The sequence below is a fragment of the Rhinolophus ferrumequinum genome, chromosome 11 (genome assembly GCF_004115265.2).
Source record: "Rhinolophus ferrumequinum isolate MPI-CBG mRhiFer1 chromosome 11, mRhiFer1_v1.p, whole genome shotgun sequence".
Lineage (NCBI taxonomy): Eukaryota > Metazoa > Chordata > Mammalia > Chiroptera > Rhinolophidae > Rhinolophus > Rhinolophus ferrumequinum.
In genome coordinates, this window is record NC_046294.1 from 65,428,491 (window position 1) to 65,500,579 (window position 72,089).

At 39.4% G+C, this 72,089-nt stretch overlaps 1 protein-coding gene across 1 annotated transcript; it reads left to right on the forward strand.

Moving 5' to 3' along the window:
* The first annotated feature begins 8,002 nt into the window (after positions 1-8,002).
* PIWIL4 (piwi like RNA-mediated gene silencing 4) lies at positions 8,003-52,300 on the forward strand. Its single transcript, XM_033119164.1, has 21 exons — positions 8,003-8,256; positions 9,797-9,875; positions 11,482-11,610; positions 12,856-12,987; positions 14,955-15,169; positions 19,747-19,868; positions 21,409-21,489; positions 22,983-23,180; positions 24,246-24,357; positions 32,086-32,209; positions 33,272-33,389; positions 35,767-35,878; positions 38,369-38,553; positions 40,624-40,696; positions 44,380-44,580; positions 45,573-45,676; positions 47,418-47,488; positions 48,850-49,003; positions 50,667-50,792; positions 50,908-51,055; positions 51,743-52,300. Exons 1-21 carry the CDS (start codon positions 8,170-8,172, stop codon positions 51,857-51,859), a joined length of 2,688 nt encoding a protein of 895 aa, XP_032975055.1. The 5' UTR covers positions 8,003-8,169; the 3' UTR covers positions 51,860-52,300.
* Positions 52,301-72,089: the final 19,789 nt, after the last annotated feature.

The window sequence follows — 72,089 nt, forward strand, 5'->3', positions numbered from 1 at the left end:
GTATGGAGCATAATGGGAGCATAGGTAAGGGGTATCTAATTCAACTTGGGTGTGGAGAGTGAGTGGAATGAGGGAAGATGTCCCCGATCTAGAAAAGTCTGTGTGAATCTTGAGTTTTTCAGTATGAAGAGGAGTTAGTACACATGAGATATGAGTATAAGAGATATCTATTTGGGAGGAGCTCACATGGGAAAAACCCATGTGTGTGAAAGAATGTCGTAGGTTAGAGGAACAGGACTACTGTGTTCCCCCCAAATAAGACTGGGTCTTATATTAATTTTTGCTCCAAAAGATGTATTAGGGCATATTTTCAGGGGATGTCTTATTTTTTTCATGTACAACAACCTACATTTATTCAAAGTCATGTCATCTTCTTGTGGAACATCGTCATAACGTACTAAATGGGTCCATCTGGCTGAGGATCTTAACTGAGGCTTAATTTCTGGGTAGGTCTTATTTTCGGGGAAACACGGTAGAAGACAAGAGAGTGCTGGGGGCAGGAGGTGAGGAGTCTAAGAGGTGATTCTGGAGAGAAGAGCAGGGTCTGATCATTAAGAGCCTTGAACTTGGGAATAAGAACTTTGGATTGTTTTCTAAAAGTGAGGGGAACCACTGAAGGCATTAGTTTAGTTTGCCCAGAATAAATCCCAAAGAGGAGATACGGCCTTTGCCAGTGTTTCCTGTCTTCACAGACTTTTGAGCGGATAAAAGTCCCACGTGTTCAGTTTACCAAGTTCCATTTGGACATCTGAAGCCTAATGAAATTTAGCTAGTTCAATTAATTCAGTGATTCTGGTGATTGGCAGTGCAGCACTGCCAATGGCATTTCGGGATCTAGGAACCAAGTTCATCATCCCCTAAATTTTCCTCATGCCTCTTTGGACACAGCTCCCACCACCTCCATTTCTTGACAACCAATGATCTGTTTTCTGTTGTTATAGTTTGCTTTCTCTAAAATGTCATAAATGAAACTGAGTAGTATGTAACCTTTCAATCTGGCTTCTTTTGCTTAACATAATGCATTTGAGACTTTTCTATTGTTGCGTGCATTAGTAATTCGTTCCTTTTTATTGCTGAAGAGTATTCCATTAAATCTTTCTATATTCTATATACAAGATCTTTACCATATATATTACACACATAATGTATATTATATATGTATATAGTATATAATATATATAATATATGTATATACACATATACATATATAATATATATATTGAAATATATATAATATATGTTACATATATAATATATATGTATATAATATATAGTATATATTATATATATATATATTAGCCTTTATATTTTAGAGCAGTTTTAGGTTCACAGGAAAATTGAAAGTACGGAGATTTCCCACATACTGCCTGCCCTCATATCAATAGCTCCTACTAGCATGGTATATTTGCTACGTTGACGTACCATAATCACCCAAAGTCTGTATAGTTTACATAAGGTTGTACTCTTGGTATTGCATGTTTTATGGATTTGGACATGTATAATGGCATGTATTTACAATTATAGTTTCATACAGAGTGGTTTCACTGCCCTAAATATCCTCTCTGTTCCACGTATTTGTTTCTCCCACACCCATAACCCCTGGCAACCAGATCTTTTTACCGTCTCTACAGTTTTGCCTTTTCTGGAATGTCATAGGGTAGGAGTCACACAGCATGTAGCCTTTTCAGATTGGTTTCTTTCACTTAGTAACGTGCATTTAAGGTTCCTCCAAGTCTTTTCATGACTTGATAACTCATTTCTTTTTAGCACTGACTAATATTCCATAATCTGGATGTACCACAGTTCATTTATCCATTCACCTATAGAAGGACATCTTGGTTGTCTCCAAGTTTTGTCAATTATGAATAAAGCAGCTATAAATATTTGTGTGGGAAGTTTTCAACTCTTTCGAGTAAATACCAATGAATGCCATTGCTGGATCCGTATGGTAAAACTTTAGTTTTTAAAGTTTATACCTTGAACTGTGCCACTTAACCCTATTCTCTCAGGTTTTTATATCCTAAGAAATAAGAAGAAATTATTATTTTATTGTTGCCTTCGGTGCTACTGCCACATTCTTCTTCTCTGTTGTTTAAATGTCTGACAATACTACTGTCCTTTTACTTGATGTACTGGGAAGGAAATGGTTTCAGATATTCTATTTTCTTTCTTTCTTTTTTTTTAGTTTCAGGTGTACAAAACAATGTAATAGTTAGACATTTACACCCCTCACAAAGTGACAATCCCCTCCCCCATCTACTACCCCTCCGACATCGTGTATAGCTGTTACAGTTCCACTGACTCTATTCCCTCTGCTGTACTCCACATCCTGTGACTATATATATTAAATTATAGTTGACATTCATTATTATTCAGCTTCAGCTTTAGGTGTACACTGCAGTGGTCAGGCACCTACACCATCCATGAAGTGGTCCCCCTAATAAGACAAGTGTCCATCAGATACCCTACATAGTCTTTACATTATTGATTATATTCCCCAAATTGTCTTTCGTATCCCCATGGCAATTGGGGTTACCCACTGTGCTTTCTAATCCCCTCACCTTCTCCCTCATTCCCACCCCCCTCCCATCTAGCAACCCTTAGTTTGTTCTCTATATCTCTGAGACTGTTTCTGATTAGTTTGTCCATTTATTCTATTCTTTAGATTTCACATATAAGTGAGATCATATGGTATTTGTCTTTCTCTGTCTGACTTATTTTACTTAGCATCATGTTCTCTAGGTCCATCCATATCGTTGCAAATGGTAAGATTTCATTCATCTTTATGGCCGAGTAATACTCCATTGTATCAATGTACCACAGTTTCTTAATCCAGTCATCTACCGATGGACATTTTGGTGTTTCCATGTCTTGGCTATTGTGTATAGTGCTGCAATAAACATAGGAGTGCATAAATTTTTTCTAATTAGCGTTTTGGAATTCTCTGGATAGATACCTAAGAGTGGAATTGCTGGGTCTTAAGGTAGTTCCATTTCCAGTTTTTTGAGATACCTCCATACTGATCTCCATGGTGGCTGCACCAATCTGCAATCCCACAGCAGTGCATGAGATATTCTTACCCTGAAATGGCCAATGTGCCAACTTTGCATGGTGCTATCCTTGGTTTTAAGTTAATACTGCTGTTTTGGATCAGGACACTGAGGAAGCCTAGAGTAGACTACTCCATACAAATAAATAGGCAAGTCCTGTTATTCTTTTATTGAAATGGATTGATATGAGATTAGGGTGAGTAGTTCATAGTAGCACAGGCAGCTTTGCTCTCTAATTCTCAATCTGTAAAGCAAATCAGGAAGACTGACTACAAAGTACCTCTCTATTTTTACTGAGTGACATGTCCATTTGCATTTTTTTAATTAAAGTTTGTTGGGGTGACAATTGTTAGTAAAGTTACATAGATTTCAGGTGTACAATTCTGTATTACATCATCTATAAATCCCATTGTGTGTCCACCACCCAGAGTCAGTTCTCCTTCCATCACCATATATTTGATCCCCCTTACCCTCATATACCAACCTCCTGCCCCCTGACCCTCTGGTAACCACTAAACTATTGTCTGTGTCTATGAGTTTTTGTTTCTCATTTATTTGTCTTGTTCTTTTGTTGTTTTTGGTTTACATACCACATATCAGTGAAATCATATGGTTCTCTGCTTTTTCTGTCTGACTTATTTCGCTTAGCATTATAATCTCAAGATCCATCCATGTTGTCACAAATAGTCCATTTGCATTTTTAGGACATAAACACTCTGCAGTATTTTCTGAGTTACACTGTTAAATGAGCATCTATTTATCATGCTTCATACATAATTGAATGGAAAATCCTCAGTAATTCAGATGCCATTTTCAAAGTTTACAATTAAAAAATCCATTTTCTCCTTCTTTTTATACTTTTCTATATTATATTCTTTCCACCAGCCTTGACAAATAAACTCCTCTTGAAGCCAAAGGAAATGAATGTCTTTAATCAGTACATCTGCTTTGTTCTATTTGAAAATACTTTATTTGCCAGCAGTCCTCTGGAATGACTAATAAAATTCTAAACTTTTTTTTCATTATTTCATAATAAAATAATCAAAAGTATTACATAGCACTCTTGGAAATTAGTCATACACAACTCGATTCCTTCTTTAAAGATTTATAAAGGTTATTTATTGCCCCGTAATTCTATAAGCATGTAGTATATACCATAAACCACAATTATTTAGACATCAACTTTAGCAACCTGCCATTCTGCTTGAAATTCCCTTTTCATTCTTTTGGGATTATGGTTATACTATCTTGCTTTATTTATTAAGTACATTAGTCTACTACCTAGACTCCAAGCAGTGAGCAAGTTGAACTACGTAAGCAAGATTCAAGTTGATTTCTAGATATCATAACGCATTGTAATAACAATTTTTGTCTTTAACTCGTATTCTGTTCCCATAATTGCCAAAATTACTGAGTCATTAGGGAAAGATGATTAAAGAGTTGAAATGAAATTTCTTTATGGAAAAGTGTGAAGTGGTAGGACAACATAAAGGAGAGAGGAAGAAACTAAGGGGAATTTTCTCATGATCTTCAAGCATCTTCAAGCATCCAACAACTATTTTCCCAACTGCTGGGCCCTGATTAGTTGCTGGGGATAAAGTAGTGACACTCGAAGTTCAAATCCTCATGGTGGAACCATATGGAAGGAAGAAAAAATAAGCAAGTAACCAAATAAATAAAATAAGTTTCTCTAACACACGAGAACTCATTGTTTAGGTAGTTTCTTGCCCCAAAGTAAGAGAAAAGCCTATATGGGTTGTTTTCAAACTTTTTTAGGAGCAGAATCTAATTTTCAATTTTAATTTTAGACTCGGTCTTATATTACGGTAAAATAACACTGGGTATCATATCATATATCATATCATATCATATCAAAACCAGGTCTTATTTTACCATAAGACCGGGTCTTATATTAATTTTTGCTCCAAAAGACACATTAGAGCTGATTGTCTGGCTAGGTCTTATTTTCAGGGAAACACAATACTGCAAAGGAACTCTGACCCGGAGACCCACATATACCCTTGGCTATTGATCTTGAGCTTAGAATCCACCCTAAGTGGATCCTCCTGTACGCTTCCGTGGGGACTGGAAGTCGAGGATCTTTCCTGAGCTTCCTGATGTAGCCCCTGACTATGCTTCCACGTCACATCATTCGATCTGGGAAATGCATATGGAGGTCAGAGCAGGACTGCCTCATGCAGTAGACACAGCAGGCACAGTGCCTAAGGCCCACCGTACTTTTGGGGGTGCTTGAAAATGTTTTAATTTCCTTTAAAATCAGAAGAGAAAAAATCTGATGTAGAAGAAAATTATTTATAATATAACATACATTTTTCTTATTTTATTGAGGCTAGTGAATATTTTTTTAATTTAGGTATAGTTGCTATACAATATTATATTAGTTGTATTAGTTCCAGGTATACAATATAGTGATTGGAGATTTTTATACCTGACAATGTGATCACCCCACTAATTCTAGGAATCATTTGTCACTGTGCAAACTTATCACAATATTATTGACTATATTCCCCTTCACCTTTTTCACCCATTACCCCAACCACCTCCCTTCTGGTAACCATCCCTTTGGTCTCTGTTTCTAGGAATGGATAAAGAACATGTGGTATAGCTATACAATGGACTATTACCCAGCAATAAAAAAGAATGAAATCTTGCCATTTGTGACAGCATGGATGAACCTAAAAGGTATTATGCTAAGTGAAATAAGTCAGATAGAGAAAGACAAACACCATATGGTTTCGCTTATATGTGGAATCTAAAATATATTCATTTTTATACCATCTAATTTGTAAGATATAATTTCTAATATACATTTTTTTTTTTAATTGAAGAAGGTTCCCACCAAGGTAAAAGTACTAGGGCCAAAGAAAATCAAAATTGACCCTCTGGTCCTTGGGTGGGGCTTCCTGATGGAGATGGATAGATTTTCCCAGGGAAAGAGTGCTGGGGTGAGGAAAGTGCAAACCTAAGGAGTAGAGAACTAGGGAGGAACTAGGGAACAGAGAAGCTCTCCAATGTAACCATTTTCCCTCTAGTTTTATTTAAATCCTTTTCTGGAGCACAATGGGTTTCTGTGTAAACAAATAGATACATCTCTGCAGCTCAGAATAGTCAATGCTTGTAAGTTCAGATATCCAGAAGGAGTTAATTGACCGTTAGAGCATTCACTGTAGATCAGGAGGCAGATAACGTTAGGGAAGATTTCCATCACAATGGTTAAGCAGTTAACATCTAGTACATAGTGGGAGTTTTTCTTTCTCTGGACATTTGCTGTAATAGTTATTTAATTGTAGGACCTTAAGTACAGAAAGTTGAATGAACCGTATTCTTCAGTTCATTACACATGGTTCTCATGGGTCTATGCAAGTTCTATATTGTATGATATTTTGCTTTCCCTTTCATTTCTCCGATTCCCACTCCTATTTTTCTCCCTTATATAGGTACTCAATTTATTATACCTGTTGGATATCCTTGGGTATAAATCCTTACTTGAAAAAATTAGTACATATCCAAGTACATATGTCCCTAATGTTTTAAAACTTAACGTGGTGCTTTGCCATAGTATAGATGTCAATCTTTTCTTGCTTTTTCTTCATTCAACACAATGTGTAAAGATCTATTCATGCCGCTGAATGTATCTCTAAGTCATTGTTCGTGACTGCTGGCCTAGTATTCCACTCTATACGTCCACCACATTTTACCCACCTATTGCCCATCCTGATGGACCCCACCTAACTCTGATGAACTGTCTGTCCTATGCCTATAACCTTAGCACAAGCTTTTCAATTGATCCTCAGTAGTATTTAATGAAGTTCTACACATATTTATGGTTAAAATAATCTTTGAAAACTAGGAATAGAGGGAGCTTCCTTAAAATGATAAACACGATAAACCAGATATTTACAGCAAACAGCAAACAAAATGAAGGCATTTCAGAGGTAGTTTCCTTAATAACATGGTGAAGACAAGAATGCCAGCTGTCACAGTAACTTTCAACATTGTACAGGAAAGCTCGACCAACATGACAAGAAAAAGAAAAATAAGAAGGGATGAAATAAAATTGTTATTATTTGTGGTCTAATCATCTACATTCAAACTCAAATGAAATCAGAAGAGAAGCTATAAGAACTAAGGAGTTCAGCAAATTCGATAAACAATATCAACTTATAAAAATCAGTATTTTGTGGCTATAACAAGGAATAACTAATGAGGAAATACAACAAAAACAAAACACTATAAAATTTCCAGAAATTAAATAATACACCGGACTTTTATGAAAAATAATTTAAATGCTACTAAAGGATCTAAAGGGAATTTGAACAGATGGAAACATCTAGCATTGTGTCCATACATATTCCTGAAGGCTACGAGATATTTAATGCCATATAATATCCTTGTAATCATAGGGCAGGGAAAATTTTCTTTCAAGAAGACCCAGAAAAGACAAATCATAAAATTAAAAGTTGGTATATTTGAGTACATACCTTGTTAGATAAAGGACTTCAGTCAAAATTAAACAGTGATAGATTGGGAATGGATATTTGCAATGTCAAAAAATATATAAAACTTCTTCCAAATCACAAAGGAAAACACGAGTAGCGCAATTTTAAAAACAAGGTACATAAACAGACAATTCACAGAATGGAAAATTCCAGAGCTACCGTGTTTCCCCCAAAATAAGACCGGGTCTTATATGGTATCACATAGATGAGGAAGTGCTTACCCACACTTGAGCAGAAAATACAAACTGAAAAAGTTTGATGCGACCTTACACACATAAGATGAGCAAAAAACTAGGGAGCTGAATAATGCCAAATTTGGGTAGGGGGGTGGAAAGAAAAGGGGAGCCTGGGCCCTTGCCCACGCCCCCGCCCCGCCCCGCCCAGCCCAGCCCACGCTCTCTCCACTGCTCTCCTCCCACCCCCATTGGAACCCGCGGGTTGTGCGTGCTCTGTCCGCCCAGGCATCGGACGCCGGTCGTTTCCAGCCTAGGGGCCAGAGAACTACCATCTCCAGTCACAGCCGTGCCATTTGGATACCAATAGAAAAAAAGACTACTTGGCACTTTGCTGCGTTGGAAGTCACTCGGCTCATCCGGAACATGAGTGGACGGGCCCGCGTGAGAGCGAGAGGCATCGCCCGCAGCCCCAGCGCGGTGGAAATGGGGCGCCCCCAATCCTCGCAGTGGGTGCGTACAAGGGGACATTCTCCCTCCTCCCTCCCTCCCTCTCTCTCTCTCTCTCCCTCTCTCTCTCTCTCTTCCTCCCTCCCCCCCCCCCCGTCCCCCCCGTTCCGTTCCCGCTCCCCCTCTTCTTCTTCCTCCCCCTCTCCCTCCTCCTCCCCTCCCTACCTTTCCTTCCTACCTTTCTCCTTCATGGCTACTGCCTTCTGTGGATCTCTCTTCCTCTCTCCTAGGAAGTAGTGGATTATCGTCTCTCTGAACTTTGAGTCTTTCCAGGGTTTCTCATTTTTTTATTTTTTCTTCTGGGGTCTTATTCTGAGTAAGATTTTTAAGGTAGATATTTTGGCCAGTGAAGAGGACTGAAAATTGGAGGCAAGTGTGTCCTCTGCTAGTTTCTCAATTTTGGTTACTTGATTTGGGGTTAAGTCTTCTGGTAAAAATTGCTGTAGCTTCAGTAGTACCATTATATGGTATATAATTTAATACGATTCCTCTTGCTAATTCATATATAAATATAAGTAATGTCAGATACAGATACAGTTTTGATTCAACTACTGTTTCTTGAGCAGCCACTGTGGGTAGGTAGGGCTCCTTGTTAGACTCAGGCAGCTGGAATGGATTGACCATCAAATGAATAACTTTTGAGTGATGTTACTTGTACTCTTTAGTATTTGGAGAAATCTCTTAGACCAAAAGTACGGAAGTGAGTATCCCGTGGTCTTTATGCCTTTACTCTCACGAAAACGTCTTCTTTTGACTTCATGCATTTTCTAGCAGGACAAGATATATTCCTTCTTGAACAAAGAGAAGTAATTACTGTGGGAAAAAAAAATTCATGGCTCCCTGTCACTTGTGAACTAATTTGGACTAGTTTATTCAGGACAGTCATCACCTGAGCTGGTGACCCAGATCCTCTGGGCTCAGTTTCTTTCTGTTTCTATTAAAATTTATTGGGGTGACAATGGTTAGCAAAATTACATAGGTTTCAAGTGTACAATTCTGTAATACGTCATCTATATATATAACATTGTGTGTTCACGAGCCAGAGTCCATTCTTCCATCACCATATATTTGACCCTGTTTACCCTCCTCTACCACTGACCCTCTGGTAACCACTAAACTATTGTCTGTGTCTATGAGTTTTTGTTTCAATTTATTTCTTGCTACAAACATGTTCACATCGGAGGCCCCGTGTCTGTGGGCCATGGAAGCGTGAGGTGATACTCATGTGTACCCCATTTCCTTTAATGAGCTCCCTGGTTGATAGGATCACATCTCTGCCTCTTTATACCTCCAGGGTCTAATGGCTGTATCTGGCTCACAGTTGGTACTGAAATCAAAGTCTGATGAATGGGGAGAACTATTGCTTGTTCTTATCCTTTTTTCTAGAATGGACAATCTCTTATTTCTTAAGCATTTTACCTGTTAATGTTAGTTCATGGCAATTTAATGACTTAGGACATGCCTTGGTCTTATTTTATTATGACATTTTGGTTTATGAATGAACATCTCATATCTGACCAAAACTTTTTTTTGTCCATTTTAGCCTCCATCTGTTGATCCTAGTAATAATGAAGCATTATCTAACCGTGGCTTCGTGGGAACAAGCGGGATTTCACAGCAATGTAAGTACGATAGTCTGTTCCATTCCGTTCCATTCCATCTGAATGGAACAGGAGTGACTACTAAACCTTACAGCCCCCGGGTCACTTCTTGAGCATCCCAGTTACCTTTTCTTGAAGGATCCCCTGTGTTTGTTGTGTTTCCTTGGGACTCCCAAACACAGAGTCTGCTGCTGAATTTCCTGACGGTGGTTGGCAGTTGGGAATCTGCAGACATCAGGAAGCTAGTGTTTGGGTTCTTTGTGTTCACTCAATAATTTTTGAAAAAACATTTTAAAATTCTGTATGACATGTAAATGTCAGTGTCATCACCTTGCAGGGATGGTAGAAACCTGGCGTGCCTGCTGCCACTGCTCTCTCCTTCCTTCCCCATCTGTGGTAAATGTCACCATTTGGTAGCTCTTTTCCTTGTAAATCCATATCTGGCCTCAGGATTCTTGGCAACATGCTACTCCAAGTAGCTGCTATCACAGTGTGAGTTGGTATACCCAAGGCGTTACTTTGCTAGGGTTGCCATGACAAAGCACAAGTTGGGTGGCTTAAATAATAGAAATGTACGTTTCATAATTCTGGAGGCTGGAAGTCCAAGATGAAGGCGTCTGAAAGGTGGATTTCTTCAAAGCCTCTCTCCTTGGCTTGTAGATGGCTATCTTCTTCCTGTGCCTTCACATGGTCTCCCGTCTGTACTTGTCTGTGCCCTAATCTCTTCTTATAAGGACACCAGTCATACTGGATTAGGCCCCATCCTAATTTTAACTTAACTACCTCTTTAAAGAGTCTGTCTCCAAATACAGTAACATTCTGAGATATTAGGGGTTAGGACTTCAACATAGGAATATTGTTGAATTCAGCCCAAAACCACTGCCGAAATCTGTTAGCCATCTCATCTCCTTTGCTCTGACCAGGTGAAGTTGAGTGATCAAGTGCTAATACCGTGTAAGCTCTAAGCACTCAGGTTCTTCCAGACTCTTAGGATCATCAGTCCTCCCACCCACTTTGGCTGTCTTGTTCTCCACTGGGGTTTTCCTAACTCTGCGCAAGTACCCTTTGTGATCTGAAGTCACAGAAGTGAATGCGGTCCCTCAGAAGACCTGCTCCGAGAGCCAGTGCGTCAGGTTCAACACTCCTGCCCCCGTTCAAACCTTAACCCAGCTTCTCCTTGGGACTTTTCTTTCCATGTTTGCTGCACATTCTCGTGACTATGAAGTGATGGAAACCCTTCATCCTTTGAGGGTAGATTCAGTAATTATTTATTTATTTATTTATTTATTTATTTATTGTGGCAAAATATACATAACGTGAAATTTACCCTTTTAACCATTTTTAATTGTACAGTCCGGTGGCACTAAGGACATTCACATTGTTCAGCAACCATCACCACCATCCATCTCTAGGACTTCTTTCATCTTGCAAAACTGAAGCTCTGTACTTGTGAAACAAAAACTCGCCATTTCCCTCTTCTCCTAGCCTCTGGCAACTACCATTCTATGGTAGACTGAATTTTTAGAAACCACCCAACATCTTTTGAAACCAAGAGCAGTGAATAATATGGATAATCTAGTGAGGATAATTTTTAAAAATTAAATAAATTTTAAAATTTTCCTGGAAGGCTCAGACTCCACTGAAAAGGGTGTGAACAGCAGTTTGGAGCAGGTGATGCCGCCATTTGGCTTAGTTGCATCCAGTGACTCTATTGAAGGACAGCGGTCAAGTCAGAGTTCTGGAAAAGCGTCACACTGTGAGTCATGTTACTTTGTTGTACTATTCTGTATTTTTACATTGTCATGTTATCTTTAGAGTGCCTAGGTTGTATCTAAAAAATCAACATCTCGTTGTACTCGTTTAAGCAGAAAATTCTCGTTTGCATTTTAATTGCATATTCTCTAGAACCTAACCGTGAGTGGTTATGCCCCAAGGTGAAATGCTGGCTTTCGTTCTCAAGGGAATGATCTAGCATAAAGCCTTACGGCAGTGTGTTTTGGGCATTTCTCTTCTTGTGATGGGAAAGGTGAGAGATTCAGCCCCAACCTGTGCAGAAGTTGGTGTGGATGGTCTTAGTCTACAAGGTCAGACAATTAAGTTTGCAGACTCATCCTAGAAAAAGTCCTATATCACTACGGTCACCTTCAAAGTACTCCCCTTGGGAAGTTATGCACCAAAGCCAGCACCTAGCCCACCCTTCAAAGCAATTTGGAACTCTTTTTCTGGAATGGCCATCAGAGCTGTCGTCGTATTACTCTTGAGGTCCTGAATGTCATCCAAATGTCTTCCTTTCAGTATTTTCTTTATCTTCAGGTAAAGAAAGAAGTCACCGGGGGCCAGATCAGGTGAGTAGGAAGGGTGTTCCAGTACAGTTGTTTGTTTACTGGTTAAATACTCCCTCACAGACAGTGCTGTGTGAGTGGTGCATTGTCGTGATGCAAGAGCCATGAATTGTTGGCGAAAAGTTCAGGTCGTTTTTGACTAACTTGTTTATGCAGACTTTTCAGCACGTCCAAATAGTAAACTTTGGTTAATTGTTTGTCCATTTGGTACAAATTCATAACGAACAATCCTTCTGATATAAAAAAAGGTTAGCAACAAGTTCGCGAACTTAATTGTCAGACCTTGTACAACTTCATGGTGTTACATGAGAGCTGTAGGAGGGAGAGTACCCTCCCGAAGTGGGTGTGGGATGGGACATAGGGAGATAGAGCTAGCTCCTTAGCTAAGAGGAGAGTCAGACCAGACCACAATGTTAGGAAGTGGGGCTAACTTGGGTCTATTATTTCTAACAAAACATGCTATGCTTCCTTTACAATTTTCAATTTTTAGGCTAAAGACGTCAGTATATAATCATGACTATTTTCAGCAATGTGGACCAGTTTTATTAAAAACCACAAAAATCTGAGTTTTGGTTGTAGATGCATTTTTTTGATATAGTAGTTGTAAACAATATCACTAGAATAAAATGAGGTATTACGGTGTTTTCTTCATATTTTAGATAAAGATAACATATCTTCAGATGATGCTGGTTGTACCTTCATGGAAAGAGGTGGGAAAATCAGACGAGACTTAATGGATTTGGGTGTGTGTACCAGAGAGAAATTGACCCATGTGAGAGACTGCAAAACAGGTACCTGGTCTTCATGTAACTTACTTTTTTAATGTTACCAGATCTTGCTTAAGTAATTTTAATTTCTAGATCTAAAATAAATGAGTGCATATAATTAATAGATATTTATTAAACATCTATATTCAAGGCATTATCTAGACATAGTTCTTTTAGCCTTAAATATCTTTTATTAATAGAAATAATAACATTTCCCCAAAACTGCAGTTCACTTTTTTTTTTTTTAATGAAACTTTATTTGAGCCAAGCTCATGCCATGCTGGGGGGCAAGATCTCAAATGCTTCCACATTTCACTCATTGAAAACATTTTCTCTTTAAAACTGGGGTAGGGGTTAAAAAAGATGTTTTGTCTCTTTCCTAGTCCTTTTCCTGTATGGGAATAATCACCTTTCTACTTCAGCTGTAAAAAGAAAAATGTGGCCTCGTTCTGTAATTCTTAACCCAGATTACAGCCTCTCCCCTGAAATTGCACCCAGAATTGTGGGAATAGCATTTTCAGGGAAGTAGGTCTGTTGTTTTCATTGGATCCTCAAAAGGCTTTGAGAGTCCCTCTCAAAAGTTAAGACTCCCTGATACAGATCAGTCTTTTTCAAACTTTTAAAAACCATGCAGTAAAATAAGAAGTAGCTATATTGTTATCCAGCATACACAAACTATACACACACAGTTGAAACAGGTTTCATGAAACAGTGCTTGCCCTAACTGGGTGGAAGTGTCTCTGACCCAGTTCAGTTGTGTGTTTTCATGAAAATGATGGTTTACCTCATGTACTTTCATAACTACAGTGCTGGTGGGGGGAGTCATGATTAGTTTGCAAATACTGGTGTAGAGGATCTCGGAGGATCTTCCAGCTCTGACATTCTAGGATGACTTCTCTTTGTCCTAATATGAGCAGCCAAAATATGTTGTTATTTCCTCAGGATCTGGAAAGAACAAACGAAAGCTTTTGTTTAATTAAAATAGCACAATAATTCCTTGCTCCTAACAGATGTTATACCACAGGTAGAAGCTGAGGAAATACTAAGGCATATATGATACTTTTTCTTTCTCATCACCTCAGGCGCTCATGTTTCCACTTCTTCCATTGTTTGATATAATTCTTTTCTATAAGACAAGCACTGGATAATTCCCTTCAAGGAGAGATGAGAAATACCTCATTTGTGCCCTTCTGGATTCTGTCCTGAAGGGAACTTGCGCCATCTTGAGCACTGACCATCTGGAATATATCGTGGCCATCTCTGATTCTGTCCTATAGACTTAGAAGAGGTGAATAAAAATTTTTGTAAGTGATGGAATTCCTGGAAGCACACATGGTCTCCTGTGCCTGCAGAAAACAGAAGCCCAATGGCCCTGTTTCACACAGGAAAGATGTGTAATTCCTTCCTCTCTCCTCAGTCCTCCCCTCAATCTCTGAGGGCCTTCTCTGGGATTTGTAGAGCGGTCTAACCATGGAATGAACTATTTCAGAATTTTCAGAAGTATGATTAACTCGATTATCTGGATTTCCAAGAGGTTGGGGGTTGTATTCATGGTAAGAACGGGACAGTTTCTTTATACTCTGAGATCAGCATAATTTCAGAGCAGCATCTGAAAATATTATTTGAGCTGGTTTGAATTGCACAGAATCAGAACTGGAAGGCAAGCTTTGGAAGGAGTCCTGAGGAAGTTGAATTCAGATGCTTCTCTTCTCCCAGGGATAAGAATGTCAGTGTCTGCTCTTATGAGGCCTGCTTTATGCACAACCCCTTTTTAATTCCCAAATGTGTGTTTATAGGACTCCTTAAGTTTATACGGCTAAAGGTTATCAGAGCTTGTCTTGTGTCACTGAGCAAGAATACTGGCTTTATAGCAATAGCTGTGCTGACTTATGCAAATACATTTTTTAAATGTTGTGATTAATATTAACATGGAATGATTCTGTTATTGTTGTTGTTGTTGTTAAAAAATGGTTTTTATTTGTTTTCCTCAGGTTCCAGTGGAATACCCGTGAAACTGGTCACAAATCTCTTTAGTTTAGATTTGCCCCAGGACTGGCAGCTTTACCAGTATCATGTGACATACACGCCAAATTTAGAATCTAGAAGAATGAGAATTGCTTTGCTTTATAGTCATAGGGAACTTTCCAACAAAGCAAAAGCATTTGATGGTGTCATCCTTTTTCTCTCACAAAAGCTGGAAGAAAAGGTATAGTATGGTTATTTTTTAAAATATGCACACACGTGCATATATTTATACTCATCCATATATATTTAAGAGGTTAGTTGATTTTCAGGACAGTTCGAATGGGTATTTCCCTCACTCCTTTCTTCTTGCTTGTTCCCACATCTGAGAGCAAAAGCACTCCCTAAATAAGGCCTGGTCAGTAATTGATTGCTTAATAAAGAACCTGATGCTCTGGCATTTTAAAAATAAAAGGTGTAATACAAACACTGTTTTCACAACTACTTGTTTTAGGCAAAATGTCCTTGAAGTAGGCATTCTTTTACAATTTTTCCCAAAATAGACAAGACTTTGAGAAACACTATTTATCCTGTGGCTTCAGAGCTTCAAATTTACTGTCCATTTTTGCTCCTGCATGATTATTCCCATGTGTCCGAATAACTTCACATCAATCTCTGATGCTAAAATTGTCATTTCTTTCCTGACTTGCCCCATCCTATGAAGTAATGAGTTATTAGCACCACGCTCTAACCAGTTGAGCTAACCGGCCACCCCCATGAAGTAATGAGTTATTGATATCAGTCTTAAAAATATATTTTTAATTGTGTGACCACTGGATATGGCAATTGCATGAGTCATATTCCTTTATCTATTTTTTATACCTTCAGTACTTTCAGTTCTAAAACAAAGATACTGGTCTTGAAGCTCCATCACATGCTTTCTTCTAAAGCACTATTAAAATCGCTACAAGGAAAAAAGAACTAGGTTCTGTATGAAAAATTAAAACAGAGCATTGGATGCAAACGTTGTGCTTCTATCCCTTGGAAAACTTAATCCTTTAGTTCAACATTTTGATCAGAATGGTACCAATAGCATAAATGTAAATTTCTGGACTCCATGTAAATTTTTGTGAATTTCCTCAAGAAATGTATTTCTAAGTCCTCTTGAGGCCTGTATTTTTTTACGAGATCTTGAGATTTATAGGAGCCTACTTGAGCGTTTATTTCATCTGGATATGGAACTTTAAAATTATACCATATGATTAAATTTAAGGGCTTGGAAAATCTCTACCTGTAAATTTGGAAACATTTTTATTCATCATAAGTCTTTATTGATCTTTCAGTGTTTTAGCATATGTCCAGATGTTGACAGTGTGGTAATATGGCCACTCATACTTAAATATATATTTCAAGTGTATTGTTGTCATTTAAGATTATCTTGCTTATAGATACATCTGTAGTAACAGTTTGGAAATTTAGATATATTAAAATTATTATATATCCCTCTTGCATGGTCCAGCTTACTTAATGTACCTAACCAAAGTGGAGAAATTTTAATCTATAGATACTAGGAATACATTAATATTATTCACTTCTCATTCAAAATGAGCATATAATATGTGCCACATACCTTCTGTTCTTGGAGATGAGTCTAATGAAGAGGCAGGTAAGTAAATAGATGGTAAAAACGTGGTTTGACAAATCAGGCCTGTTGATTTTATTTCCCAGACACAGGTGATACTAGGTGTAGACAGAAACCTAGGTTTACTAGGTTGAGACAGAAGTGTGTTGTCTTATTCCTTATCAACATGGCCTGCCACCCAGTGACAGTGAAAAAGAAAGTGTCCTAACGAAAATGTTGCTATTCTCACCTTTGAATTCTAGCCTTCTTCATATTGACTCAGGCGTAATCCTGCACTCCCATCCATCTCTCCATACTTCATAGGAAGCTTATTTTAGTTGAGAGCTCCTCCAATGATTCATTCGTTGCACTCCCAAATGGTACTATTCCAGAAGCCCTGTTCCCTCCTGGCCTTCCACTGTCTCACAGACCCCATCTGTGCATCTGTGGCCACATTCTGGGTATCTGTCACTGGTCACATCCATTTGCCACTCTCATGCATTCATTCTATATTTAGAAAGAGACTACTGTGTACCTGGCAGGGTGCTGCCACTAGGGAGGAAACAAAAATCAGTAAGGAAAGGCGCTTGCTGTCAAAAAAATTTCAATTTAGTACTGAAGTTACCTACACATAAATGAAGTGCAAAGTGGAATGAAATAAGTGCCATAATAATAATGAGTAGTTTTAATATGCTAACATTTACTGAGCGTTTACTAGGTGTTAGGTGCTGTGCTTGGTGGTTCTCTGGATTAGCCCCAGCACTTCTCTCTTAGATTGAACAGCTCGAAACGTTCTGTCCCACCTACCACCGGTGCTGCTGTTACGCCTTCCAGGCTCCATTTGTCTCATTTAGTCCTCTCATCACCCCTGGAGCCTTTGAGAGGTTAAGTATCTTGCCTAAAGTCTGGGTACAGAGCTTAATGCAAGGCAAGATCGTTTCCAGCAGGACACTTCAGAGGGAGTGATGTTTAATTCATTTCTTGGGTAGAATTTGGATCAATGAAGGGGTTGTTGGGTGGAGGTGGAGGCTGGGTTTCTTGACAGAAGAACCAGAAGGAGCAAAGGCACAATGATAGGAAGTGAGGGGCACATTTTAGAAACTTCTGATCATTCAGATTTAGTCAGGAAGGAATAGAAGCGTGGCTCCAAAAGTCGGGAGAAATTTAAATGTCCTCCTGAGGAAGAGGGAGTGTCCTCCATTGGCCCCTGAAGCCTTTGAGAGACAGCTTCTATGGTAGCCGTGTTAAATTACAGTTACTCTGATCACATCCTACTGAGTGGTTGACAGGAAAAGGTGGGAAGATTATTAATAAAGTGTCACTGGAATTACCTGGGCAGGATGTCAAAAGGTCTTGAACAAAGATACAAAGTGCTGCTGTGGATAAGATCCCTGAATTATCTCATTTAATCTTGAGATTAAAGGGAGCCCTGGACTCATTTCTATTTTGGAGGTGGGGAAAGGTCTTAAAAGAGTTGAAGTGACTGGCGCCACATCACACAGGCTGCAAGAGGCAGAGGTCCAATTCCAAATCAAGTGCTCTTCAGCTCCGTGCTAAATACTGGGCTTCTGGAGCAGCTGAAATAAATTAGACATTGCTGGTGTAGAAGCGCTAAGATTTGCCAACCAATTAGATAGTGGATGGAGGAAAAGTGACAGCTCACTCCGAGGCTAGCAGCCCAGGCAGGGACAGGAGGGTGTGGTGTCCAACAGCCTACATAGGAAGCAAGGAGTTGGTGTTTGGGGAAGGAGGTGCAGAGGTCGCTGAAGAGGTTGCTCTTACTGTGTTTCTCCCAAAATAAGACCGGGTCTTATGTTAAGTTTTGCTCCAAAAGACGCATTAGGACTTAGGTTCAGGGAATGTCATCCTGAAAAATCATGCTAGGGCTTATTTTCCGGTGAGGTCTTATTTTCGGGGAAACACGGCAGATGGCTGTTAGGAATGCTGTTGCTGGATAAAGGTCTTGGTGGGGACCATCTGTTCTCCGCGCCCCCCCCCCCCCCCGCCCCACTCATGCCAGCCAGCATCTTCTGCTATCTTAAGTCTTTGTCCGGAAATCTCTGTGGCGCCCCTCACCTCTCCTGCCTGCCAGACTTCTTCTAGATGTTGAGCAGCTCTTCCTGAAGCTCTCCACCTCTGATTTCTCTGCAGTTTTATCTGAAGCAGGAGGTTGCCTCAGTGAAATAGTTCATATCCTGGGAAAGGACCCGTTTCTTTTCGTTTCCATGCAATGAGCCATCCCTGCCCTACGTTCTTGGTTCACCCTGACAGTAGTTAAATAGTAAAAACTACATTTTAACTGTAGAAAATAAGGGTACAATAACATAAATGCTTGCTAATGAACTGACCTCTTCTGATTCCTTACCCTTCTGAAATATCCTCGATCAGTGATTTTTATTGACTGATTCATTCATTCTTTTATTTCAGAAACCTGTACCAAGCCCTGTCTGGTGGAAGGAGCTCTAAATTTAGTTGGGCAGCTGATACAGAGACCCATTCATGCGTTCATTATATTGTTAGAACATTGTTTCAGATTATAAAAACCCTAGGGATTTCTCTAGACTTTTCAAAAATTAATAAAAACAAATTTCCTATCTTTTTAAACTTCTACCACTTTCTCCTCTCTCTCCATGTTTACTTCCCCTCGTCTATCCCCTGTCCTTAGCTTTCTCTCTCTTCTCTTTTATAAATAAACTTTTGAGAGACGTTTATTTGAAAACCATGCACCCAGGATGGGCAGGACAGTCCCCAATAGGCTTCTGGGTATCCATACGCCCCTGAAAGTGGCTATATTATGTACATCATTGTGGTTTATACAGATGTGAAATTTTCTTGAGAGAATGTAATTTTTATCAGACTCTCAAAGCAATTTGTGGCCTCTCTCCCACCACTCCCCACAAAACATTGAGAACCACTATTCTGGAATTCTCTTTGGGTTGAATCTTTAAACCCTGAGTCTGGTTTTAATTCTCCATTAAGAAATTATAGAGTAGAGAGATACGTCATTTTTCTAGGATTAGCAAGATACAGAGAAAATAACCCCTCCAAACATAGTGTGTTGATTACATTATTACTCCCATGCTGTCATGTGCAGTCTTGTTTGTGTTAATGGGAATTAAATTGTGCTGGCTTTATCACATCTCCATTCTGCACCCTCGGGGGTCACCTGTAGAGTGCATACGCAGCCCTTCTTTTCCCAGGTCACAGAATTGTCAAGTGAAACTCAAAGAGGCGAGACTGTGAAGATGACTATCGCTCTGACGAGGGAGCTGCCGGCAAGTTCTCCCGTGTGCGTCCAGGTCTTCAGCATCATCTTCAGAAAGTAAGGTGCCTTCAGTGGGAATCGGATTTAGCCTAATGATGGCCTTCGGCATAGAGCCTGGGTCTTAAGATTATCAGTCATTTGGTAGGCCATGTGCCAGCAACAGTGTCATCTTAGGGCAGTGGTCCGTGTGCCTGCCTGAACCTGTGCAATAATGTGCACCGGAGTGAAGCACAGCCTCGAACTGGCATCAGTTGTCATTGTCCAGTATTTTTTGAGTTGAGACAAAGAACTCAGGGTTGTGATGTCTCAGTGGTAGCGGGGAGTGTACCTTTTCCCATACCCTGTATTTCCTTCTACCCGCTACCCCTAGACTGAATAGTTAGGTATCTCTGGGTTAGGAAACTGAAGGCACTGTTTTCCTCCCAGCTGCTCTCAGCTCTCACTTGGGGGGCAGAAGGAAGGCGGTGACTCAGCTTTTCAGTGTTCTTTAGGCTGATGCAGAATTATCTCGGAGGTTGGGTGATAAAAGGCAGATTCCCTAGTCCCTCAATGGACCCAGGAAACAGAATTTCATGAGTGGGGCCTGAAAATCCACACTTTTAGCAAGCTTCTCGGGTGGCACGTGAATACCCAAAAGCTTGTGAACCACTGTTTTCCGTGCTACTGGTGTGGATCAATAAGATGATCTGTTAAAAAAAAAAAAAAAAAACCCTAAGATTCGAGCCCTTTGCTCAACAGTGGCCTCTGGACAGGGTGAGCACAGTGGAGTTTGGGGTTTTGCCGAGTAGGGCCCATAAAGGAATCCCCTCCCCCCAGAGACATTATTTTCTCATTCTACTCAGACTTCTTGCAGAGGTTTTAGATCTTACATGGGCCTCAGTTTCGTACTGCATAACGCTCCTCAGAAGCCAGTCCTGCGTGTGCCCTCCGGCGAGGGAACTATTGTACGTCAGCTAACATTTCGAAGGTGCTTTTCAGTTACAGAACTCTTTCCTTGTAGTTCGTCTTATTGGATCCTCACTTCAGTGCCCTGAGGCAGGTACTATTAGAATCTCCATTTTACAGATGGGGAGGCTGAGGCTTAGTGATACTTGGAACCTCTGGGCAGCGTCAGGTCAGTGATGTGTCAGATTCCAAAGGTGACCAGGATAAGTCGCCGACGAGGCAGCCATGTTAATTGGTAGCACCTGGGGAGCTTGAGGAGCCTCCTTAGAAGCAGCCTCCTCATCTCAAAATAGGGAAGAGGCCAAAAGAGCCTTCAGACATGGCTGGCTTCAGCCCCTCCCCCGCCCCCCATGCTAACCAGAATGTTATAACCACAGTGGAAATTGCTGACAGCGTATTTGTCATTGCAATTAAACCCAGGCAAATAAAAATAATTTCAGTTGTCGTTCTCAAATATGAAGAACTGATCATTCTTACATATACGAGTACACACTCATATGTATTTTAAGTATCTGAACCCTCCAGTGCTGTGAGAATGAGAGTTCTGTACTTTCTACATATTTTTATCATTGTGTTCAGCATAGGTGCAAACTTAGAATTACTCTGTCATTCACTGATGTTTACTAAAGAGTAAAAAAATGTATACTTGCAGGATCTTAAAAAAGTTGTCTATGTACCAAATTGGACGGAACTTCTATAAGCCTTCGGAGCCCGTGGAAATTCCCCAGCACAAGTAGGTTTATTTATATTTTCTGTTCCTCTGACATTGTTATAATATGAGCACCATAATTTACGATGCAGTAGGATACCATTATGCCTCCTGTAAGAGACTCCATGGTATGAAAAGTAATGGATGTTTTTAATTTTCAAGTTTTTTATGGAATGGTGAATGTCACCCTGAAGTTAGCCAGTTTTCTTATATTAGTGTGCTAGATCGTGATCGTAAATCCTAGAAGGCATTCAGATTCTGAATGACAAGTAGTAATGAAAGCAGAATAAACTGTATTGTTACACCACAGAGTTGGTGCTCTGTTTTCTTACTGACAGGAAGTTAGCACAGGCAGGGTGGTTGATGTGAAATTCCTGGGTAAGCAGAGGTCAGACAAACAAGCCAACTGAACTACCCGAGTGAAGGGTAGAACTGTTAGGAACACTTGTAGAATTTTCACCCTAACCTGGGAAGTAGATGCTGCAGGGAAAGTGTTCAGTTATGTCTTGAATGGGTTGTTACTCAAATAATGTGGTCAAGCTCAAGACAGAGAGGTTTCCAGTAACCCAAGGGCAGACACATAAACAAAGGGTGAAGTGCACAGCAGATGGAAAATGGGGCAGGGTGTTTGGCCTTCTGCCAGGTGGAGGAAAACGGGGTTTCCATGTGTTAATTCAGTGTGTTAGAGTGGTCTGTATAAAGCATGCTGTTCCTCCCTGTCACTTATCTCTCCACCTGGATTAGAAATTCTTGCAGGGCCAGTGTGTGCTGAGCTGCACTGGGCACTCAGTGTGTGTGCTGGTCCTGAAGCCTGGCTTACTTTCACAGCGAATGAAGTCCATGAAATATCAACTGAAATGATTTTGAAAAAATGTCTTTTCTTTCGTGCCATTTCCATCCCTTTTTCTTAAGTAAGACTTCAGTCATAATATTAATAAATGTGGAAAGGAACAGTAGCCTCTGCTGCATGTGTGTACAGGATACCACTTCGATTATTTCTTATCTCATTATTAAGTCTGTCCACTGTCTTCACTACTGAATCAATATGCTTTTCTGAACCTAGATGTTTTTATGCCGGGAAAGATCACTCCATAAACGTATCAATCCTCTAGCTGAGCTTCTCAACCAGGGGCAGTTTTGCCCTCGGGGACATTTGGCAATGTCTATATAGACATTTTGGGTTGTCACAGCAGGGAGGTTACTACTGGCATCTAGTAGGCAGAGGCCAGGATATGTTAAACATCCTACAATGCACAGAACAGCCCCTAACGAAGAATTATCCAGTCCAAAATGGGAAACCCTGCTCTACAGGAATACGAGTATATTTAATCTTGAATATACGTTTAAAGACACTCCAGCTGGAAATATCCAGGGTTCTTTGTTAGCGACTGGAAGAAATCAGACTAAACAAAAAAATTATTTCATAAAAATGTAGAAAATGGGAATGTAAAATCACCATTTAAAAATGTTTGCTGTTTTTCTGATATAATAGCTTAAATTTTATTTGTTTGTTTAAGCTTGTCCCTTTGGCCAGGGTTCACCATTTCGGTGTCACAGTTTGAAAGCAGGCTCCTGTTCAGTGCTGATGTGAGTTATAAAATCCTCCGGAATGAGACTGTCCTGGAATTCATGACTGGTCTCTGCCACCAAACTGGCATGTCCGGCTTTACCCAGACATGTGAAAAACAGCTGATTGGGTTCATTGTCCTTACAAGGTAAATGCCTGCATTGAAATAAACTTTTCCCCAGAGAGTGAATTATTTATGGTATTTGGGGACAGGAAGAGCATCAGGGTGTTGGCCTAAGCACAGATCTGATCAGTGCACCCCCCTGTTCAGAAGACCAGGTCCTTCTCAGTTGTCTCGAGGTCAGACTTTCTCGAGTGGTGTTCTAGACTGTCCACAGTCTGACGTGGTCTGGCATTATCTCTTGCTCTCCCTTAACCCCCAGTAGATTGCACTTTGCTGCTGCAGTGTCTCTGCCTGGATTCCCCATCCCTAATTCCGCTTTCAAATTTTTGCTTCCACAAAAGCCTAGCTCAAATGTTACTGCTTTTCTGTGCACTCAGTTAAAATGATTCAGTTCCCGCCCTGTGCTGCTCAAATAGCACATTGCTTACAGCCACCTCTTTATGGCCATTTTATTTCATGTTATGACATTATAGGATAGAACAATAGGCCCATTCTCATCTTCTCTGTAAGATTATGTGGTCTCTGAGACCTCTACGTTTGTCTATATATAATATTCCCTTGATGCACATTGCGCCAAATTCAACATGGGCAGATGAAAAAGCTGAGTATGAAAAAGCTGACCACGCGCAGCTGCTAGTCCACAGTGCTTCTTTTAGAGGACCTGCTGGCCTTCTTGTGGTCTGGCTTGGAAGTTGCACTGCAAGTTGCTTTTCTGGTTTACATAGCAGAGAGGTGGGACTTGTTAAATTCCGCACCACCTGGGGTGAGAAGCTTGCTTTCTTATCCTCCTGTCGTGATCTGTATGACTAGTTTATCTAGTTTATCACACTTTTTAAAAGTCACCTTGTAAAGTACGAAGAGCCTTGGAGAAACCTGACAGGGAGGGTTTATACTGAAGAGTTAATTATTTCTCTTCTTAGATAAGAGCTAATCATTTTGTTAAAAAGTGATCTTGTGTTCTTGTGTTATTATCTTTCATAATTTCTGAAATTCTGGAGTCGAATACTTTGAATTCAAAGTGTAGTGAAATAGCTGCTTATCTTGTATGATTTGGAAAAAATTTTTTTAACGCTGTCTTGCATTCACCAGGTACAATAACAAAACCTATCGCATCGATGACATTGACTGGTCAGTGAAGCCCACCCATACCTTTCAGAAGCGGGATGGCACTGAGATTACCTATGTGGATTACTACAAGCAGGTAGGACTTTTCCCTCTTCATCCTCATCTCCCTTCCTCTTAGCTCAGAGAAGTCTCCCTATTTCTTTCCAAGTCCAACAGCAACCCCCACTCACACACCAAATTGTCAAGTAGAGTCTCCCTCCAGCATAATTCTCTGACTTGTCCCTTCCCCTCCATCCCTGCCATCTTTGGCTTGACTCAGATTCTCATCCTGTCTGCTATTGTCATTATTCCTGTGGTCTGAGCAGTCGCCCTTAAAAGCATATCTAATAATGTCACTTCCCTGCTTAAAATATTTCCGTCGCTCCCCATTGCCTTAGGAGCCATATCTAATTTCCTGGGCAGTTTCCAAGGCCCTTTGTGATCTGGCCACTCCCTGCCTCTTGAGCTTCATCCCGTTTCCTTTGTATGTTCTGCTGTGTCTCCTGTTTGTGGTTCCTCGAGTTAGTTACTCCCCTGTGCCTTTTCACACATGCTGCTTCCTCTACCTGGACACCCCTTCTCAGCCAGCCAATCACTGAACACCCTCTCATACTCAGCTCAGCCATCAACGCTTAGGTGAGCGCCATTATGCTCTCCCCAGGGCTCCCTTCCCTGCAGTTAGCTGCGTCAGATTATTATAGGCAGAACGTGCATGGTCTGACTGCCCTCCTGGATTTGGATCTCTTTATTGTTGGATACCCAGAGCTAGCACAGTGCCTTGCACGTAGTAGATACTCAAACATTTAATCACCTGCTGCTCTGGGAGCATGAGTCACAGTTATCACCATTACCCCTGCCCCCACTTTCCACCTACAGTTCCTTTCAGACGCTCCTTCTCTTTAATGTACAGTCATATTCAAGAGAGTCTGAAAAATCTCACAGATGTTTTAAAAACCAAAGCAGAAACCCTTCCTTGACCTTCCTATGCCTTCAAGAAAAGCTATCTCTTTTCTTCTTCTTAGCTAATTTCTTTAGAAGGTCATCTACACCAGCTCCCAGCATCTCTTCAGTTCTTCCTTCCCGAAGCCTCAGCAGCCTAATATCCAATTTCGCTGCTTTGGAAATAACTCCCTAAAAGTTACATTCAGTTAGGATTCTCATCCTAACGGGCTTTTGATGGCATTTGACACTAGTGACCACTTCCACCTCGTTGAACTGCCAGCCTTGACTCCTGGGGCACATCCCTGGTGGGTCTCCAGTAGGTTTCAGGTTGTCCTTTCTCATCCTTTTTTGATATTTCCCCCTCCTTTCCCCCAAACTTTAAATGCTATTACCCACCACGGTTCCGTTGTATATTGGATCTTTTCTTCATATTTTGAGACCTCTCAAATACAGTATTTCTGCTTTGCCCTCATTTCTAAATTACATATTCGTCCCTATTTTCAGACCATATTTGCATAAATATCCTGCAGGCAGCTCAAACTAACATGATTCATACCGAATTCATTGTCTTTCCTACTCCTGTTTCTCCTTGGAACTCTGCCTCTCAGGAAATCATTCTGCTTCCTTCCTCTGCTTCACCCTCTCCTCCTCATTCAGTTGTCACCAAGATGAGTTCTGCCTCCTTACCCTTGAATTCTCTCTGGACCCTGTGACTTCTCCCCAGCCCTGTTTACTGCATCAACGCAGAACTTCTCACGATGCCCATTTGGGGATTTCCATCACCCTTTTATGGTCTTGCCTCAGCTCTCTCCTCTGTGATCCATCATCCTCATGGTCACTGGAGAGATCTTTCTGAAATTCTGCCTGGAAATGTGGTTAAGAACACAAGTTCTGCCAATTCCATGCTGTTTTGATTATTGTTGCCCTGTAGTACAAGCTGAAGTCAGGGAATGTGATACCTCCAGCCTTGTTCTTTTTCCTTAGGATTGCTTTGGCTATTCGGGGTCTTTTGTGGTCCCATACAAATCTGATGATTTTTTGTTCTCCTTCTTTAAAAAATAAAGGGGTTGGGGTTTTGATAGACATTGCATTAAATCTGTATATTGCTTTCGGTAATACGGCCATTTTAACTATATTGATTCTTCCAATTCATGAACATGGAATGTCTTTCCATTTCTTTTTGTCTTGTACAATTTCTTTTTAAAATGTCTTGCAGTATTCAGTATATAGGTCTTTCACATCTTTGGTTAAGTTCATTCCTAGGTATTTTATTCTTTATGTTGCAATTGCAAAAGGAATTTTTTTTTTAAATTTCTTTTTCTGAGATTTCATTGTTAGTATATAGGAATGCAGTGGACTTTTGTACGTTGATTTTGTAGCCAGCAACTTTACTGTATTTGTTTATTGTTTCAAATAGCTTTTTGGTGGAGTTTTTAGGGTTTTCTATATAACATCATGTCATCTGCAAAAAGTAACAATTTGACTTCTTCATTCCCAATTTGGATGCCTTTTATTTCTTTCTCTTGCCTGATTACTCTGGCGAGGACTTCCAACACTATGTTGGAAAGCAGAGGTGATAGGGGACAGCCCTGTCGTGTTCCTGAACATAGAGCAAAGGGCTTCAGGTTTTCACCATTAATTATGAGATTAGCTGAGGGCATGTCATATATGGCCTTTATTATGTTAAGGTATTTTCCTTCTATACCTATTTTATTAAGTGTTTTAATCATAAATGGATGTTGTATCTTGTCAAATGCTTTTTCTGCATCAATTGATATAATCATATGATTTTTGTCCTTTATTTTGTTGATGTGATGTATCACATTGATGGATCTGCATATGTTGAACCATCCTTGTGCCCCGGGGATGAACCCCACTTGGTTGTGATGAATAATCTTTTTAATGTATTCGATTTGCTAGAATTTTATTTAGGATTTTTTGCATCGGTACTCATCAGAGATACTGGTCTGTAATTTTCTTTTTTTGTGCTATCCTTTCAGGTTTTGGTATCAGGGTAATGTTGACCTCATAAAATGAGTTAGGGAGTGTTGTCTCTTCTTCAATTTTTTGGAAGAGTTTGAGTAGGACAGGTATTAGATCCTCTTTGAATGTTTGGTAGAATTCACTAGTGAAGCCATCTGGTCCCGGACTTTTGCTTTTGGGAAGGTTTCGGATGACTGATTTAATTTCCTTGCTAGTGATCGGTCTATTTAGATTTTCCAATTCTCGTGATTCAGCCTAGGAAGGCTATATGTTTCTAAGAACTTGTCCATTTCTTCTAGGTTATTGAATTTGGTGGAATATAGTCCTTCATAGTATTCTTGGGTGATCCTTTGTATTTCTGTGGCATCTGTGATAACTTCCCCTCTTTCACTTCTGATTTTGTTTATTTGTGCCTTTTCTCTTTTTATTTTAGTGAGTCTAGACAAGAGTTTGTCAATTTTATTAATCTTTTCAAAGAACCAGCTCGTTGTTGCATTAATTTTTTTCTATTGTCTTTTTGTTCTCTATTTCATTTAGTTCTGCTCTGGTTTTTATTATTTCCTTCTGCTGACTTTGGGTTTCATTTGTTCTTTTATTTTCCTAGTTCTTTAAGGGGTTATTTATCTGGGATTTTTCCTGTTTCTTGAGATAGGCCTGTAATGACATAATCAAAACAGTATGGTATTGGCAGAAAAACAGACACACAGACCAATGGAATAGAATTGAGAACCCAGAAATAAATCCACATAAATATGGACAGATAATTTTTAACAAAGGAGCTAAAAACATACAATGAAGAAAAGAAAGCCTCTTTAATAAATATTGCTGGGAGAATTAGAAAGTCACCTGCAAAAGAATGAAACCAGACTGCTATTTGTCACCATGTACCAAAATGAATTAAAAATGGTTCAAAGACCTAAATATAAGACCTGTAACAATAAACTGCAGAGAAAAAAACTTAGGTACTAAACTTATGGACCTTGGGTTCAAAGAGCATTTTATGAATTTGACTCTAAAGGGAAGCAAGGGAAGTAAAAGCTAAAATAAATGAATGGGACTATAGCAAACTCAAAAGCTTCTGCACAGCAAAAGAAACTGGCAAAATAAAGAGAATGGCAACCAACAGAATGGGAGAAGATTCTTAAAAACAATGCCTCTGATAAGGGGCTAATATCCAAAATATATAAGGAACTCATACAACTCAACAACAAAAAAACAAACAATCCAATTGAAAAATGGGCAAAAGACCTGAGGAGACATTTCTCCAAAAAGGACATACAAATGGCCAATAGACATATGAAAAAAATGCTCGACAACACTAATCATCAGAGAAATGCAAATAAAAACCACAACGAGATTATCACCTCACACAAGTTAGAATGGGTATCATCAACAAAACAAATACCGTGTTTCCCCGAAAATAAGACGTAGCTGCACAATCAGCTCTAATGCGTCTTTTGGAGCAAAAATGAATATAAGACTCGGTATTATATAATATTATATTATATTATGTCTGGTCTTATAGTAAAATAAGACCGAGTCTTATATTCATTTTTGCTCCAAAAGACGCATTAGAGCTGATTGTCTTATTTTTGGGGAAATACGGTAGTAACAAGTGTTGGACAGGCTGTGGAGAAAAAGGAACCCTCATACACTGTTGGTGGGAATACAGACTGGTGCAGCTGCTATGTAAGGCAGTGTGGAGATTCCTCAGAAAATTACGAATAGAATTACCATATGACCCAGCAATCCCACTCCTGGGTATCTACCCGAAAAATCTGAAAACATTCATAAAGACATATGTGCTTCAATGTTTATTGCAGCTTTATTTACAGTGGCCAAGACATTGAAACAACCAAAGTGTCCTTCAATAGATGAATGGATAAAGAAGTTGTGGTATATGTACACAATGGAATACTATTTAGTGGTAAGAAAAGATGAAATAGGACCATTTGTGACAACATGGATGGATCTTGAGATTATTATGCTAAGCGAAATAAGTCAGACAGAAAAAGTTGAGAACCATATCATTTCACTGATATGCGGGATATAAAACTGAAAACAACAAAAGAACAAGACAAATGAAGAAACAGAAACTCATAGACACAATAGTTTAGTGGTTACCAGAGGGTAAGGGGGGTGGCAGGTGGTAGATGAGGGTAAAGGAGATCAAATATATGGTGATGGAAGCAGAACTGACTCTGGGTGGTGAACACACAATGTGATTATCTAGATGATGTGATACAGAATTGTATACCCGAAATCTAACTTTGCTAACAATTGTCACCCCAATAAACTTTAATTAAAAAAAAAAGACAAAACATAAGCTCTGGAATGAAATGGTCTTGGCACTAGCTGTGCAATCTTGGGCAAATCGCTGAACATGAAGTGTTGTCTGTAAAGGGAGTTGTCTTGCTGCCTTGGTGGTGCAGTGTACTCTTTCAAAGAGATAGTAACGCATGCAGAGCCTTTAGCCCGGTGCCTGCACATTGTGAGTACTAGGTAAACGGTGGGGACCCTGCCCCTCTTTTCCTAGCCTCTCCTACTTCATCTCTAACATCACACAGTGTTGCCCCATCTCACCTTTAGCTTCATCTCCCACAACTTTCCCAGCACACACCCCATGCTGCTATCGTCCCAGTCCACTTGCTGTCACTAAATGTTCCTCAGCCTTTGCTCGTGTTCACTAGACATCTGCATAAAGCCACGTTGTACCTTTCCTTTTCACCACCAGGTAAAATCCTAGCTTCAAGGTCAACTGTCACGTCATTTGTGAAGTCCTCTCTGACTTTGTTTCCTGGCAAAGTCACAGAACAACTGTATGTTCACTTCTCTAAGCACTTGTACCACACATCAGGCTGCTTCTAGAACACATCTTCCCTGGAGAACAAGATGTCATTTGGCTAGCCCTTGATGTGTAGTGCCTAGCAAAGCATCTTGTACATAAAATGTGGTGTATAAGTGTTTGTTTATTAAACACAAAGTCTGTTAAACATCTGGGTTTCTTTTTTGCATGGTTAAATTTGTTCTTCTGTGAACAGATGTATTTTAGGACCTTTGGCATTCGGAAAAGGGAATCATAGTAAAATCCCACTCACTTACTTTGTAATGAGTTGTGTTCACTACATTTCTATTGTAATTAGGGAGAAAAAAACAAAACAAAATTATGTCAATTTCTAAAATGTTTTCCTTTCCATTGAGGAAAGGAACACTAAATAATTATGTAGCCAAGTTCCGAAGTGGAAGACATGTTGATATTTGCCTTATGACACAGCTTATGGGGTAGAGTTCTTGACCATGCTCCTGGTAAAGAGAATACCTCTTCCTGGAACGTTCTCCAGCTTTGCTTGAGCTCTTACCCAGGTCTCTCTATGCCCCTACATTTTCTTCAAGGTGCTCGCTGGATTCTCCCTCCTTCATGAAATCTTCCCTGATTTATCAGCCATGAATTGTTTCACCACCACCACTATTCCTCCATCCCCCTCAGGGACCCCATACTGAGCGGTGTAACAAGCTGTGGTTCCCAAGTCTTAAACTGTGCTAATGTCCAGTTATGGGGCCTTTGGAAAGTTGTTTAGTATCTCACAGTGTTTCCTCTTCTACGAAGGGGATGATGATAATATCTGTCTCATAAGTTTGTTGACATTAAATGAGGAAAGATGCAGGTGCTTAGCCATTATTTGTGCTTCTCGTCTATCTTGTTTTGTAGATGATGGAGTATGTGTAAAGGCGGGGACTGTGCCCTCTTTTATCTTCGTTTCCGTTGTGGTCCTGGAACACAGTAGGCACAGACATGTGTACTGAGTTAATGGAGTCATGTATAAAAACTGTCTTTCTACAAAGGCTTGTCCAGGGTTTTTAGCCATAACATTAGCTGCAATCACGACATTAAATTGCACTTTCCTGAATTGTTTTTTATTTTGATGACTAAATAAATAAAAGTCCTTTTTTGAATTGGAAAGATTCTCACTTCTTACTTAATTATAATTATTGATGTCAGCATCACATAGTGCCCAGGAATTTTGTAATTTATAATTCCATGTGTTCTGTTATGAGTACTGAGCAAATTGTACTAGAAATGAATGTTAATTGAAACCTTTGCCTTTGGATGGGCAAATGGACCTTTTGACAAGGTGACAATGTTGAAATTCAAGTTTCGGTGAGGAAAGGGGGTGAGGTAGGAGCTCATTAAAATCCAGACAGTGTGCTTAGTGGTTTACATGGGATGCTTCTGAGGTACTGTTCGCTTCACTTCATAGATGAGAAAAGGTAAGGAACTTCCCCAGTGTCCAGTCCAATTCAGTAGAAGAGCCGGGGATCACATTCACAGTTGTCACACTTCACAGTTGCTTACCTATAACGTCAGGCAATCCTGGAAGTGAAGGAGGTCATGCTCTTTTGGGAAATCCGAGGTTGACTCAGTGTCACCCTTGCCTCCAACTTGTGTATAGATAGTTTCAAAATGAATACAGATACTTACAGCCCGTTAGTGATGCATGGGGCAGTCTGCCTCAGTCATCAGTAGCGGAAATGCTGCTATTGAGTCAGCTCCAGTAGGGTCATTGTACTATGTATGAGCTAGCTGGAGGCCGTTCTGACCCTGAGTGAAACCCAGAAGAGAGGAGGAAAATGATTAAAAACAAAACAAAATGATGTTGCCCTATAAAAAGTAGATAAAATCATAAACCTGACCCTCAGCTATAAAAGACAGAGCCTGGGAAGTAGAAATGAGTAGGTAACTGTGTAGAAATGAGTAGGTAACTGTGGGGTTTTTTTTTTCTTCATTGAAAAAATTTGCTGATTTATGCGTTTTGGGATTACCTTGTTGCTTACAAGCAAAGATGCTCTTTTTACAGTGTTTCCATATTAACTTTTCCCTCATTAATCTTGCATTCTGTAGCAATATGATATTACTGTATCTGACCTAAATCAGCCAATGCTTGTTAGTCTGTTGAAAAGCAAGAGAAATGACAACGCTGAGGCTCGGATGGCCCACCTGATACCTGAGCTCTGCTTTCTAACAGGTAATGTTTATATTTTATACTCCGTCAGGCTCTTGATCGCAGGCTTCTGAGTCTTAGCAGTGGGCAGACCACCCTCCTTCAGTTAGCTGAGCATGAATTCCGCCCTCCGCGGATGGACCCTTAAATGATTTATTTTGATAGTAGAGCAAGAGGGAGGATGGAATGCCCTTTGGAAATTGCGTGGCACATTAAAAGTTACCTGTTTTTCTTTATCTCGCGTATTCCATGTGTTACTTCGTGAAATAGGCCCCAGATATTGTCCTACAACAAAGCTGCTCTTCACCATTTCCTGAACTTCACTAGTTCAGGAAGCCATATGACTTTGATTTTCTTCTGGTATACTGTTTGAGTGTGCCAAAATGATCCTTAGTCTCTTTTAGCATGAGCTTCCAGAAAGTAATCTTCACTATGTAGTAGAATCTGAATAACTGTCTTGAGTATTCTTAATGATATTCATTTGATTAACAGGGTGGGACTAAGAAGGGCAGACTTTCTACTTTTTACATTTTTTGTTTTGCTTGAATCAGTTATGGTATGTATATGTTTATTTTGCAATTGGAAACACTCATAAGGATATGATCCTTGAAGGGAGGGATGCTGATCCTTAGTGGTATTCTGATATCCTAGATCTGCACCTTCCCACCTGGTAGCCAGTAGCACATGTGTTTATTGAGCACTTGAAATGTGACTAGCACACCTAAGGGTCTGAATGGAGCTGTGCTATAAGTGTAAAATGCAGACTGGATTTCTAAGACTTAGTATGAAAAAAAGGGGAAATAGCTCAGTAATTTTTTTATATTGATTACACGTTGAAATGATAATTTAGATAGAGTTAAATAATTATTAGTGATATGCTATTTAAATCATTTCAACTGTTTCTTTTTTTTAACGTGGCTAGTAGAAAATTTTTAATGACATCTGTGGCTTGCATTTCTACTGGACAGTGCTATCCAGATGCTAAATCCAATTCAGTTTAACTGGAAAGCTTACCCTGTGCCCGAGATGAGCTGGGGTTACAGGGTATACTGTTCATTTTTCACTGTTTTTATTTCCATTTAACAGGGCTGAGTAGCCGAGTAACCTCTGATTTCCAACTGATGAAGGTCGTGGCTGAAGAAATGCGGCTCAGTCCTTTGGGAAGGCAGCAGCGCCTGGCCAGACTTGCTGATGACATCCACAGGTACTCGGACACCTCGCTGGGACCAGCGTGCACCCCACTTTAAGGCCTATTTTATAGAATTGGATGATGTATAAGACACTCCATTCCTTGCTGAAAATGTCTCATTTCTACTGATTCAGAGCAATGCACTTTTGAAATGTGTTGTCCAGAGCCAGGTTCATCCAAGAGGCCTCAGGACTATGGGTCGAGGGGAAGTGGCTGAAGGCCATGCAGGAAGAGAGGTACCACCCCACTTCAACTACACAGCTCTGCTTTCATCTATTTAATACATTGAGGTTCTGGATAAATTTTTGAATGAAGAAAAGGGTTGTAATTTAAAAAAATAAAAACTATTCCAGGCCTCCAATATTCAGGGTCAGGAATGTTCAGATCTGAATAGAATGGCTTCAGCACACTGATGATTAGGAAAATCCTACTGTGTATTCTTTAAACTTAGGAATACCTTTGTACCCTTTGGTTCAGCCCACCTGATTCTCAGATGGCATTACTACCCTCGTTTATGACTGTTTGCTATAACCTGTGATGGGGAAATGGAGCCTTCCCCCGTTCTCCTTCTGACCTCCCAAAACGTCACTTTCTAGTAGGGTTGCCGCAAGTAACTACTGGGCACTTAAAATGTGGTTAGTGCCACATCTTGGAATGACCACATTTTGGATATATTGGATATATATTTTACATATACGTATATGTGTACATATACGTATATGTGTGTATATATATATATATATAATAATTTCATTTATTAATTTTTACTTTTTTAATGCGGCTACTAGGGAACTTTAAATTATAACATATGTGGCTTGTTTTATATTTCTACTGGGCAATTTTATTAGAGAATGGTCTCTTTTTTAAAAAATGAAAAATTTGGAGGAGGAATTTGGAAATTTACATAAACAAAAAGAGGTGTGTGTGTATACTCTGTAAATATTTGTTTAATAAATGAGTGAATCATGTATATTCTTTCAGATATTTTCAAATGCATATAATCATGTTCTCTTTAGGAAAATGGCAAAGTACAGTACATTATGTTTTGTAACTTGCTTTTTCTGGAACATTTCCGTATGATAAATGTGCATCTTTACTATCATGCTAGTGGTTTCAGAGATTTTTATTTTATGGCTACACTTTAGGTCATTTATCCTGGACATCCCTCAGACTTATTCCTACGTGAGAATAACTTACTCCTACTTACTTCTCATTCTCTCCCCTTATACCGGGCTATAGATTAATCTTCCTGACACATCTACCTGCCACCTTCCAGTAATCCCATTTATTCCCACCCAGGGTCCTGACCAATTATCTTCTCACATATCTCTTCTTGGACAGATAGTATCTAAAACAAAATAATTAATTCAAAGTATTCCGTGTGACCGGACCAGACATAACATGAATAGATGGAAATAATGAGCTGTGATAAAGTTCGTGGTAAAGAGGTTCAAGCTTCCCTAAAGAGAGGGGAAGCTTTGATAAGTAAATAAAAGCATGAATTTTATCAGTCTCTTTTGTGAGTGCCTGGCTTACCGTGCACGGGCTACTGTAATAGAGGCCAGGACACAAAATCAGTATGGTAGCTCTCTTCAAGGAGCTTACAGCTTGATAGAGATGACCATACATCATATACCAATGAGATAATACAGAAATGATGATTAAAGTGTACTAAATTATAAACTTAAAGTACTATGCAAATATAAAGTGGTTATTACTGCTAATACTAATATTCTCCTCTTAGTCTTCCCATTGCCCTCTCTGTCCTATGAATCTTCTGAAACGTAAGGTCCTTATGTCCCCTTCTTTTGTCATTCTTCATCCACTCCCAAGCACCAAATTCAGATATTCCCAGAAGACATCTCCACATCCAGAGGCTCCACAATGTGTCTTTATTAACAAGTTTACTATCAGGGATAATATGTCACATTTATTGAGCACAGAGCAAGTGCCAGGCACTTTGGTTTTACTTTCTGTGTATTGTCATATTTAATCTTTACACCAAATCTATGAAGTAGCTAGTTCTATTATCCCTACCTTTTGCCAATAAGGAAACCACAGCTTTAAAAGACTTAAAAGTTTGCTTAAGGTCACATATTATTAAATGTCAGCACTAGGAGTAAAACCTTGGTCTGTCTGGTTCAAAGGCTCATTTTGCTAACCAATGTGCCGCACTGGAAGCTTTTTCCATCCCTGCAAGTCCCAAATGGCCACAGTCCCCTAATTCTTTAGAGCAGGAGGGAAAAAATAATAGTGAGTAGAAATATAAGTCAGGAATCTTTCAAAAAAAATCAACCTCTGAATAATTCAGTAAATTATAATTTTATCTCTAATTCTTAAAATTCTTTAGAAGATAGCACTTTAATGACTTAAAACTCAACTCTCTCAACAGAAACAAGGATGCCCGTTTTGAGCTGGAGACCTGGGGACTGCATTTTGGATGCCAGATGTCTCTGACTGGCCGGGTTGTGCCTTCAGAAAAAATACTAATGCAAGATCACATAGTAAGTGCTGTGATTTTATTTTTATCTAACAGTATTTGCTTGAATATGTGTTAAGTTCGATCATATGCCAGAGTGACTCCGTGGGCTTGTCATATTCATTTGGTTTCCCCAGGGCTGCCATATTCCTCCACTTCCTTTGTCCTAAACCTTGAGGTCCCTTCTGTGTTCCTTTTCAATCTCAGTGTACTTGCATGGACTTAGTGGCACCCAGAGGACATGATTTAGGTCATAGTATGATGTGGTAGTAGATACATTTAAACATGTATTCGAAAATGGCATTTCAAACCATTGCAGTTAAAACATGCCCCCTTATTATTGGGTATTGTGCTCTTCCGTCACCAAAAAAAAAAAAAAAAGCCATAGTATGTGGGAAAATTCTATGAACTGGTTAAGGTTAATTATAATAGACTATGCTTCCTGATACCAGAGTTGTTTTTTCCCCAAAGTAGAATGCTGCTCAGCTGGCATAAACAGGAAGGTATTCACGTAGAAACCACCCTCTGCCATAGTGTTTAGGGAGAAAGGTATTCTGAAACTTGAAGAGACCAATCATTGCCTCTTTCAGCTTCTGTTGAAGAAATGTATCTACTTTATGCAACAATTGTGCATTAACTTTCAACTTATCCCTGGTGTTATGCCCATTTTAAAATCTAGTTATATTTCATTTCATTTTAAAGGCTCTCTTCTTTCATTTATTTGATATAAGCCAACATGTCTAAACTAATATAACCGAACAGAGAATCTGCCAACTGAACTGTTGGCAGACTGAGGATTTTTTAAGTCATTTCTTTTTGATAATCCAAAACCCTTATTGGAGAAGCTGAGGAAAAACTGCTTTTTAAAAACAAAACAAAACAAAACAAAACATTTGGTGAAGTGTGAAAAGGTAGGCCCCAATTAGGATTTTGGTCAGGAGTCAGTCAAGAGAAGCTGAGTTTTAGTTCCACATATAAAACAGGATACAAATATTTAAAATGACCGGTGTCTTCATCTCTGTAAGTAAAGTCGTATTTGTCAGAGCTTTTTTTTTTTTTGCATTTTTTGGTATGAAAACAAGTCTCCATAGGAGAAGGGGACAATAAATGGAAGAACCGGCCCCCTGGAGTTTGTGGTGGATGGTTGGAGGTAACTGTGTCATCGGCTTCTCAACCAATTCAGCTTTTCTGATACTGGGTTCTAGGAACTGAGTAAACTGAATGTTCACAGGGCTCAGAGTGGGCCTTGAGCATTTCACCTGGGTCTCCTGCCAGCCCGTCACAGGTAGGAGTGCAGGTGAGAGCGCCATGGCTCTCGCCATACTGGCTGTAATGGGAAGGAACGAACCTGGGCTCCAGGTAGAACCTTTCATGGAGGGCTGCCCTTCCCCTTCGTTCTCAGGCTGAGGTCTCCTTCTGCAGCTGAGTCCCCGCCTGGCCACCTAACGGCATCTTGAGGATGGCTGGTTGTGGAGTGCTTGGTAGAAAGTGTCCTGATGTCAATGTCAAGAATATCAGCATTCTAAACTGTCACTGCTACCAACTGCCTCCATAATCTCTCTCAGCCACAGCTTTGGAGTCTATACAACAAAGGGGTTACATTGCTTCTTAAACATTAATGTGTAGATGAATTACCTGGGAACTTCTTTTTTTTTTTCTGGTTTTTTTTTTTTAATTCCAATGCAGATTCTCATTCAGTGGGTCTGAGAGTAGGCCCAGGAATCTGCATTTCTCACAAGCTCTCAGGAGGTAGTTATACTGCCACAAAACAACACTTGGCGTAATAAAGGATTAGATTACAGGGTGGTCCTCTTAAAGTCTAACGGTGGTGAGCTCTTCCCAGCTCACCACAACGAGGACATTTCCATTGAATTCTAATCCATGGATATAAGCAGGCTAGTGACCAGTGTAAAATCTCCCCTCTTTCGTGCAGGGAGCTTGTTTTTCCTGGTCACCTGGGAACCTTCCAAGAGCGATAAAGGAGCTTGTATCTTGGCCACATCTTTGCTCCTAGACGCAGCTACTCCTAGTGTAATGTATATTCTTAACTGCCCTTAGGGTTTGTTAGTTTTAGTATGATGACCTGGAGTATCAGTGATCAGCATTTTCTATTTGAGACATCTAGCTGCCTAGAGCAAAGACACCAAACTGGACAGCCTGCTTGCCTGAGCATTCGTAATAAAGGTCAGCGATTCTTAGAGCTGGAAGGGAACCTAGAGATCTTCGAACCAGACACCTTTCTTTGCACACGGTGGATGCCCATGAAGTAAAGCGACTTACTTGTCCAAGGACCAGCAGCCAGGGAGCAGCTGATTTGGGATGATGCTCAGATGCCTCCACTCCCAGGAAACACGTGTGTTCTGTAGATGTGTTTACATCAGTGTCTCGAGTCTGTGAATAGCAAACTGTACTGAATAGCTCTCGTACGACACGTGGATCATCTTCACCTTGTCTTCTTTCAGTTGCTTTCTGAATACATGTTTTCAACCCTTTCACTATTATTATTTTTTCTCAGTGTCAACCAGCATCTGCTGCTGATTGGTCCAAGGATATGCGAACTTGGAAGATTTTAAGTACACAATCTCTGAATAAATGGTTGATTATATGTAGTGACAGAGCCGAAAATGTGACTGAGAACTTTTTGAGCTGCTTGAGAAGAGTTGGAAATTCCATGGGATTTAATGTGGACTGCCCCAAAATGTGAGAATGCACCGAAAATCATCCCAACTTTTTTAAATATATTAATTTGGTTTGGTTCAAAGCTAGGAAATAAGGGCTGAGGTAGCTACAAAAGCTTCTTTATCGCAGTAAATTTTTCTAATATAAAGTGCCAAGAAAATAGATATAAGTAGATAAATGATTTCACACAGTTAAATATATTTTGTTGTTTTTTTGTAAAATTTTGTTTTCATAGTTGTTTAGGCAATAGTCTTATTACCTCAAAGTTAGTACTAGTTAGGACATAAATCCTTAATAAATCCATATATTACCTCCTCAACTTTTTAAAAAATTCTTTCGTAGCAGTTATTTATGAAACAACATCAAAAAGGATATTAAGAAAAGTTGCATTTCCTGACTTATTTGATAGATTAGATGCTTTAAAATTTATTGTAAAAATAGATTTGAAATAAGCTTTTCTGATTCTGTTACTATACCTTGAAATTAGTCATTTAGATAGTTTTCTGAAAAAACAAAGGTCATTATTCATTTTGTTTTTCAACATGTATTGAAAATCTGCTATATGCTAAACACTGTAATTGCTGGGGATGAGAAAGATAAGTAAGTGGCTTTCAGGTTAGTAGGGGATTCATACATACAGGTTAGTAGGGGATTCATACATACACATTCACACTCAAAATTGAATATTGTTTTGCTTTAGAAAAGCTGTAAAGTTGATCATGCCTTCTTTTATTGAGCTTGATATGCTCAGCAAGAAGCAGTGGATACTTCTTTTTCTTTATTATGGTGGAGGTACAAATGTCCTCACTGGCAGGGTGGGCAGTTATTCTTGAAACACATGGTTAGTAATTAATTATATCAGCAGTGCAAGCATTGTAGAAAACCACAGATAGTTCCAAAGTCTCATTTTACACTGTAGTTTAGAATTCTCCTCTTATCAAATCTGTTAACAAATCGCCTGGTTTGAGTTTCACCTGCTCTAATTTCTCTTAACCTATGAGCTAATAAAGCAAGACAAGATTATTGAAAGAAGCCATAGTCAGCAGACCCTGGGCTGGTGTCTTTCTCACACCAGTTCCAAAACAAGCTCGTGTCTATATTCTGTTCCTGGCCTGTGTTATTTGAAAACCCGTATTTTATTCCATCCTTTGTCTTTCCCATGAAGTATCCATTTACCTGTTAGATTTATATGCGTAGTTTCTCCCATCTGACACATTTGCCTGATGAGTTTAGAAGGACTAAACAGTAAAATAGCAGTTGGGTCTGCATGCAAGAGATGGAATTGGAAAAGTCAGAAGCATTTAGTTGTTTAAACAGAGCTGGAAGCCTTCCAGCAGCTCATTTGGAATCAGCAAGCAGGAGACAGAGGTCCTGCCCCCTGCTGGGCAAGTTTTAGAAGGCCACTGGGCATTGGGACAATCCAGTCATATACACATGTGTGAGAGGCTGATTCCACATAAAGAAAGTGGATTTATAAATTCCTCTGTGTGGGAATTATTTCTGTAGCCTCTGGCCCCTGACATAATGTAAGCACAGAACAGATAATTGCTAAGTACTTGCTGACTGATCGATTAAGGCTAAATATTCCAGTCTCCAAACAAGCAGCCACTTGGGGGGAAAAATCTTTTAGTCTGAATCATACAGATTAGTTGAATATCTTGGTCTTATTAATCTGATGATTTTTGAGACATTCATTTTAAAGTGCCCCTGGAGATTAAGTATTAGAGAAATCTTAATCCCAGTTTGACTTGAACCCTGTTTCAGATACTTGATTATTGAGACTTGTGATTTCAAAAGTTCACTTTCAACCCCATTTTGAACAACATAATTGTTAATTGTATACAATTGAGAAATTTTTATTTTCTACCAAACTACTTTTAAGCTAATAAAAATGATTATTAAACATTGCTGGCATATCTTATAGTGGGAGAAACAATTTTCGGCTCAAAATGTTGTCAATTTTCTCAGTGATTTTTTTCCCCCTCAAATTGCTAGTATGGTATAAAAATCCATTTTTATTATTTTTAACTCCGTATGTTGTATGCTACTAAGAAGGATTGTATATCTTCAAAATTAAATCTTTTTATGTAGCATAAAAGTACAAGAAACCCCAGCTGCATTTCTTAGCGCCATACAGAAACATTTCGATCCTGCTGTTCAGTTGGTAAGTATGGATACTTTTGGTGTTTTCATGTGTAGTTTTAATTTTTTTTTTTGTTCTATCTAACAGTCTTGAAAGAATCTGAACATATTCTCAGATATGTTTGCAAATTGTTGTACATTTCCTTAAGCACACAAGCAAGTATTAATCTTAGTATTTTCATCAATAGCTTATTTCTCTGTCATATTTCTAATAATCATTTTCAAACTCTGTTGTTACCCCCGTATCAGCCTCTTCAATGTCTACATATTTTCCAACTTGTTGGGAGGGTCATCACTTACTTAAGATTTAAGATAATTGGCTTCCATCTTATCCTATAAATGTTGGGGCACCCAGCATTCTCACCAGTGTTTCAGGGGATTCTTGCAGGATTTATATTTTCCATATCACCTGTGGCCCCATGTGTTCTACTTCCTCTGAATTCTCGCTCTCCTCTGTGTTTCATCTTTTGTGAGTGCCATTTCCTCCTGCATTCCATCACCTTGTGGGACAGCCACAATTGACTCATTTCCCAGAGTATCTGTGGGGGGGGAGGGGGGTCGGTGGGGGGTGGAATGTGAGGCTGACTTGCAGAAGGTTTGTGTCCAAGGTATGATTACCTCACACCCTGACATTCCAGACAAGTTAAAATTGACGTCTTTTTTTTTTTTTTTTAATCTCTCAACCGTTCCTATTTCTTGGAAGTGTTCACTCTTCTTTGAGGCCTCAGCCTCATACTATATGGCAGTGCTTTTCCTGTCCCATCTCCTCGTCTTACCTCTTTAGCTCATTCATTCCAACTCCCAACATTCCTGTTATATCTCATGCAAAGAAGTTTAGCCCTTTATTTCTCTTTTAGTCGGACACACACACACACACACAATGGTCCATAAAGATGTGTTATATTAAACAAAGGGAATTCTCACCCTAAGAGTATTTATTTTTCACTTAAAAAAATAAAATCAAACTTACAGAAAAATTGCAAGAATAGTACAAAGAATTCCTATGTACTCTTCACCCAGATTCCCCCATGGTTGACATTTTATCATATTTGCTTTATCATTTTATATCTATCATCTATTGTTATATCTATATCTATCATCTATCTTTTTCCTGAACCATTTGAAAATAAGTTACAGACATGATGCCCCATTATCCTTGAATATTTTAATACGTATTTCCTGCAAACAAGTTCACTCTCCAGCAACCATAGGACCCATCAAAATCAGGACACAGTACGACCAGCTAATCCACAGACTTCATGAATATTTGTCCCAAAAACATCCTTTCTAGTAAAAGGATCTAATGTGTCTGTCTCTGTAGTCTCTCTTTGAATCTGGAATGGTTCCGTAGTCTTTTCTTGACTTAAATGACCTTCCAATTTTGAAGAGTATAGACCAGTTATTTTATATAATTTCCCTCAATTTGGGTTTGATGATTAAATTCAGGTCATGTACTTCTGGCAGGATTACTAAAGCAAATGTTTTTATTGCATCCTATCTTGGGGTACCCGTCAATTAAGGAGGTATCTGTCAAGTTTCTTCACTGCAAAGTTACTTTTTCTCTTTGTAATTAATTAGTTTTAATTTTTTAGTAGGGATATACTTTGAGACTTTGCAAATGTCCCTGTTTCTCATCAAATGTTTATGCATTAGTTTTAGAATCCATTGATAATTCCTGTCTGAATTCATTATTACTTTGATGGTTGCCAAATGGTAGATTCTTAATTCCATACTTCCCTCTACATTTATTAGGTGGCATTAGATGACAAGAGCAGTTCTCTTCTCCCCATTTCTTTGTTCATTTATTTTATCAATATGGATTCATGGATCCCTATTTTATTTACTAACTTATAGTCCATTACTATTATTATTTATTTTGCTGCCCAAATTGTCCCTTTTTTTGCCAGTGGGAGCCTTATTCAAACTGGCTTCTGTGTCTCTTTGACATGTCCCCATATTTCACGAACTGCTTCCTTATTGTCTGGCACAATAAGACATTCCAGGTTAATCTTGAAGTTTTGCTGCCCAGTTCTGGAAGATATTTCTCCAATGAGCCCTGATTCCTTTGGGTAAAGAACAGTATTTAGGAACAAAGATCTGGGCATTGGATATGCTCATTTGCTACTGGGGTTCAGGCTTTCTCAATGTGCAAAGCTAGAAAATGTATATATGTGCCTACATACACATACTCATATATATATATAAAACGCACAATTACATCTATTTTGTTACTAGGTGTATCTATGTATATATTAAAAACGTGTTCATACCACTAGTTCCAATCCAATACCACAGGAAAACATTCCCCCTTTCCATTTTTGTACCCCCACTTCTCTGATAGTGAGAAACATGGCTACTGTCATTCTGCACATATGTACTTACTCATCCATCCCTGCTGTAACCAGTCTCACTGGGCTCCCACCTTCTTTTGACTCTGGCCCCATTGGTCCACTCTTGTTCTCCCACCTAACTTGTGTGCCCCAAACACATATGATGGAAGGAAGAAAGAGCCCTAAGAGAATTTTGCTGACAATTTAAAAATATTTTCCCCTAATTTATATCATTAAGGGCTAAATAATTTTAGCCCTTGACAGTATTTTGTCAGTTCTATTGGTGATAAAAAATAAAAATCACTTTTTAAATGTTCTTTTGCTAATCATGATAGTGCTTATCTTTTCTATAATTTGGGGGTTTTGAAGGCAGAGAATATAAGATAGAAAGGGGATACAAATAGGCCAGGAGAGACCCTTCTCTGAGGGAAAAATACCTGATAAGATGTAGGGGCAGTGACAGAAATGGGTGGAATTTAAAATACCAGAGGATCTGAAGCTTCTTTCTCCTTATTTTCCCTCCTCCCAAATCCTTACTCTCAAGTCCCAGTAAACAAAAAAATTGTTGTTGGTTTTTTTGTTTGTTTGTTTGTTTAAATTTTGGTTGTCCAGTCAGTACCTATTGGGAAAAAGACCACAGTGTAAGCTAATTCTTCACTTGGCTTATCAGTGGGTGAAGTTGGGGATGGAGCAGAGGGGATAAGAGCTGGAGAACCACAGAAAAGGATCATGGCAAAGAAGGGAGAGGTAGCTAGAGAAAGAGCTAGGTTAGAAGGGGACTGGAGGACAGTAACAGAATCAAATCAGTAGAGAAATGAGGGGGAAAGGAAAGCAAGGGAGATGGGTAAGATTAGAGTGGGACTTGCGGAGTGAATGGCTGATGAGAAGGCATTTCAAATGGCCTTAACTGTCAGTGGTTTAAAGGCTATTTAAAAGTTCAAAGGCCTGTAGACGCGTTCGTATCTGCTTCTTGGAAACTTAAGGGCAAAAGATGTTTGGAAAATCCATGTATTCATTATTTTTTTTTTCAGTTTTCTGTTTTATTTTTTTATACTTTATTTATTTTGATATTCAATATTATTTTATATTTCAGGTGTACAGCATAGTGCCTAGACATTTGTATAATTTAATAAGTGATCCCCTGACTAGCCTAGTACCCATCTGACACTATGCATAGTTACTACCATATGATTGACCATATTCTCTATGCTTTACTTTACATCCCCATGGCTACTGTGTAACAACCAATTTGTATTTCTTAATCCCTTCATCTTTTTTAATCCCTAAACCCCCCTCCCATTTTTTAAAAACTCTTTCTAATCATAACTAGATTAACTTTTTTTCCTCCTGTGTGTTTGTGTGTTTTTTCTCTCAGGTAATGTGTATTCTGCCTTCTAATCAGCAGAACTACTATGATTCCATTAAGAAATATTTGAGCTCTGACTGTCCAGTCCCAAGCCAGTGTGTGCTTGTTCGGACCTTGAATAAACAGGGAATGATGATGAGTGTCGCCACCAAGATTGCCATGCAAATGACCTGTAAACTCGGAGGCGAGCTGTGGGCTGTCGAGATCCCTGTGAGGAATCTGTCATGCTTTTCCTTTCAGTAATCAATCAGTTAATTAATTTTAAACATTAAAGTAAAGTAGGAGATATTTTTACATAATCTTAGAGGTATTTGATTTGTTTGTTTGTTGGGCTTGTTTGTAGTTCGTTCTGGGTGCTGACGTTACACAAGCCCACCATGAGGGTATGCAGAGGAAAATGAGGCGTGGTCCCTGTCCTCAAGGAGCTTCAGTTAAGCCGATAACAGAATATTTCATGAAAGAGAATCTAGTTTGACATAGGCTTGGAAGGCCTTATTTGGAGCCCCCCCCCAACCACTATTTAAAATCTGTGCTCCGTGGCCTCTGCCTTTACCTGCTTTCAGAAGGTGCTAACTCTCAGAGTAGCTTTGCATCCTGCATGGGGCTTCCCCAGACCTTGGGGAACTGGCAAAGCTTATGATCCAAAGCTCCACACTTTAGTGGGAACTGAGAAAATCCTCTTCTTTCCTGAACTATGGCCACTGTGGGAGAAGCGAGGGGACAAGAAGTGAGGGAATGTTGCCCGTTCCCTTGTGTTTCCATAAACAGGGTGTATGAGGTTACCCCAGTCTGCCCCTCCTGGAGGAGCGATAGAGCCAAGTGAGGATTCCTTAGACATCTGAAGAACGGGGAATGAAATTCAGATTCCTTCAGCCCAGGGGCAAGGGATAAATGGACTGACCACTTTCCCAGAATCTCTTGAGCCACTGATGGTCTTTGGCCACCTCCACAAAGGATGGTGGCTGTTTTGGACTATAGTGAGTCTCCTACGCAAAGTATGCACCATATTCTCTCCTCTGTCGTTAAATCTGTTTGGTTTCTGGTTTAATAATCTTCCTCACCTGGACATTGATCTTCCTGGCACATAGCTTAACCTGAATAATTAAATAACAAGGGTCAGTTTCCTAAAAACTTCATATTAAATCATTGTTTGGGGAAATAGTATCTCCTCCCATTAAATCACAAAAAATTTAATTTTACAGTTAAAGTCCCTGATGGTAGTTGGTATTGATGTCTGTAAAGATGCATTCAACAAGGGAATGGCGGTGGTTGGATTTGTGGCCAGCATTAACCCCAGAATCACCAGGTACTTTTAAAATTACCCTTACATATCCTTCCATTATTTGCCTACTAATTGTGGTTTAACTGTATAGCAAGGAATAGTTTGTAGTCACTCATTTTTAAAATATGAAGATTTATGGTCATAAACTATACTTGCATATGTAAATGTGATTGATAATATTGGAATAATAGGTAGCCTCATTAAAAAACTATTTTTATACATACATTAGGACAATCTACTGCCAGTCATATTCCAAAAGTGATGGCCATGTAGAAATTCTTGTGCATTTCTTTTCTGAGCATGTGCTCTGTGGTATGCACTGTACTAGGAACTTGACATACATTCTGTCAAGCAGTTGAGAAGCAGATTGCCTGCGTGTGTATCCTGACCTGTCACTTGTTCTGTGTAAATGCTCGATACATGCTTGTTATTATTTTATTATCCTTAATGCTCCCAGATACTTGATGTGGTGGTTGTTCACACAACCATTAAAAAATAGGTAGAGGAGCAGCCAGATGGCCCAGTTGGTAGAGCGTGAGCTCTCAGCAACAGTGTTGCGGGTTCAATTCCCACATGGGATGGTGGGCTGTGGCCCCTGCAACTGAGATTGAAAATGGCAACTGGACTTAGAGCTGAGCTGCACCCTCCACAACTAGATTGAAGGGCAGTGACTTGGAGCTGATGGGCCTTGGAAAAACCCACTGTTCCCCAACATTCCCCAATTAAAAAAAAAAAAAATGAAGGAAGAAAAAAAAACATAGGCAGGCTTAGGGATGACACCTCAAACATGGACCCAATGCTTATTAAATTGTACTTCTTAGAAATGTTTCAATATTTGTTGCTAAACAATGTTTTGAGGCTGTAGGAATTATTTGCAAAAAAAATTTTTCCCTAGCCTTAAGCTGTTTGATTTACTCCATTAAATTTGTGGTCAGGCATATATTTGGGATTGTGGGAAACAGGAAAAGTAGCAGCATGCCTCCGGCTTAATTCCAGGTTGTATGAGGTTTCTACCGTGTGTGTCACTTCCTTGAGCAGATAAAGGACTTCCAGCGAGTTAGCAGCGTTCCTCGTTGCATCATATTGTTGCAGATAGTATTTTGAGAGCTATAATAATGTTGACTCATACTTACCACGAAGTCATGACCTTCATTTTCTAAGTGCTTTTAATTAATTAATGACTTGAGCAAGAGAACTAGCTTCTGAAATCTAAATAAGTTTATCATGTTAAGATTTTAAATCCAAAAGGCTCATTTATAGACGTGGAAGTTTATGCATGAGAAATCTTTGCACATACTGAGAATAGAAGACACACCGCTAAACTAATAAATTCCTTTATAATAATAACATACCGGCCTCTATTAGTGCTTGTTATGTGCCAAGTACTGCGCTAAGGACTTCACATATAGTATCTAATTTAATTTTTACAGCAACCCTATGAGGTAGTAACTACATTACCATGTTGGAAATTTCCTTCGTACAGATGAAGCTTAAGTTCACACAGCAAAGTCACAGCTAATGAGTATACCGCCAGGATCTGTACCCAGATGTGTCTGATGCCAGCACAATGCTTTAGTTTCTCTTTATCATAAGTTTTATTTTGTGGGTGGGGGGAGCTTTTTAATACAGTTGTGATGCTATAGCATACACAAAAGTATGGACATTGATTTTTACTCATAATATCTATTTCTTAATTTAATCCTAATACGTGTTTATAGTAGAAATTTTGAAGTTGAACTTTACTTTTGTTCTTTGCTTCCTTTAGGTGGTTTTCCCGCTGTATCCTTCAGAAGACAACAACTGATGTTGCAGATTGCTTAAAAGTTTTCATGATCGGTACTAAAAACACAGCAATGAGGGAGGGCTCCAAAGACTATTCCTTCAGACCCAAAGTCCACATGCCAGACCAGATAGGAGAAAGCAAACTCTCCAGGCCTGCCTGAGTCAACTGGCAGTCAGTCGGAAACCCCAAAGCCGTGTCCTGATTCAGGCTACCAGCCCAACTGTAGAATTTACAGTCTGTGTGTGATAAACAGAAAGCCAGGAGGAGGGAGAGTTTGTAGCTGCTGGTGGTTTTTGCAAGTAGTTTGAAGGCCAAAAGAAACCTACCCTAGAGGAACAAGGATCATGACTTAGCAGTGTTAGGTTTAGAAAGAGGAGAGAAGTCTTTGGGATGGGATAGGGATGCTGGCAGATACAGTGTGGCATAGCAGGAGAAGATGAAGAAGATGCAGGTGACGAACATGCCCTCTCTACAGTGGGATGCGGTGGGAAGAGGGGCCTGGGGTTCCCACCCCCTCCCCAGCCCTGGCCCGGATCTGGCTTTGCCATCCCTTCGTGTGCTTCTGCATCTCCCTCCCTTCCCTGACCTGCATTTTTCCATCTGTAAATTTTGGGGGATTGTAAATATTTTCTTTCCTGAAAAAGTGAATTTGGTGGTATGTGTTGGTAATGGACTTACATATGTGATCATCTTCTATTGAACTAAATTGCATTTCCTGGACGGGAAACTCTTTTAAAGCAATTGTACAACATAGATACGTGAAGTGAGTTATTGTATCATATTACTTTCCCCTTACCAAAACCTGTTTTTTTGTTGTTCTTGTTGTTTTAGTAGTTATGAGAAGTTTCTGTTGGGTAGGAGTTACTGTCTGGGCTTTTGCTGTTTAGGCAATTTCCAGTTAGAGTGGATGGGTGTGTTCTCAGAGTTCATATTGTCTGAGACTTGGAATCTAATTGGGTGAATTCATGTGAAAAGATGCATTGAGAGCAGCAGCCAAGTCCTCTCCTTACGTTGTCATATTTATGTTCATTAGAGAAGAAAATGAGATAAAATTATCCAGTCTCTATTTATTGAGAGGATTTAAAGAAACTAAATTAGTATTAATTTGCTTTTGGGAGAAGAAATTAAATTGGTATGAATTTGGTTTGGGAACGTGTACACATGTACGCATGAATTAAATGCATGAATTGCATGAATTACATTTTAATTTATTGCATAAATATTAGCAGAGATGCAGAGATGTTCTCTAAAGTTATCCATTTTTATATTATTGCCAATACAACCCAAATTAGGTATTACCCTCTTTCACCGTGGTCTGAAGTAGCTGACTTATGTAAGTTGAAAGATATGGGGATTTTATTATTTGTTGGCATCAGACAAGTCATTCTTTTCTTACTAACACCAAATTCTGCAGGAGCACTCAACAAATGGTACAAGCACAATCATGGCTTGCCAGCACGGGTCATTGTGTATCGTGATGGCGTAGGGGATGGCCAGCTCAAAACACTTGTTGAATACGAAGTTCCACAGCTGCTGAGCAGTGTGACAGAAGCAAGTTCAAATGTCAGGTATTAAATTTGTGTTCTTTCTCTGCACTCCCAATTATTATAGCACATTCATAGTAACTATTAAAATTAATAAATGCCAACATATCTTTTTTTTTCCATGCAGTTAAGTTTTGCTCTGTTTCTGTACAATTTGAGTACAGCTGGATAGATTGATTTCCCCTATATTGGAAGGTAGTTGGGATGGTCTTACGTTAGTAGCCTGGGTGGTGTGAGCTTTGGGGACCCTTGGTGGGAGCACTTGGAAGAAGGCAGGTGACATCCTCCAGAGCAGCTGACACTGAGATTCAGCAGGAAGCCTGCGGGGGCTGCTGGCAGGTGAAGACGCTTTGTACATAGTCACATACCATGGGAGAAAACAAGCTATAGTTTCAAATTCAAGACTCAAATCCACACAGCGCTGGAGCCTCTGAAATGCAGGCACTGATGTGCAGCTTAGGTCTGTGGAAGGTGCTGAAAAGCACTGTGTGAGTGCTGTGAATGCTGGCTGCATGTGGAAATCAGACCACCTTAAACACCAGTGCGGCACCTGGCTCCACGTCACATTTCTAGATTCGATGTTTCGGTACAACATTTTCCTTTGATTACATCAAGTGGCAAGTGCAAGAAAAATATTAGAGCTGGAAAATGGAGGAGGATGATAATCTTCACTTGGTTTCTTAAAAGATTCCGAAAGCATCTTCTTTCAAGCCGTGCACAGTGGTCTGTCTGTAGAGTTAAACCACCATCACCACCATCAACCAAGTGCTGCAGCCAGGAGCCACAGGACGTTGAGCCGTGACCTCAGCAGTGACTGTTAGAGAGGAGGCAGAGCATAATAGCTTGAGGCAATACCACCTTCAGTTGCATCCAAACTGTCACAGCCAAGATATCTCATTCCCCATTGACCTCAAGTGAATGTATCTATTCAGAATCACAAGTATGCAATTTAGGGATAGCTGACAGTGACGACGAGTTAGTTTTCTTACACAATAACATCACCTTTAAAAGTCTCAGTATTGAAAATATTTATAACATTTTTAATGCAATGAAAATGCTTAACGTGAAATTTCATGGTGACTCCTTGCATCCCAGAGGTTCCTTCCATGATGGATTGGCCTTGGCTTTACCAAATGCTGACTTTAACACTTGGCCATTCAGCATTTGGCCCAAATGTATATTTGGTCAGTCTGCTCATCGTACCAGATGTGTGTTTTGCAGGATTCAGAAGCGGTGATTTAAGAAGTAAGTGGGACTTGTGGTTCTTCCTTTGCTATCCAGAAATTGAGAGGAAGAGTAAAGGTGAAAATAGAGGGACTATTCTTGTCTCCATGGATGATTCTGGAAAATCTTTCTTTAGAAGTGCAAATTGAAGTTCATTGCCCTATCAACCTTCCTCCCCGTCCCCTGTAAATGACATAAACTGGCCATGTGACTGGACCGACACACTTTTGCAACAAATAAGGACAATCCCTAATTTAAAAAAATTGTGTGTATCTCTAGGGGAGGACAGATTAGGTGATTTTTATTTTCTTCATTTTTGCAGTCATTTTCTAATGAATTTATTTATTCCATCAAAATATTACCAGAGAGAGAGAGAGAGAGAGAGAAATGGAAAGCTGCATGGCTTGATTTCAGTTCTCTCTGTCTTGTTTTTGTTTTTTGTTTTTTGTCTTTCTCTTCCCAGCTCCAAACTGTCAGTGATTGTGGTCAGGAAGAAGTGCATGCCACGATTCTTTACAGAGGTGAACCGCACTGTTCAGAATCCGCCACTTGGCACTGTGGTCGACTCTGAAGCAACGCGTCCTGAATGGTAAGTATTGTTAGAAAGCTTATTTTCAATAAGACATTCACAGTGTGTGGTGTTCATGTTTGCCCCTATTCTGTTTGCTTTCTTTCTCACATTCATTCCATTTTTTCCCCCTCAGCTATGACTTTTACTTGATCAGCCAGGCCGCTTGCCGGGGAACTGTTAATCCGACGTACTATAATGTCATCTATGATGACAATGGCTTGAAGCCCGACCACATGCAAAGACTTACATTCAAATTATGCCACCTGTACTACAACTGGCCGGTGAGTGACAGCTGTTTACTTATGTGAGTACTACTACTCTATCTAGGTTCCTACCCAGGAATTGTCACCCAATTCACCTTCGTATCCCTACACCTACCACAATGTCTGACTTTTCACAAAGGATGAATGAATGAATGAATGACTTCTTGAGTCCATAGTGGGAGAAACCCAGTCTGTCATAGCAACAAAATAGCAATAACTATTATAATACATTAGTATTTATAATTGTCAGAGGACTTCATTATATACATTATCTTATGTAAGACTGGGAGGAAATTACGATACTGTGATTTCCACATTACACTTGAGGAAGTCAAAGCCACCTCAGATGTCTGGTGGGAAAGTAACGGGTGTGGCTCTGTCTGTGTTCCTCTGCACGAGGCCAAGAGCTGCTGTCAAAGTCCAAGGCCAAGATTTGCTCTGAGCCCCGCGGAACATTAAGTGGTAGGAAATGTAGATCCCGGCTTGGAAACCATGAAGCCAGACTGGCCCTCCACCCCATTCTGCCCAGTCAGCCTAAGTTCCCAATGAGCAAAGGTACGCTTTGTTGGTTGAGGCTAGTTATTGTTTACTCACAAACATACTCTATTGTATATGTAACTAGTACATGAAACGTCTCATGGGAAATAATCACTTAGAAGAACAAGTTATCCTCTTAATTTCCATCAATACTTTTTTCCTCCTCAGGGCTTAATCAGTATCCCAGCACCGTGTCAGTATGCCCACAAGCTGACCTTCCTGGTGGCACAAAGCATTCATAAAGAACCAAGTTTGGAATTAGCCAATTCTCTCTTCTACCTGTGATGACACGACCCATTGGCACCGCTAGATGTGGAATCGAGGAGTAGTCAGTATACTTTGTGCAAATCTGCCGTCAGTTCTCAATCGAGGCCGTGACTGGGGAAAGGAGATTAAGCTTAGTTTTAACTTCTGGAAGAAAAACACAGAACAAAATAACTTAATCTGAAAAGATTCAAAAGAAATGTATGTTGTGTTATTTTAGAGTTACATGCTTAGGGTAAGTTCTTATTGTGATACACGGAATTAAAATTTACCGTCACCTGTAAGTAATTCCACAAAGCTAAATAGCCTCTAAGAAAATAAATGTTTGCATGATGCTTTACACTTGATCTTAGCCAAAAGGCTGAGAAGCAATTGCATGATGTTTGATGGTAAGTAAATGGGGTCTAATTCTCACCCTAAATTTTACAAAAGTTTTCTTAAATAATGGCATAGAGCATTTTTGTAGAGTGGTTTAAATAGTTATTAGAAAATAAAGAAAATTTAGTAATGTGTTGTCATTTGAATTTCACTTGAAGTTACAAGTGCATCTCATTTTGTACGTGTCTTCAGCAAAGAGTGTTACCCACTAGACCACATCACAATCACTCTGAGTTATATTTCTAAAACTGAACGTATCCCTTGCTTTCTTCATGGTACTTGATTTCACTTCATAAAAACTACTCTCATTGATGACCCTACTTCATACTGCACTGAGAAAATACTCCATCAGAAGAGAACTTGCACAGGCTCCCGTTCCATCTACCCACCTAAGGGCATCTTATGCTCATGGACCGTGCCCTTCACCTCGCCATCATAAACAAACCATGTCTGTGCTCTATGGAAGGCTCTCCACCTCTGCACTAAACCCCATGCCTTCTGACCTATGAAAGACGCCCCTCTAGCACTTCTTTCCTCTTCTTTCTGCATCGTCAATTTTCCCCTCACACCAGATCATTCCCATCGGCTTGATAAGTAGACTGTTATTTCTCCCATCTTACTAAAGAAACTATTTCCCCCTCCAGCCACCACTCCCATTTCTTCCTCCTCTTTACAGAAAAATTTCTCAAAAGAGTAGTCTGTGTTTGATGTATCAAATACTCCAATCAGAATTGAACAACCAGGGCCGGGCCGGTGGCTCAGGTGTTTGGAGCGCCGTGCTCCTAATGCATGAGGTCGCAGGTTCGATTCCCACATGGGCCAGTGAGCTGCACCCTCTACAGCTAAGATTGTGAACAATGGCTTTCCCAGGAGCTGGGCTGCCGTGAGCAGCTGGAGGTCGGCGTTCCGCTGCCTCACCCGTGGGGAGTGCCAGGCTCATAATACCAGCAGGGAGCTGTGTTCTACACAACTAGACGAAGAAACGATGGCTTGAACCGGAGTTGGGGGGAGAGGGGAGACGGAAGAAGGGAAAAAACAAAAAAGAATTTAACAACCACTACATCAGAATTGCTTTTGTTGAGGTCAGTGATGACCTCTGCTTTGCTGAATTTGATTATCAAGTCTAGGTCCTCAACTTACCTAACATTACAGCATGTGACCCAGTTGGTCACTTCCTACATCCTGAGACACTCTGATCTCTAGGATAACACACTCTCCCGGTTTCTCTCCTACTGCATCAGCCACTCATTCCCAGGCTCCTTTGCTGGTTTCTCCTCATCTCATCATTTTTACCTGAGATGCCCCAGAAATGAGAATATGGCTACATGCAAAAACTGTTTCGATGAAGGAAACATCAGTTCTAGATTCTCACGGGAAATATTACGCGGAAGGCTGCAGTGAAGGGGAGTTAGAGAGCCGAAGGTTCAGAGGGGAAAGGAAAAGCAGACACCAATGCAGAGCTCATAGAAGATGGCACTGAAAACATTCTCCAATGTGAGAGTTTTTCCAGGCCTGGTGACGTGGTCCATTTCAGTAATAATGATAACCGTTTGTGTAGTATGAGGGTGGAGAGGGTTATTACTTTCCAGGCACAGTGCCAAACACATTACTTTCACATTTAATCCACGTGGCACTATAATGACCATTTTACAGATGATAAAACTGGATTAAAGATGCCATGTGACTCACCAATGTTTATAACATTAATAAATTGTGGAGTTAGAACTTGTCCTTGGGTGTGTTTGACTCCAAAACCTGTGAGATGAACCACAGGACTCTACTGCCTTAACAAGGTATGCTAAGGTACAATAAGATTTTTAAACTGCTTCCTTGAGTTAGATGAGGGAGTGTGTGGGGACAGAGCCAGGAGTGCAGTTTCCAGGCTCTTGAACTCACGTGGAAAAGTGCTGGCTCAGGTAGTTAATGGCCATCAACTGTGATTGGATGGCCATCAGCTGTGGCTAGTTGGCCGTCAGCTGTAACCAGTGAGCCATTGGCCACTAATATAACTGCTGTGGCTACGCTAGAAGAAAATAGGGTCTAGCAAGAAGACGGTGGCTGAACTAGCAAACGCGGATTGCAGAGAGGCGGATGCCGCCAGCGAGAATATAATGGTATGACTCCCCTATCTATGGCTCCATGGCTGTTCCTGTTTGGCCTCACCATGGCTGGTGTTCTTATGTGGGGAGCACGGGAGCTGAGACCCTGCAAGCCGCCCCGCACGACACATGGCGCAGTGAGCAGGGTCCCCTGCATGACAGAGTGCCTTAAATGATTTAAAGTTGGCATCGTATAGCAAGTGGAGGCAAGGTACTGGACCAATCCAGAGTGGTTGTGTTTTTCTGTGGATGTTTTTTTTTTCTTCCAAGTACAAGGATGCTGTCAAGTGCCACCACCTAACAGCTGGCTTACATAAATCTACATGCAGTATTTGGATTAATCGGTACACTGGTCTGTGGAGCTTCTTACCCTATTAACTATAAAGTATTACCCAAGGAAATGGCTCCTTTACCATATTAGTCCACCAGGGGGCACACAAGGACTGTCCTGTGAGCAGAGCCCTTTCCCTTTGTGGGTGGGGTTCAACAGACAGTGGAAGAATAGTTAACATCAGGTGAGTAAACTCCACGGGATAACATGAGATTAGGAAACTCTTCATTTGAGCTCCGGTTCCAACACTGTTAGCTGTAATATGCAATAAGGTCCCCTTTCTGAGACTCAGTTACCCATCGGCAATATGAGACAGTATTGGAGTAGATATTTAATAGCTTTAAAAAATATACAGATGTCTGGGTCCACCTCCAGGAACAGTGATTTAATTGGTCTGCGATAAATCTTGATCACCTGAATATTTTTAAAAGTTCTCCAGGTGATTCTGATGGTGAGCCAGGGTTGAGAACTACTGTCTAGGACAGCACTGGTCTGAATCCCAGAAGCACCACTTACTACTAGCTATATGACCTTGGGCAAGTTATGTTACTTCTCCGAGCCTATTTGCCTGTACAGATACCTAACAATATCCACATCATAGCACTGTTATAAGATTAGAAATATCTACAGTATCTGACTTTAATAAAGAATGACATTATTTTACCTCATGAGAGGAGAAGTATTAAATGACATAATTTAGTCAAACAGGTACTCACGGGATGCTAGGTTCTGAATTCTACAGTCCTACTTAAGGAAAAGCTTAATATTTTCTCCAGCTATAAGTAGTCTAGTACTTGCTGTTTTATGGAGAAGGTTTTTGGATTTGCTTTTATTTGGGGAGTGGGACGGAGACTCTTGAAGAAAGTATACTTTAAATACTTTACCGTGGCGGCTTTGAGGTGTACCAGTCAGATCTTCCTGAGCTGGCCAACAGCCTCTAGATGGGCAACAGTAACACAAGCGAGATGAGAGCATTTAGAAGAAAACTAAAGTGTGCTCCAGTCCTTACCTTGTTAGAAAGGAGGTTACAGATAATTAACTTTACGTTTCACTAGAAGATAAAGTTAAAATCTGGGTATCTTCTAAAAATAATAATACTATCTATTACTCTGAATTAATGGAAGGGAAGAAAAGAGGATAAAAGATACTATCAAATCAATAGAGGACAAGAAAAGAGAAGAGGAAGACTAAAGAAAAAAGAACATGGTAACTGGAAACACCAAATAAAATGGTACATATACACTCAAAAATATAATTAATGTAAAAGAATAATTTCATTTATTACTGAAGACTGTGAGATTGGATCTTTAAAAAAATCTAGTTATATATTGTATAGAAGAGGCACATCTAAAATGAAACAACATAGAAATTGTAAAAGTAAAATAGGAAAATATATACTTTGAATTAATAGTCAAAATAAAGTTGGAATAGCAATATTCATATCAAACAAAACAATTTAAGGCTAAAAGTAGGGACATTACATATTTACAAAAGTAGCAAAATAAGTCCAAGAAGATATAACAATCATGAATGAGTAGGCATGGATTAGTGTAAATGAAATACAAACATAAAGCTGAAATAATTACAGAGAGAAATTTGCTAATTTCTTTAAATTCACAATTAAAGGAAACTTAATGTGTCTCAAAAACTGATAAAAAAGACAAAATCATTAGAAATTATATAGATTATTTGAAAGAACAGCAAATATGATTTAATAGTCACAAAGCAAACTGGTAGAAATTCCAAATAATTGATACCATATAGATACATTTATGAGACACAGTTCAAAACAGTTTGTGGCTTAAGAAAATCACATTGGAAATTTTAATTAGAAAGAGCACTACATAATAAAAGACTTGAAGGATAAAGTTAAATGGATATTTACAGGGAAATTTGCAGCTTAAATGTGCATACTAGAAAACAATATTGAAATTATTTAAGCATTTAACTGAGAGAAACTAAAGAACAGAGAAAAATTCCCAAAAAAGAATTAGAAAATAAAGATAAAAGCATATATTAATAAAAGATAGCAGTATTTTTAAAAAACATTTTTATTAAAAATATAGTTAGCATACAATATTGTATTAGTTTCAGGTGTACACAATAGTTATTCAACATTTATATACCTAAAGAAGTGATCACCATTGTAAGTCCAGCAATAATCCAACACCGTACCATGCTATCATAATATTACTGACTATATTCTCTATGCTGTACATTACATCCCTATGACTTACTTGTTTAATACCTGGGAATTTGGGGCCACTTATTGCCCTTCACCTTTCCCCCTCCTTTTATTTTGCAGTTTCAGTTGACATTCAATATTATTTTATATTAATTTCAGTTGTACAGCATATGGTTAGACATTTATATAATTTAAGAAATGAGACCCTGACTAGTCTAGTAGTCACCTGGCATTATACGTAGTTATTACCGTATCATTGACTATATTCCTATGCTTTACTTTACATCCCCATGATTATTTTCTTACTACCAATTTGTACTTATTAATCCCTTCACCATTTTCACCCTGTCCCTCAACCCCTCTCCCATTTATCACCCCGATAAATCTAGTAACCATCTGACACCATACATAGATATGTAGATATTACAATATCATTGACTATAATCCTTCTGTTATACCTTATATCCCCATGACTACTGTCTAACAACCAATTTGTACTTCTTAATTCCTTCCCCTTTTTCACCCACCCTCTCAACCACCCATCTGGCAACCATCAAAATGTTCTCTGTATCTATGAGTCTATTTCTGTTTTGTTTGATTATTTTGTTCTTTAGATTCCACATATGAGTGAAATCACGTCACATCTGTCTTTCACTGTCTGACATGTTCAATTCAGCACAATACCCTCCAGGTCCATCCATTCCCCCACAGATGGCAAGAACCCATTCCCTTCGCTGGCTGAACAATATTCCATTGTATATATGTACCACCTCCTCTTCATTCATTGATCCATCAGTGGACACCCAGGCTGCCTCCACATCTTGGTTATTGTACACAATGCTGCAATGAACATATGGAACATATCCCTTCGAAGTAGCGTTTAGGGTTTTTTCAGGTAAATTCCAAGAAGTTCGTCTGTTGGTGTAGCCTTTGTTTTAAAGTCTATTTTGCCTGGTATAAGTATTGCTACTGTAGTTTTTTTGTTGTTGTTGTTGTTTTCTGTTTTGGGGTTTTTTTTTTTTTTTTTGGTATTTCCAGAATTTTTTGGGGGAATAGTGTGTTTTCCCTAGGACCATCAGCTCCAAGTCAAGTTGTTGTCCTTCTATCTTAATTGTGGAGGGTGCAGCTCAGCTCCAAGTCCAGTCGCCGTTTTCAATCTAGTTGCAGGGGGTGCAGCCCACCATCCCATGCGGGAGTTGAACCAGCAACCTTGTTGTTAAGGGCACACACTCTAACCAACTAAGCCATCCAGCTGCCCCTCCGGGGGCTCAGCGGCAGCTCGTTGTCTTCAATCTGGTTGTGGAGGGCACAGTTCGCTGGCCCATGTGGGAATCGAACCAGTAACCCTGTTGTTCAGAGCTCATGCTCTAACCAACTGAGCCATCCGGCCACCTGCTATCCTAGCTTTTTGTTTGTTTCCATTTTCATGAAATAACTTTTTCCATCACTTTACTTTCAGTCTGTGTGTATGTCTTTCAATCTGAAGTGAGACTCTTGTAGGCAGCTTATGTAAGAGTTTTGTTTTCTTATCCATTCAGCCACCCTATGTTTTTGATTGGAACATTTAATCCACTTACATTGAAAGCAATTGTTGATAGATATGTAGTTATTGTGATTTTATTCATATTTTTTATCTCTTTTTTTCCATCTTAAAGAAGTCCCTCTAACATTCCTTGTAATACTGATTTGGTGGTGATGAACTCCTTTAGCTTTTTCTTGTCTGGGAAGCTCTTTATCTGTCCTTCAATTTTAAATGATAGCCTTGCTGGGTAGAGGACCTTTGGTTGTAGATCCTGGTTTTTCATCCAGGACCTTTGAATATTTGAATATTCAAATATTTGAATATTTCGTGCCAATCCTTTCTGGCCTGCAAAGTTTCTGTTGAGAAATCAGCTGACAGTTTATGGCAATTCCCTTGTAGGTAACTAACTGCTTTTCTTTTGTTGCTTTTAGGATTCTCTTTTTGTCTTTAACCTTTGCTATTTTAATTATAATGCGTTTTGGTGTGGTCCTGTTTGAGTTCATCTTTTTTGGGACTCAGCACTTCCTGGGCTTGTATGTCTATTTCCTTCACCAGGTTAGGAAAGTTTTCAGTCATTATTTCTTCAAATAAGTTCTCAATCCTTGGTTTCTCTCTTCTCCTTCTAGCAACCCTATGATGCAAATGTTGTTATGCTGTCCCAGAGGTCTCTTAAACTATCCTCATGTTTTTGGATTCTTTTTATTTTTTTGTTGTGATTGGGAATTTTCTGCTACCTTGTCTACCAAATCACTGATTCGATCCTCTGCTTCAACTAGTCTGTTGGTGATTCCTTCTAGTGCATTCTTCATTTCAGTTATTGCATTCTTCACTTCTAACTGTTTTTTTTTTTTACGGTTTCTATGTCCTTTTTTACGCTTGCTATCTCTTTGTTGAAGTTCTCACTAAGTTGCTTGAGCATCCTTATAACCAATGTTTTGAACTGTCTCTGGTAGGTTGTTTGCTTCCATTTTCTTAAGTTCTTTTTCTGGAGTTTTCTCTTGTTCTTTCATGTGGGATGTATTTCTTTGTTTTCTCATGTTGGCTACTTCTCTGTTTGTTTCTATGTATTAGGTAGATCTGCTATGTCCCCCAGTCTTGGCCAGGGGGTCTTATGTACTAGGTACCCCTTGGGGCCCAGTGGCACAGTCTCCCTGGTCACCTACACTGGATGTTCCAGAGTGTCCCTTGTGTGGGTTGTGTGTGCCCTCTTGTTATAGTTGAGCCTTGGTTGCCATTGGCACATCAGTGGGTGGAATTGACCCTCAGGCTGACTGGTTGTGGGGTTTGGCCATGTCCATAGCTTATAGGCTGCTGTGTGGTAGGCTTACCCCATAGAGCGGGATTCCCCCAGTGGGCTGTGGTGCCTGTTGAGACTGCCCTTTGGGTGTGCCACTTGTGGGGATAATTGGGTGGTGCTCTGCCATGTTCTGAAGCCAAGCTCCAAGTATGTTGGTTCTGGACCTCTTGGGAGGGGCTCTGGTGCAGGTCCAAGTCAGCCACTGCCTGTGACTGGCCAGAGAGTAACTGGTAGGAGCTACTAAGTGATTCACAGTTGGTCGCTGCCTGTGCTCTACCTGGAAGCAGGAGGGAGAGGCAATGCTGCGATCTGATGATGGTTGTCACCAGTACCAGGCCTGGTGTAGCTCCACAAAAAGCCAGGAAACTCCAAGGACACTGCTGCCTCCTGCCGGCTTCTAGCTTCTGTAAGGTTCAGCTGCTGATAAAGCCTCCTGTGGTACTCAAATTGGGTGAGGCAGGGTTCAGTGAGTCAGCAAGGTGGAGCAGTGGAGCTCACCAGACTATTTAGATTTACATTTGGCCGGAAGTGTAGGGGGCAGGCTCAACACAGTAGGAGGGCCCCACACAGGGAAAATGGGAACTGTTGCTCCAGTCTTTGCCCGGAAGTTACACAACTCAGTCTCTTCCCATATGTCTCCGAGGTCCCCTGTGTCACCCTTCCTCAGCAGGAGCCCAAGGTGAGTGCCTGCGAGCAAGTGAGTCTGTGTGAGTGTTGTTTAAGAGGACGTCTGGGTTTTCTGCAGCCTTCTGTTCCACCCAAATGGTCAGAATTTCTGTTTTTCACAGCCAGGTGTTATGGGGGCTCCTCTTCCCAGGACCAGAATTCCAGGTGTGGGGGGGTTGGGATCTCTTACTTTTTCATGTGGGACCTCTGTGGCTGAGAGACCAGCCCATTTTTTGTCTCTGCCCCTCCTAACAGTCTCGACATAGCTGATTCTTTATATCCTTAGTTATAAAACTTCTGTTCAGCTAGACATCAGATGATTTTCCAGGTTGATTGTTCTATGATTTAGTTGTAATTTTGATGTGATCACAGATGAGGTAAGCACAGCATTTATCTACTCCACCATCTTGGATCTCCTAGCATACATTTCTTTGAATTCAAGAGAGATTATGAAAAAAAATCTGATTATTTTATTTATCTTTGCTTATTTTTTATTGTGGAAATTTACAGACATGGATAAAAATAGAGAATGGTATAATGGACCCTCATTTACCAAGCTTCACCAATTACCCATACTATGGCCAATCTTGTTTCATATATACTCTCGCTCACTCATACTTTTTACCGTATTATTTTAAAGCAAATTTAGACATCTTTTAATTAAAATCTGACTCTCTGGGGGGAAAACCTAGTAGAAGAAAGACTTAGCAAGACTCATGAAGAAAAAGACAGAAATAAAATAATATGTATTATGGATAAAAAAACATACAGTAGAGGTTTCAAAATATCGTGAATATTATAACAACCTAGGCCCAAAATTTTGAAATTATTTGAAAGGTATAATTTTCTAGGAATATTAACATGATTACCCCAAAAGAAATAGAAAATTATCACTATAGTGTAGTGGTTAAGAGCGCAGATTCTACAGCCAGACTGACTGAGTTTGATTTTGGCTCTGCCACTACTGTGTGAGCTTGAGCAAGATACTTAACCCCTTTTCCCTCGGTTTCTTCATATGTGAGATGGGAATAATAATTGTACCTAGGTCATAAGACTGTTGTGTTGATTAAATGAGTATTAGTTGTTAAAATGCTTAGATTAGAACAGGGGCCTGGCACTGTGTATGTGTTACCTACTGCTAATATGGTAATAACAAAATAAGATTCTATCAGTAGTCAGAAATGTCCTCTCGAAAAAGGAAACAGCCAGAAAGATTTACAGGTTAGTTTTACTATAGTTCAAGAACAGATAATTCCTGTCATACACAACCTGTTCCAGAGAGTAGACAGACAAAGCCATTCAGTTTATTTTATGAGACAATATAATTTGATTCCAAAACCAAAAACAGTATGCCAACCTCACTTATAAACATAGATATTTAAAAATCCAAGTAAAATATTAACAAGTCCAGTTTGGCAGAATAGAAGAATAAGATTTAAAGTGGAGACCAAGCATGGTTTATCCCAGGAATGCACAGAAATTTTAACTTAATCTATCAATGTAATTCACCATATTAGCAAATTTTAAGAGACATTCCACATGGTCACTGCAATAGGTGTAAACAACGCTTCAAGAAAATTTAGTACTCACTTATGATTTAAAAAGACAATTTTTAACAAAATAAAAACAGAAGAAAACTTGAACATCCTTAGCTTGAAAAAAGCTAACAAAAACCTATATCATATCATAATAAATTTTATTATATATCATAAATAAGTGCTTAGAAGCTTTTCTGTTAAAGTCAAGAACAAGACAAAGATATCCACTACCACATTATCAATACTATGTTATAATAATAACGTTATCTGTAATATATAATATCATAAGATATACCTTATAATACATTATATATACATGTTATATACATAATATATATTATATGTAACAATATATTATGAGATATTATACATTATGTATAATAATATAACTATTATCAATACTGTGTTAGAGCTTCTAGTTAATAAAGCAATGGAGACACATAGATCAAAAAGGAAGAAACAAAGTTATCATTATTTATTCATGGTGTAATTGTCTATTTAGAAAGTCTACGAAGTCCTACAGAACTAATGAAATTATTCAACAAGATAGATTATATAAAACTATCTTCAAAAACAAATAGCATTTACACAAAGAAATGGGAAAAAAAATCTAATTTAACAATAAAAGTAATTTCATGCCTGCGAGTAAATAAAAACTTTGTAAAATTTGTTGCTGAGAAAATTTCAAAATCTGTATTGAAAGACATATAAAAAGTTCTTTAAAAATAGACAGATAAGGGGCAGCCAGATGGCTCAGTTGGTTAGAGCAAGAGCTCTTAACAAGGTTGCCGGTTCAATTCCCACATGGGATGGTGGGCTGTGCCTCCTACAACTAAGATTGAAAACGGCGACTGGACTTGGAGCTGAGCTGCACCCTCCACAACTAGATTGAAGGACAATGACTTGGAGCTGATGGGCCCTGGAGAAACACAATATTCCCCAATATTCACCAATAAAAAATTTTTTAAAAAAAGACAGATAAATTGTCCTCATGAATGTGAATCTTCAATGTGGTAAAGATGGTAAATCCTCCCCCAAGTAAAGCTAAAATTTCGATGCAACTGTAATACAAATGCTAACATAGTTTTCCATAAAACTTATTGTAAAATTCATGTGGCAGAATAAAAGTTTAAAAACATCAAATACAGTTCTGAAAAAGAATGACAAGATGGGAATGCTTATTCCACCAGGTACCAGAGTTTAATTATAAAGCTAAATATGTAAAATAGTGTGGATTTGGCTGAGCTATAGATAAAAGATCAGTTGAACAGATAGAAATTCCAAAAACGGGTCACTGCATATATGGACACTTGTTATTTAACGGAGCTGGCATTACTTTTCAGAGAGGAAAGGATGAACTACTCAGTAAAAGGTACTGGATAGCTGGGCTCCCTACAGAAAGAAAATTAGGTCTCCTCTTATGTGAAAAAAAAAAAAGAAATTTCATGTAGATTAGAAACCTGATAATCAACAAAATTGTTAAACAAAAGAAAAAATAGGGAATACTTTAATGATATTCGTGTAAGGAAAACCTTAAGCAATATACAAAAAAGCATAAATTATATACGGAAAGACTGATAATTTTGACTGTGTCAAAATATAAGTTTCTCAATAACACATGAGATAATAATGCTAAATTACAAACTCTGGGTTGAGGTTATGTGCATGTTTAAACTCTAGACTCATAATGAGAAAAACATTAGATAAATCCTCAGTGAAGGACATTGTACAAAATGTCTGACCAGCACTCGTCAAAACTGTCAAAGTCATCAAAAACAATAAAAGTCTGAAAAACTGTTGTTGCCAACATGTAATATGGTATCCTGAATCTAATCCTGGAACAGAAGAAGGAATTTAGGAAATAAGTAAGGCAATCTGATTAAAGTTTTTGTTAACAATAATGTATCAATATTGATACATTAATTGTGACAAATGTAAGGTATTAACAATAGAGGAAACTGGGTAGGGGACATGGGAACTTTTTGTACCATCTTCACAACTTTCCTTTAAATATAAAATACAAAAGTGCATTTAAAAAAACAGAACAGGTACAGTATTATTCCAATTTTATGTGTGTATGTGTTTGTAAAAAGAAAAAGACAGCAAAATATCAAAAATATCAGACAATGATTTGGTCTGGATGATGGGATTATTAGTGGCTTTTATTTTCTCTTTCATTCTTTTATTTATTTTTTATTTTCCCATTTTTCTAGTTAGTTTTGATATCAGAAAACAATGTATGGTTTTCAAACTCCTGCCATCTATTATATGGCCGGCATGATATATTGATACGTGTCAGATATCAGGAACATCAAGACCTGACACTGTTCTTATCTTGGCACATGGGAATTACTGACCCCACTCTCCTAACACCTGTTTTTCTAGATCTGCTAAATAAAAGTGCAAAACTCTATACTAGGAATTTCTGGGGAAGAAGCCAGTTGCTGCTGCTGTTGTTGTTGTTGTTGTTGTTGTTGTTGTTGTTGTTTGTGTGTATGTGTGTATGTGTGTGTGTGTGTGTAGTGGTGGTGATTCAGATAAGTTTAGGAAACTGACTCAGCTAATTCTCTCTTAAGACTCAGCTCAGCGTTGGCTTTACTGTTGAGGTTTTTCTACCCGTCTCAGACACTTTGGATCTCCCCTCTCTGTGTCCTCACACACAACTTCATCATCATTCTCCTGGCAATGAATTGTTGCTAGTTGTTTACACATGTATTTCTCTGGCTGTTTTGCGTAATTTTTGTGATCTCAGTGAGAGCATATGACAGGCTCTCGTTATGTGTTATTTGGATAAATACGTGGAAGGCTAGGTATATGGATGGGCTACTTTTAAATAAACTGGGTGATGCTGAGAATTCCACCAGCAGCTATCTTGAAGCCCTGGTACCCCTGATTTCTTTACAATGGGTGGGATCAGGCTCTTTACCACCTCTGTAGAGTGAAGCATGAAAGAAGCCATAGGCATAGTCGACAGGAACTGAGCAGAGCTCTTGAGGACAAGACTCTATGGACATTACTGATTCACAGAGTCACCAGAATTTGGAGGCAACTCAACCGCACCTAACAGCGAGGGAAGCATGGTAATACTCCTTTTATTGCATTCTATATTGCTTTAGGCTTGGATAATGGTCACACTGGAAATGTAAATATGTTTGTGAATATCTAGGACACTATTCAAACCCACCCTCACCTTGGGTGAGTAGTGCTTATACTAGGGCAGACTATTCAATGCATAGAGCTCTGCTAACCAATATGGCAGCCTCTAGCCACTGTTGGCCTTTGACATTTAAATCGAAAGTAATTAAAACTAAACGAAATAAAAAATTCAGTTCCTTGGTTACACATTTTCTAATGTTCAAAGGCCACATGTGGTAATGACTACTGTTTTGGAAAGTGCAAATATAGAACACTTTCCATCATCACAGAAAGTTCTATAGGCAAGCCTGACATAGATTATTCTTTATCATTTAAATTCCAAATCAGAATCCTTTTCTAATACCAGGCCTTTCGTCATCCCTCCAAGCAAAGTTCTGTTTGGTTCACAGTGCCAGGCAAATCCTGGGCACCTGGAATTCAGAGACGAAGAAAATGTGGTTTCTGCCTTTGATAAAGAAAAAGACCACAGGCTCCAAATGGCATCACTCATGCTAAGAACCCTGATACCGAATCAAGACTTAATACCTGATCTAATTGCAGTTTCTATTGCTCCCAGAAACATAATCAACCAGTATGGAATTTTCTGGTCAAGCACCAATAAGGTAATCTGTCCCGTGGATCCTCTCCATTCCCCATAAAAAGAAGAGGCAATCTGCATGATAAAAACCCTTCCTGAAAACACAGCAACAATTTCATGTCATGATGTAATGCATGTAAAGCCAGGAGACAAAGGGACAGAAACTCCATGGAGAAGGGAAGTCAAGCCCGAATTTAATGTAGCGGTTCCCTTTGAATTTTATAGATTTACCTGTTACTCTCAAGTACTTTGGGGGAAAATTCCTTAAGTGTGCAAATACTGCCTTGCCTTTGGGTTGGGCTTTTCCTTTTGCTTTGAGGATGATTATACCTGTTAGGCTCTTGATTCAGATATTTATAAAACCTCGTCCTGAGCTAGTTAGAAGTGTCTTCTGTTACAAATCACATTTTATGTAAAAATTTAAAATCTAGAATATACATAAAGACAAATCATAAAGGAAAAGAGAAACAATTCAATAAAGTGTAGGCAAAAGATATAGACCAGTAGTTCACACAGAGGGAACTCGAATGGACAATAAGTGTCTGAAAACGATGCTCACCTTCACTAGTGATCAGGAAAATGCCAACAACAAGATACAATTTCTCACCCATCATGCTGGCAAAAATTAAAATTTGAAATACTGAGAGTAAGTGACGATGTGGGAAACGGGGACTCTCATATGTTGCTGGAAAAATTTCAAATAGTAAAACCATTCTGGAGAGTAATTTGGAAATTTCTAGTAAAGTTGGTGATGTTCAGACCCTATGAGCCAGAGTGTAAGGTTGCTCGTTGCAGCACTATTTGAATAGTGAATATTTGAAACAATATAAATATCTATCATCAGGAGAACAGATAGAGTGGAATATCATAAGCAGTAAGATGAATGAACTATACTGATACGTAGGAACATACAAATATCTCCAAAGCACACCATTGAATGAAAAAAGCAAACCACAGAATTATAGGCACAGCATGAAAATATTTATATAAAAATATTTAAAAGCCCAAATATTTACATATATGGGAGAAAAGTAACAGCAAAAACAAAACACGTACACAAAGGACATACACAAAATTGGTTATCTCTGATGAGGGAAGGAGATAGAATGGTGAGAAAAGCAAAGGAGACATTCTATCTGTAAAATTCGATTTGTTTATTTTTAAATGAGAAGCAAAAATATCAAATTGTTACCGTTTGTTAATTCCAGATGGAGGGTTAACGCGGGTTATTTTTTGTTGCTCTCCAGGTTTACTCTTCACCCTTCTCCATCCTGCTATACACCTGGAGGCTGTCCTCTCTGGTCAGCTGTCCAGCCCTCTGGCTTCCAGTGGGTTCATCCAGCTGGGAATAGGGCAGAGGTGGGAGGGAAGGAAGAGAGGGACTCTGGATATTTATTCCCCCAGTTTCCTCCTCCTGTGCGGAAATGCAGGCTCCTTTCAGGAAGCCCTCTGTTGTCAGGTTCTGGTAAGGGCTCCCCACCTTGTCCCTTTAAGATGCTAAGGTTCCCTGAACCCTTGGAGTACAGCACTATCTCTTGTGATTTTTTTTCCCCCACACCGGCTCATTCCTTTGTCATATATTTCCTGTCAGAACCTTTCTTGATACAAGGGTTTAAGGTGTTTGCTACTTCTCTGCAATTTTTGTATTTTTAAAACTATATATACAACATAAAAATTAGACAATACAATAAAAGGTTTAGAAAGAAAAAAAGCGAACAAACAAAAAAAAACTATACCAAAGTAACAAAGAAAAAAGAAGTATTAGAGATATAAGAAGTTGAGAGGTAGGAAGCCAAAAAGTATGAAAAGCTTTCGAAGAAACTGGAATGCCTTGAGGAACTACACATTAGGTAAAAATAAGGATCCTCATGCTCGTGTTGTATGTGAATTCTGTGACACACACATATACCCACCACTCCAGATGTGACACACAGGAATCTAGCCCTCTTTTAGAGACACAGCCTGGAAAATTGGCCCCTTACCTTCTCATCAACTTGACACAAAACAGAGATATTGCTATAAGCCAGCAGTTCTCTCTCCCTATTTGGTTTTGTTCCCCAAACATGACTGAGCATCTCTGCTCTGTCCACCATTAAGCCAGACGCTGGAGGTGCAGTTATCAGAGCCATCCCTCCTCTCAAGGGCTTTGCTGCCTGACTGGCAGTGGGACATACCCTGAAGGATGGGCCACTTCAATATGAAGCAGAAACTATTTTATTGTTTTAATTTATTTGTGGTAAGAAAACTTAACATGCGACCTACTTTCAACAAACTTTTAAGTGTACATTTTTTTTTTTTAATCGAACTGGCAACCTTGTGGTTGAGAGCCCACTGGCCCATGTGGGAATTGAACCGGCAGCCTTTGGAGTTAGGAGCATGGAGCTCCAACCACCTGAGCCACCGGGCCGGCCCTACAATACATTATTTTTGACTATAGTACAATGTTGTACAGCAGATCTCCAGAGCTTATTCATCTTGCGTAATCGAAATTTTGTGCACGTTGATTAGTAACTCCCCATTTCTCCCTTCTCCGGCCCCTGCCAAACACCATCACTGCATTTTTTGATTCTATAAATCTGACTATTTTAGACACCTCATATATAAGTGGTATCATGCAGTATTTGTTTTTTTGTGACTGGCTTATTTCAATTAGTATAATGTCCTCAAGGTTTATCTATGTTGTCTCATTTTGCAGAATTTCCCCTTTTTTAAAGACTGCATAGTATTCCATTGTACATATATATCACATTTTCTTAATCTATTCACCTGTTGATAGATATTTAGATTCTTTGCACATCTTGGCTGTTATGAATAGGGCTGCAATGGCAATGAACGTGAGCGTGCTAATCTCTCTTCACGATCCTGATTTCAATTCTTTTGAAAAAGTATCCACAAGTGGGACTGTTGGATTATATGGTCGTTCTATTTTTAACTTTTTGAGGAAACTCTGTAATGTTTTCTATAGTGGTGCCTCATTTTGCATTCCTGTAAACATTGTGCAAAGATTCAAATTTCTCCACATGCTTACTAACACTTGTTATTTTTTGTTTTCTTGATAATAGCCATTCTGACAGGTGTGAGGTGATGTCTCACTGTGGTTTTGATTTGCATTCCCTGATGATTGGTGACACTGAACATCTTTACATGTACCTGTTGGCCATCTTGTAGGTCTTCTTTGGAGAAATGTCTATTCAAGTGCTTAGTCCATTCTTAATTGGGTTCTGAGGTTATTTATTTATTTACTTTTACTATTGGGTTGTAGGAGTTCCTTATGTATTTTGGAGTAACCCTTTATAGGTTATGTATGGGTGCAAACCAGATATAGGAGTTGCAGGCATTTTCTCCCATTCCAGAGGCTGCCTTTTCTCTATTCATTTGTTGATTGTTTCCTTTGCTGAGCAGAAGCTTTAGTTTGATGTAGTCCCACTTTTTTGTTTGTTTGTTTTTGTTGCATGTGCTTTTGGTGTCATATCCATGAAATCATTGCCAAGACCAATAACGAAGCTTTTCCCTTATGTTTTCTTCTAGGAGTTTTATAGTTTCAGGTCTTACATGTAAGTCTTTAATCCATTTTGAGTTGATTTTTGTGTCTGGTGTCAGATAAGAGTCAGAATCTGAAAAGGCAGAGATTTACCTCGCTGTTGGGGAGAATGGAGTTGAACTCGGGGAAGGCTTCTATGCAGAGATGAAGACCGGGCTGAGATTCACCAGGAGAGTGTAATGGTCATTAGTTCAAGAAATGTTGTTGAACACAATGTGATATGATCCTGACACAAGGTCTATGAGGGATACTGAAGTTTCTGCCCTTGAGAGTAGTGTTGTCCCATAAATCTTTCTGTGATGATGGGAAAGTTCTATTTGGTACCATTAGCCACATGTGCTTATGATACACTTGAAATGTAGCCATTGCAATGAAGGAACTGAATTTTAAATTTTATTTGATTTGAATTAATTTAAATTAAAAAAAACTGTGAGTGCCTAATGGCAATCATATTGGACAGTGTCATTCCAGTGGGTTACAATCTATTAGGACAACAGATTATAATTACAGTGTTGATAATGATATGGCAATTTAAGTAATTTTTTGATTCAATCAGCAGTCTTTGAGGATCTACTATGTGCTGGCACCATGATATGAAGCTGACTAGGTTTTGACCCCTGTCACTAAGACGCCCCCAATCTAATGGGACTCTAACATCAGCCAGGTCAAATCCCCCCTTTTGAGAATGTTTTGGAACATGTAGAACACTCAGATATAAATAAACCTCACTGAAACCCAGGTCTTTAAGGATACGACCTGGGGATGATGTACCTTGTTTGGCCTACCTGAGCATCAGAATCTTAACTGAGATCATCAGTAGAGACCACCTGGTCCAGATGTACACATTGACACAAATCTGACAACACTGGAAATGATTCTTTCACTTTGCGCTCTAGGAAGATTACAGAGGAATTGGATGGTAATGTGCCCAGGCCCCGAGTAAGAACCACACCCATTTACACATCACTACATACATTTGTATAAAGCAATTATGAGACAACGAGGGATTCTGATACCGTTTCCTGCCAAGTAAGAATGGTAAGTGCTCTTGGGCTGCGTGGCTAAGATTCAACTACTGGCCCTCTCTTGATTATGTTTTGTGTGTCTCACTTTGTTCTTATCAGAACATGAGCAGGACAGTCTGTGCTGGAACATTCCCTTCCTCCTTCAGGGCTTTTGGTTACCCAGACCTTTTTGCTTTCTGCACTTCAAAGCATGCTCTTTCCCCGCCATTTCTAGGAAAGGTGTTAGAACATGCTGCTGTGGCTCTGTCTCTAAACTGGGCTCTCGGCACCTGTCCCTGTGTTCTCCATAGCTGCGGCATTCTCTCTGTGGGGTGACCCTTCTAAGTGCTGTGGTAACAGGAGTGTAGTTTTAAACTCGCTTTGACAGGAGTAGTCATTTCTGGTTGAAAACAGGACCCTGCTTTTATGCAGGACATGGCACCACCTGTGGGACACCATTAAACTTATCCCGTCTGCTCCTTTCTCTGCTGAATGAAGGGCCTTGCTGCTGAATCATGTATAAGATGAGGTGGAACGCAGGCATACTGGCCACAGTTGACAATGCCTTACCCGGTGCAGCACACAGCTTCTGGGAACTCAGCCTCTTTCTCGGACTGACTCCCATTCTCCCCTCTCTACGTGGTCACCATGGGTGGCAATGTAGAATGTGTCTTTCCCACTCTGGCCAGAGATGACTGCACTAGAGATGAGGACTTGGTCCAAGATTCCTTCTCTGAGAATTTAAAACTAGCAGGGGAAAGGTGGGGAGTGGAGAGAGAAACGGATTCTGCCTAGGACAGCATGTGGCTGGAACTGTAAGGTACAAATGGGGAGCAGCGAAAGTTGGTCCCCAGAGACAATGACGAAGCCAATGCACATGGAGACACAGGTTTCCCTGTGGTATTCCACATCCTGACTCCTGTCCTTCCTCAGTCTAGCTGCGTTATTACCCTTGGTCCATAAGACATCTTTATTTCCTCAAAACAAATTTCTATGAGTTTGCTTAGCTGAGATGGAGCAAATTGATTTCTGCTTACATGTGCACATACGTGGAAGCATACACAGGCACACACACCAGGAGCTCAGCAAATGCAACACGCAGCAGATAGAATTTTGAGATTGCCTCTGTGATTCCTATTTCTGGTTTCCAGGCTTTAGTGTAATCCTCTCCCCTTGAGCTGTGGGGGGGCAGGAGGCGGGGGGAACTGTGACTTGCTTCTGACCCATAGAATATAATACAATGAAGGGAGTTTGCAGTCCCTAATCAGTTAAGGGACTTTAAGTTCATCAAAGAAAAGATTATTCTGGGCTGGTCCAACCTAATCAGGTGAGCCTTTAAAAGAGGGTCTAGGGGTCAGAGACTCATTCTTTCCTGCTGGCCTTGAAGAAACGTGAAGCATGAGTTCTGCAGTTGCAAATAACTGAATTCTGCCAACAACCACGTGAGCTTGGAAGAGGACCCCAAGCCTCAAGATGAGCCCCAGGCCTGGCTGACCTGTCGATTACATCTTCATGAGGTCCTGAGCAGAGGACTCAGTTATACCATGCCCGGACTTCTGATATACGGAAACTTTTAAGTTTTAAGCTATTAGGTCTGTGGTTATTTGTTACGCAACGATAGAAAACTAGTACAGAAAGTGAGACTGGCTATTCAAGCCCCTATTCAAGCCCTTCTCTTCCCACCTTTCTCCTTTGAATGACAACCAGCACTGTCTTTCAGATCTGATCTGTAATGACACCAATCCGATTGTCTAGATGGATCCTAAGAGGTCAGTTATCTATATTCCTACTTCTTACTTTTCATCCTTGAGCCTTTTACTTCAATGCAATCTTATGAAAATCATTACTCAGCTCTTCTTGTTATGGAATTGGTAGCTTGTCATAGAGAATATCTCAGCCACGGGCAGCAGTGAGGAGAGAGGTGGCAGAGGAAGATATTTAGGACTGCCTGGTCCCA

Coding starts and splice junctions, on each gene's coding strand:
- PIWIL4 (XM_033119164.1), top strand. CDS start 8,170: ATGAGTGGACGGGCCCGCGTGAGAGCGAGAGGCATCGCCCGCAGCCCC. Junction 11,611..12,855: donor TTCTGGAAAAGCGTCACACT/GTGAGTCATGTT, acceptor TTCATATTTTAG/ATAAAGATAACATATCTTCA. Junction 45,677..47,417: donor ATTAACCCCAGAATCACCAG/GTACTTTTAAAA, acceptor TGCTTCCTTTAG/GTGGTTTTCCCGCTGTATCC.